This window comes from Citrus sinensis, chromosome 7 (genome assembly GCF_022201045.2).
Source record: "Citrus sinensis cultivar Valencia sweet orange chromosome 7, DVS_A1.0, whole genome shotgun sequence".
Lineage (NCBI taxonomy): Eukaryota > Viridiplantae > Streptophyta > Magnoliopsida > Sapindales > Rutaceae > Citrus > Citrus sinensis.
This window is the reverse complement of record NC_068562.1, coordinates 25072507-25144595: the sequence shown is the minus strand read 5'-3', so window position 1 is coordinate 25144595 and position 72089 is coordinate 25072507. Positions and strand designations below refer to the sequence as shown.

The following is a 72089-nucleotide window of genomic DNA, read 5'->3' as shown; positions in this document are numbered from 1 at the left end:
GAAAGTAGAATCTACGGCAAGAACTTTCAGGATTGCTCTAAAGCACTGGGGACAGAGATTTTATATATACATAGGGGATAGATTAAACACTAGACAGATGAATGGAATCAGTTGTTAGATTTTACTTTGTCATGTCAAAGGTTTAAGTATGATCCTTTTTCCTGCAATTTAATTTTATTGCAGCTAAAAGAAGAGTATGTCCTTTAATCATTTCGGGCAATCAATCTTACATAACAGGATATAACAAGAAAAGGGATATTGTAAACAAAAAAACCATTTTTCATGAATGTAACTCTAGCTATGCAAACATAACTTTGCCTAGATGGCACTAAGAAAAGAAGTAGGATTGGGAGGAATTGGGATTTCCACAGATCCTTCCAGCATAAGTAAAATTTTCTTCATCGATGGGCGGAGCGATGGCTCATCAAGAATGCACCAGAGTGCAACTTTGATAATCCTCTCCAATTGTCTTTGATCAACCTCTTCACCCTCTACTAGTTGGCTAAGGTTACCATCCTCGAAACACTGGTAAACCCATTCTTCGAGAATAACTTGATCCTCAGGAAGGTTCTGATCCAAGCATCTTCGAAGACAGATGATCTCCAGCAACACAACTCCAAAGCTGTAAATATCTGCTTTCACCGTAATGGGCAAATTGCGGTGCCATTCTGGTGCGACATACCCCCTTGTTCCTCTGATTCCTGTAAAAGTTTTAGTCTGATCTGGCTTCATCAACTTTGCCAATCCAAAGTCTGAAATTTTAGCACACCTATTCTCATCCATGAGTATGTTCTGCGGCTTTATGTCACAATGGATGATCTGAGTCAAGCATTCATCATGTAGGTATAGGATTCCTCTAGCAATATCACGAGCAATTCCCATTCTTTCAACCCAATTTGGTTGTTTTTCTGCGTTGAAGAGTATATCAGCAAGAGAACCATTGCTCATGTACTCGTAAACCAATATCTTTTTCGATACATCAAGGGAATAACCAAGTAGACGGACAAGATTCCGGTGATGAGTCCTCCCGATGACTTTTATCTCTGTTTGAAACTCTCTTTCCCCTTCATCTAACACCTTCTCTAATCTCTTTACAGCTACTAATTGGCCGTTGATCATTGCCCCTTTATAAACTGTACCAGATGATCCTCTACCGACTTCTTCCTTGAACCCATCTGTTATCTTCTCAAGTTCTGCATAACTAAATGACAAGGGAGCAATATCCTCACAGTATCTGGCACTGCCATTGCCTGGAATTCTGCTGTATGACCCGACACGGTATCTGTAAATGACAATGCCAAAAGTGATCGCCGAAATAAGTATAACAACAACAACAAATAGACAAATGATGACGATGTCTTTCCAGAGTTCTTTCTTTTTGCCTTCTACAGAGAATGGCGCTTGAGGAGATGATGAAGTGGCATCATCTACTTTTACGAAAGTAATGTCTGAATCACGCAGGTTCCTTTTACCAAATCTCAAAGGAAGCCTTTGCATTTTGCATTCCTCATCTTTATATAGTGCAGCTTCACAATTACAGTCCTCCAAACACGCTTGTTTGCACTTCTCTTTTGTTATTTCCGACAGAACATTGTACGAAACATCGTCCCAGTTAGTGTTCTCCAGTTCTCGAATAGCTTTGTTTCCGCAACTTTCTGCCGTGTAATTCCGTTCGCAGCCAGAAGTCCAATTGCCTTTGCTAATTGGAACAAATCCTGGAAGGCATATGCAATTTTGTGTCTGATCGTTCAGAACACAAAAGCTGTTAAACCCGCAAAGACCAATTGGGTCACATTTTTCATATGTCGATGACCAGACCTCTGACCACGTACTATTTTGCTGCTTCAAATTGTATGAATACAACCTGAATATCCCGTCCGAATCAATTTTCATCAAATACGTCATCCCTTCTGTCGGACTTTCTCCTTCTGTCAAATTTTTAATATTGAAGCCAGTTGAATTCAGCAAAAAAAGATGGCCATTTTTATCAAGATTTAGGCTCACATGATCACCTTTTCCATTTGTACCAGATGCCCAATAAGAATAGGGAGCTGTGTCTGGAGTATTTTTCGGATACTGTACCAGATGTCCATCATGTTGCATGTTAAGCCGGAATATCCCTGTCGAAGGGTCAGTTTCTGAAATCCCAGAAAACAACTCTGTCCCTGCTGAAAGACGTTGAGTTGGCAAAAGGGTATCAGTCGGATGGTCAAAAGTTTGCCAGATTACTTTCCCATCAGAATTGTGAAGCACAAAGTTGCCAGAATCAAGCATGGATGCAGAAGATGGAGACTGAGAATCATCGGCGATTATGGAATCTTGGCCTTGTTCTCCTGAACGCAGGACAATTCTCCCCTCAGAATTGAACACCAAGGTGGCGTCGCTGGAGACTGGCGGATTGTCTCTATTGGCAGTCCACACTACAGTTTTCTCTGGGATCCCGACTAGAAAAACTCCAACGTAATAGCTGCTGCCATTTCTTTGCTGATAAAATCCGAAGGCGTAGAGGCCGGACGGTGACCGCCATGATGAATTCCCGATCGGTGAAAGAGAAGAACCTAGGCTTATATTTGAGTGTTGTTTTTGAGCTGCGGTTGTAAAACATCCCGATGACAAAATAAAGAGTATGATTGAATGCATGAAATGAATATGAACTCTCTGCATCTTCCTTTTTTTTTTTCTTTGGATTTTTGTATGGAGACTGGGGACGAAATGGCATAATGAGGAGCTTGAGATTCATTTTAATAGAAATTTATAAACCGAAGTCAACCAAGTCAAGTCTCGTTCTTAAACTGCAACATTGAACAGTACTGTCCCAACGGCCAACGAGGCATGTGGGCTTCACTTTTAAGACTTTTTCCGTGGCAAGGACGTCAGAAGGAAAAAGCTTGGTGGAGAAAGTTCAACACACACACACACAAGTGTTAGGGTGTGTTAAGGACTATTGTAAAATCATGCGCTTGCCTCTTGCGGCCCCTCATATAATGTCAAGTGGTCGTATTTCGTAATACAAAGTTATTTGGGTTTTTCGGTTTGGGTCCAGTTATGAGATTTCTAATCGAGAACCAAACCGATTTGTTCAGTTCTTTTATCGATTTTCTGGAAATATAAAAATCGAACCGAGTTTGAGGAAAATCGAGACGGAAATTTTTTTTTTTTGATAACAGTTAATTTTTTATACATATAATTATTATTGATGTAATAATTGATAACACTAATAAATAAATAACACATCATCTATCATTATTATTTGATTGTTTGGTCTTCCTTTAACTTACGTACAGAGCATAGTATAGCTTCTGAAAATTCAATCCCAAGCTAATATCATTGAACTAGAAATAATATGGCCTACTTATGTCAATGTCAAAGAAGCTCATATAGGCTACAACTTAATTAGTCTAAGGAATTAAAGCTTTTAGTTGAAAAGTTATTTTAATTTCATGCACTGCCCCTCTCCACACGATTTCAAGATTTTCAACTCCCAATGTTTGTTTATACGAAAATTATATATATCTCGATGGAGATAGGAGTGTTTTTTTTTAATACTTTATCTGACATAGCTGAAACTTTCAAAAGCATGTCCTCTTGTAGTTTATTAAAGTTATTTTTTAAAGTATCCTAATTCACAGTTTTAAGATCTATTTTCAGTATGTTTAGTATTAATGTTGGACAATTATAACATAAAATTTAGAATATAAAATATTTAGTAAATATTAACTGTTATGACTTCGAAATTAAGTTGATTTGATCTATCATTTGTATAATAAAAAATATGTAATATCTTTACTATTTCTTTTAAAATTATTATTTAAAAATTTATTTATTATATATTATTAACTTTTATTATATAATTACATATTTTTTTCCCTAACTCTACGTACATTTATAACAGTGAAAAAATTTACTCCTACTAATAATATAAGAGAGAAATTTACTTCTACTTTACATTTTAAAAATTAAAGATACGGGCTGAATGACATTATGTCTTGTCAAAAAAGTGAGTGGTGGGCAACGCTCATCTACAAGAGTGGTGCCGTACTGCAAAGGAAAGAGAAAAAAGAAGAAGAAAAAAAGAAAGAAAGAGTGACAAACCGCATAAGGAAAAAATAAAATAATAGAGCGTACAGTAGCTAAAATTTGGCTGTAAAAAGGGTGGCTCCCCTCATTTGTAACCCATCCATTTTTCAGTTCTTCTTATTCATTTAGGGAGTTTTTGAGTGATTAATGATTTGAGAGTTTTGGTGTATTGAAATTTTACGTAGTGAGATAAAATACTATAATACTTATAACTCATTTTCACTAATAAAATATTTTCCTTTTGTCTTTGCTCGTGGACATAGGTTAAAAGTCGAACCACTTAAATTCTGGTGTTTCTGTGTGATTCTGTTGTCTTATTATTTCTCAATTTCACTTTAGTTATATGTTTGCTTCACCAATAAATTTCCCAACATGTCTAGGGATTCGTAAAACAGGAAAATGACTTGAATATATATTATCACTTGTAGCTTTGCTCAATAAGCTTGTTTGTCTGTGTCAGTTTGAGATTTTAAAGAAAAAAAAAAAAGGAAACTCAAGGGATCCATTTTATCATTGTGCCAAATATGAGTACTTCGCTTGTGTGCATTGTGAGATCAATGAGGAGGAGTACAATGACAAAGGAAAACTGGAGCATTTTAGTCACAAGCATCTCTTGTTTGTCATGAAATCCATATTGCTGATGATATAGTTTGTTATGGTTGCCAAAATTATATTCAAGGCACAACATATGGTTGTGATCCCTGCCTATTTTATCTCCACGAATCCTGTGCTGAGTTGCCTAGATAGGTTTATCATCCATTGCACGAAAAATATATGACAACATACGGCTTCACTTATGGGTTTGGCAATGCAGAGTTGAGTTCTTTGCTAAATCCATCAATCATTGCCTACCCTGACAGGCGAAATACCAAAAAGATAAAAAAAAGAATCGCACATTTTAGTCATGAGCATCATTTATTTGTCTTGGAGGTAACCAATGTGAGTTGCAAGTTATGCTTCAAAATTATAAACGGTCAAAGAGGTGGTTGTAATACAAGTCATGTAGTGAGCTGCTGCAAGACATCCGATATGGCCATTTCATCCACGCCATTCTTTGAAACTCTTGGTTGCTGATAAGGAACTCAGAGGTTGGTGTGATGCATGTTGCTTCGATACTAAAGGTTTAAAATATCGATGTGACAAGTGTGATTTTACCTTACATCCTGAATGTATTACTTTGAAGTGTGATTTTGACTTACATGCTGAATGTGTTTCTTTGAAGGCAAACATAGAGTACAAAGTTCATAAGTGTCTTCTTTCTCTAGTTGAGAATATGTCCATCAAATTTCATTGCAATGCATGTGGTCATACAATTCAGGGTACTTTCTGATAGAGAAAATCAATTTTTTAAAAATTTTTAAAAGTTTTTAGGATCGCTCTCATACAATATATAAGAGTTTGTAATTTAGAAATTGTACCTTAAAAATCCGATTTGGCTTTTTCCGCTGAAGTGATTTAGGCTCTCAGATCACGATCTGTCATCACCACTCCTGTTAGATCACGATCTGTCACCACTACTTCTGTAGATCACGATCCGCCACCAAATAATCTTCCAGGCTATGACTCAAGTTTGATTTGCACTTGACGTGTGGACGCTTTTATCACCACGAAAGCAACTAACACGAGAAGATTTTTCTCTCACTCTCAACAATAGAGAAAAAAATCTTTTTTTTTTATCTGTATAAAGTGGCTGCTCTCTTTATTTTGGGAGAAAATAAACCATTTTATATTTCTATCTAGTGGAAACCCTAGGCTCCATATTTATTTATTTTTAATTCTATTAAATCCCTTTTGATTTAAATTAAAAAATAATTAAAACAAAAGTCACCTTACTTATTCTTGTGTTTTAGGGGCCCACCTTGTAAAATAACCCAAAGCCCTTTACACTCAAGCATATTAATGGAGCCTCCCACTAAATAATATATTTGGGCTTTTGACTCAAATAGCTAGTTATCTTGCTTATAAATCTAGTAGTGGTGCAGTCAATTAAATGAGCTAACCCGGGGATCATTTGGGAACATACAATAGTGGCTATATTAATTAAGCCTATAATTAAACTAGCCCAATTATTTAATTACAAATCTACTCCACTAAAAGATTGGAACCGACCTCCATAATTGTATGCTCGAATAATAATTCGTCCCAAGCCACTTTGATTTTTTTACTGTATAATCCTTTGTACCACATCGTTAATTAAATCGATATCTCAACTGTCCAATCAATTTAATAACATCTTATTCCTTGATACTTACTGGTTTTCTCTAATGATCATTTTCAACATACTAAATATGTTGACACACTCTTGCCAGAGAATTCTATGATCAAGTGCCGAAAACCCATCGAGAGATGTGTTGTACAAATTCTATATTATTAATCTATAACTCCAATACTCATAAATGCTCCTACTAAGATACCGGGTAATCTTGACTACAAGTGTATGTCGTACCCATTGGTAACTGAAATGGAATAACAATTATAATCATGAAATTATAACTAACTCAATATTAAGATTACAGTAAAATCAATGCCTATGAGATTTAATAAGTCTGACAGTTATTTCAAGGTTAATTAAATCTCATATGTGATCCAGCTTAATGTAGTCAAACTATATCAGTAAATTCATACATGATTAAGACAAATCATTCAATGAATTTACTACAGCCTAAACATAAATAGAGTGGCCAACTCTATTTATCAACTGCGAACTAAATTTATTTAATCATAAGATAACTTGTATTTATGTCTTCTGTGAATCCATATGATGATCAAATAAATACATATAATATGATTAAGCGGACCTTTTTCAATATATACTTATGCAATTGAAAATATCTCAAATATTTTATTAATCAGAAAATAAATTAATATGCTTTAAAAGAGCATATAATCCCAATATTTTCTTTGTTTTAGTGTAAAGAACTCAATTTTTATGTGCAATGTGGCAGTGACCCACTACCAGCGAGTATTCTCTATGAAGAACATAAGCATCATCTCAGTTTGAGGACTAAAACACTTGCTGAAGCTAATTTTGATCGACTGTATTGTATGGCTTGCGGCAAAGAAATAAATCATGAACATCCCGTTTATAGTTGTGCTGACTGTGAGTAGTACACATACATTGTAAATAAAAAAAAATGATTAAATATAGTCTACTATAAATAAGTATATAGGGTTGTAATCTTAAGAATTAACAATAAACTTTCCTATTCATTAAATTAACCATCACTTAGTAAGATTATCTATCTAAATCTCTTAGTCGTAAAGTTACTTGGGCTAGAGCATTTTCTAGTCTGACCGTAAGATGCGTCAATGAATTAAACTTGTTTCACGAGGGCTGCAACAGCATCAGTGAGTGTTGTTTACTAATAAACTTCAATTTTGTTGCTAGCTAGCTAGGTTATAGACCTGGCTATTTTCAAAGCAAATGATCATAAAATATGTAATTTAGAATTAAACAGCCTAGCAAGCTAGGCACTAATATCCCTATCACATAAGAAGAGCTTAATTAACGTTATTTGAATATTCACCACTTTTTAGGGGTGTTCAGAATCTAATCTAATAAGCAAAAATTGGATCCATAAAAATCCGATATGTGGATTGGTGGATTGGATTTGATTGAAAATTTGAAAATTCGTAGTCGGTTCTTATGATATTTGGATAAAATTAATTTGGAAAAGATTAAATCATTTAAAATAAATTTATTTTTCCAAAAACTACTATAGTCACTCACTGAGTTCGCTGAGTTTTATACTCACCCCGTTTTTATTATATTCCTCCCCTCTCCCCCCACAGGAGATTTGCAGGTATATCAGTCGACCCAGCAACGATAGTTAAATTGAAATTATGGCCACGTGATGGTGTTAGGAATCATAGATGTTTTGTTGGGACATTTTAAATTGTATAATTTATTACTTATTTGTGATTAAGGATAAATTATTGTATTCTTGACATTATATGTTTGAAGGATACTGGTATTTAAACTAAAGAAGTTGGTTGTGGAGGTTGATTAAATATTGTATTATTTTTGGGAGTGTTAATTGTATAAATTGCAGGATTGGGGATGTCATAATTATATAGGAGACTGTCGAATTTTTGGTAGAATTTTTAAATATCAGAATTATTATTAATTCGATTAACCGAGATTAGATAGATTCGGGGCGGGTCGTTTCATCGGGACTATCTTTTCATCAACTATTGTCTCTGGAGATAGGCAAGGCTTAGTGCCATCAATGTAGCCGAGCAAGTCATATCCATAGAGAAGCGCATCAAATTGCGTCTTCCACGAATAGTAGTTTGTTGGGGTTAATTTTAGAGAGAGTTGGTTTGGCTGCGTTTATAGCAATGAGATTGTTGGGATTCGTGTTGGTAAAGGTTTGGTTAAGGCTAGAGGTAGCTGAATTTTCATTGGCCATGGTGAAGGCTAATGCTGGAAGGAAAAAAAAATTAAAAAAAGAAACAGGCCAAGGCCAAGGATCAATGACTCATGTGAGCTTAAAAATGGTTTGATACCATATTAAGACAAAAGGTTTGAATGGTTAACGATATCAATTGTATTACTGTACGTTCTAGCTTTATACAAGTGATTAGATATTGTACAAGGAAAAATGAGAAACTAAAGCCTAAGATTTGGGAGAATTACAGTAGAGGAAATCAAGTCCATAACAGTTCCTAAACTTTAGTATTTACATTTAATTTCTCTTGATTGATGGGTGAGATTGATTTTTGCCTATTAATACACAAAGACAGGCTTTTCCAAACTTCACTTTTTTCATTTCAATTTAAAAAAAAAAAAAAAACACTTCTATCTCCATCTAGGCATAAATAACTTTCGTATGAGCTTCCAACGTTGAGAGTTGAAAATCTAGAAAGCGTGTTGAGAGGGACAGTGTGTGAAAACAACAATTCTACCGAAAGCTTTCACAGATCAATTAAGTTGTAGAAGACTATGAGCTTTTATATTTTGAGACTGACATAACTGTCATACTATTTTTTCTTTATTGATATTAGCTATAAAAGAAGATATCGATTTGAAATGTGGTTTTTTAGTGGTGTTTTGAATGCTAAATGTATTTAGATCTGGTGTTGAGTTAATCTATACTAAATTCTTCTGTGATCTTTTACCACATATGCATGTATAGCAATATACAATCAAGATTTAATTAGTTTTATATTTTTATCTAATAACTACTAATTGCATCTTTCTAAAAGGTTAACAAAAAAAAAAAAAAAATTAGTTTAGTATTGAACCTAAATCTAAACACCAACTCCTACTGATCTCTATTATTTACTTGACTTGGGTGATCTAAGGCGTGCATTCATGGACAACCGAGCTCATAGAGAGAGGCATACAATATTATATCTAATATTTTGGGTTTTCCAAAAGATACATACGCATTTTAATTATTTAGAGGTGCCTATTTTCGAAGGCTGCCGAAGAAGTCAGCATCTCCGGGCCTTAGAAGCTAAGAGCAGTTTCAAAGCTAAAAGACTGGAGGGACAAAATTTTCTCTTAGTGGCTAGAGGGTTGAGTTTATTTAAATTATTGTTTCAAAGTATCCTAATTTGCAATTCTAAGATTTATCTTCGGTCAAAATCTCTGACTGAATACCTTCATCAGCGTGCTAAGAAATTATGTCCGGAGATATGGGATCTATTAGGACTCAAGGTATATATAATTATTATGTAGCCTAAAAATCTGTTCAGATTAACTTGAAATCTACTTGTACTAACAAATTTCGCCAAGAATTTACTTCTATTTTATATTTTTATGGAAGAAAAATGATATTTATCGCGAGATTCTGTTATATCGAATATATCATTTTTTTTTTGGTCAATGACTTATCACCTGAGGACGGTTGACGAGCGAGGGGCCATCTTCTAATTTTAGTTTGACTTCAACGAAAAATGTTAATTTCAGTAGATAAAATTTCATGCCAAATATCAGCGCTGTTTATGGAAAGGCGAAAGAGCTCCTATTGGGCCCAGTGACACTATGTCTAGGGATTCACATATAGGGAAAATGACTTAATATGTCTCTTGGAACTTTCTTCAATAAGTCGTGTTTGCTCGTGTCAGTTGGAGATTTACAAAGCAATATTGGCTTAGCTATGCTTTCTCTTGTTTAATGGAAGAATAATTAAGATCAAACGCTCGAGTCTTGGGCATCATATCCTGTACAGAAGGAAAAAAAAATTATCAAACGTACTATGCAAGTCATTTAGCTTTGACTGACAAATGCAATCACGCTTGCATTCAGCATATGGAAGAAAGAAGAGAAAAAAGGGCGTCGACCAAAAATCTTAGCAAAAGTCTTATGCAGACCAAGACTTCACAACGTTAATTTTGCACCACGTCTTTTTTCGACATCTATTTTTGAATAAAGTTAGGTTTGCTTGATAAGGTCATTTTGGCCTTAGGGGGTCAATGAATTTACTGTATCAAAGAATATTATATTTTAAATGAACATTAATTAAATAAAAAGCAGCAAAGTCCAACCATATTAAAATATAAACACTCTAAAGGTTTTCTAAAATTGGGGAAACATTGTATTTGAACTCCGAATTTCAAATGATACAATTTTGTTAAAATTCGACCAATAAGTATTGTAGTATTCATATGATATGAATCATGCAGTAAGTACCAATCTATTACGAAAGACGTTAAAGAATAAATAAAATATTCCAGAATCTGGATTAAAGTGAAAATCGGAAAGTCGTGTAATAATCTTGTGGAACCCGAAATTTTTTTTAACAAAAATCCACTGATTGGTGTGGCAACTACTAGCATGACCCGCCCTAACCCTTTTGCCGGATCCAAGGCGAATCTTGTAATTGTCACTCTATTACTTGTTTCATGCTTATGTCTAAAGTTTATAACAAGATTTAATCCATGAATTTAAATAAAACATATTCAAAAAATGCATGTTTTACATCTCGATAGATCTTAAATACAAATACATATAAACTTAAGCATGCTAAAACAGCTAGTCATGCGACGATATGTGTCATGGCCTAACTTCAACTGATATAAAAATTGAATTGCATGAAATCATGAGGACAAGGGTAGCTTTAAGTAAAGGCGGTCGCTTAAAACTCTAAATTTTAGGAAAATCTCGTTTTTTGAGTATTTCATTAATAATTCTCTAATTAAAACGATTTAAAAAAAATTATGCATGGTAGTAAAGCCTATTAGACATCTCTCTAATTAATAATTATCTTATAATTGATAATTATTTTTATAAAAGAATCTATATTTGGTAATCTTAAAGAAATATAATTAATAATATTGTCTAACCATTGATCCATTCATTGTCTAACCATTGATCCATTCATTGTCTAACCATTGATCCTTTTTCCTGCAATTTAATTTTATTGCAGCTAAAATAAGAGTATGTCCTTCAATCATTTCGGGCAATCAATCTTACTTAACAGGATATAACAAGAAAACTATTTTTCATGAATGTAACTCTAGCTATGCAAATATAACTTTGCCTAGATGGCACTAAGAAAAGAAGTAGGATTTGGAGGAATTGGGATTTCCACAGGTCCTTCCAGCATAAGTAAAACCTTCTTCATCGATGGGCGGAGCGATGGCTCATCAAGAATGCACCAGAGTGCAACTTTGATAATCCTCTCCAATTGTCTTTGATCAACCTCTTCACCCTCTACTAGTTGGCTAAGGTTACCACCCTCGAAACACTGGTAAACCCATTCTTCGAGAATAACTTGATCCTCAGGAAGGTTCTGATCCAAGCATCTTCGAAGACAGATGATCTCCAGCAAAACAACTCCAAAGCTGTAAATATCTGCTTTCACCGTAATGGGCAAATTGCGGTGCCATTCTGGTGCAACATACCCCCTTGTTCCTCTGATTCCTGTGAAAGTTTTAGTCTGATCTGGCTTCATCAACTTTGCCAATCCAAAGTCGGAAATTTTAGCACACCTATTCTCATCCATGAGTATGTTCTGCGGCTTTATGTCACAATGGATGATCTGAGTCTCGCATTCATCATGTAGGTATAGGATTCCTCTAGCAATATCGCGAGCAATTCCCATTCTTTCAATCCAATTTGGTTGTTTTTCTGCGTTGAAGAGTATATCAGCAAGAGAACCATTGCTCATGTACTCGTAAACCAACATCTTTTTCGATACTTCAAGGGAATAACCAAGTAGACGGACAAGATTCCGGTGATGAGTCCTCCCGATGACTTTTATCTCTGTTTGAAACTCTCTTTCCCTTTCAGCTAACACCTTCTCTAATCTCTTTACAGCTACTAATTGGCCGTTGATCATTGCCCCTTTATAAACTGTACCAGATGATCCTCTACCGACTTCTTCCTTGAACCCACCTGTTATCGTCTCAAGTTCTGCATAACTAAATGATAAGGGAGCAATATCCTCACAATATCTAGCACTGCCATTGCCCTGAATTCTTCTGTATGACCCGACGCGGTATCTGTAAATGAAAATTCCAAAAGTGACCACGGAAATAAGAATGACAACAGTAACAAATAAACAAATGATGACGATGTTTTTCCAAAGTCCTTTCTTATTGCCTTCTATAGAGAAGGGTGCTTGAGGAGATGATGAAGTAGCATCATCTACTTTTACGAAAGTAATGTCTGAATCACGTAGGTTCCTTTTACCAAATCTCAAAGGAAGCCTTTGCATTTTGCATTCCTCATTTTTATATAGCGCAGCTTCACAATTACAGTCCTCCAAACACGCTTGTTTGCACTTCTCTTTTGTTATTTCGGACAGAACATTGTACGAAACATCTTCCCAGTTAGTGTTCTCCAGTTCTTGAATAGCTTTGTTTCCGCAACTTTCTGCTGTGTAATTCCGTTCGCAGCCAGCAGTCCAATTGCCTTTGCTAATTGCAACAAATCCTGGAAGGCATGTGCAATTTGGTGTCTGATCGTTTAGAACACAAAAGCTGTTAAACCCGCAAAGACCAATTGGGTCACATTTTTCAGATGTCGATGGCCAGACCTCTGACCACGTACTATTTTGCCACCTCAAATTGTATGAATACAACCTGAATATCCCATCCGAATCAATTTTCATCAAATACATCATCCCTTGTATCGGAGTTTCTTCTTCTGTCAAATTTTTAATATTGAAGCCAGTTGAATTCAGCAAAAAAAGATGGCCATTTTTATCCAGATTTAGGCTCACATTATCACCTTTTCCACCCGTAAAAGATGTCCAATAAGAATACGGAGCTGTGTCTGGAGTATTTTTCGGATACTGTACCAGGTTTCCATCGTACTGCATCTTAAGCCGGAATTTCCCTGTCGAAGGGTCAGTTTCCGAAATACCAGAACACAATTCTGTCCCCGCTGAAAGACGTTGAGTTGGCAAAAGGGTATCAGTCGGATGGTCAAAAGTTTGCCAGATTACTTTCCCATCAGAATTGTGAAGCACAAAGCTGCCAGAATCAAGCATGGATGCAGAAGATGCAGACTGAGAATTGTCGGCGATTATGGAATTTTGGCCTTGTTCTCCTGAACGCAGGACAATTCTCCCCTCAGAATTGAACATCAAGGTAGCGTTGCTGGAGACTGGCGGATTGTCTCTATTGGCAGTCCACACTACAGTTTTCTCCGGGATCCCGGCTAGAAAAACTCCAACGTAATATCTGCTGCCATTTCTTTGCGGATAAAATCCGAAGGCGTAGAGGCCGGACGGTGACCGCCATGATGAGTTCCCGGTGGGTGAAAGAGAAGAGCCTATGCTTATATTTGAGTGTTTTTTCTGAGCTGCAGCTGTAAAACATCCCGATGATAAAATAAAGAGTATGATTGAATGCATGAAATGAATTTGAACTCTCTGCATTTTTTTCTTTTTGGATTTTTGTGTGGAGATTCAGGATGAAATGGCACAATGAGGAGCTTCAGTTTAATTTTAATATAAATTCATAAACCGAAGTCAACCAAGTCAAGTCTCGTTCTTAAACTGGAACATTCAACAGTATATACTGTTCTAACGAGGCATGTGCGCTTCACTTGTAAGACTTTTCCGTGGCGAGGACGTTAGGAGGAAAAAGTATGGTGGAGAAAGTTCAACACACACACACAAGTGTTGGGGTGTGTTAAGGACTATTGTAAAATCATGAGCTTGCCTCTTGCGGCCCCTCAGATCATATCAAGTGGTCATATTTCGTAATTACAAAGTTATTTGGGTTTTTCGGTTTGGATCCGGTTATAAGATTTTCAATCGAGAACCAAACCGATTTGTTCAGTTTTTCTGTTTTTAATCGAATTTGAGGAAAATCGAGACCAAAAATTGTTTTTTGATCCACTTCGGATCTGTCCACCCTTACAATTGATAATAGTTGATTTTTCAAACATATAGTTATTATTGATGAAGTGATTCATAACACTAATAAATAAATAACACATCATCTATCATTATTCTTTGACTGTTTGGTCTTCCTTTAACTTACGTACAGAACGAAGTATAGCTTTTGAAAATTCAATCGAAAGCTAATATCATTGAATTAGAAATAATATGACCTACTTATGTCGATGTCAAAGAAGCTCATATTCTACAACTTAATTAGTCTAAGGAATCAAAGCTTTTAGTTGAATTTTTTTTTTAATTTCTTGCACGGTCCCTCTCCACACGATTTCAAGATTTTCAATTCTCAATGTTATTTCTACGAAAATTATATATACCTCGATGGAGATCGGAGTTTTTTTTTTTTTAATTACTTTATTTGACAAAGCTGAAACTTTCAAAAACAAGTCTTTTTGTTGTTTATTAAAACTATTTTTCAAAGTATCGTAATTCACGGTTTTAAGATATATCCTCGGTCAAAATCTCTAATTAAGGCTGCGTTTAGTATTAAAGTTGGGCAGCTATAACTTAAAACCTAAATCATAAAGTGTTTGATAAATATTAGTTATTGTGACTTAGAAATTAAGTTAATTTGATCCTTCACTTGTATGATAAAAAACATGAAATATATTTACTACTTCTTTAAAATTATTATTTAAAAATCATATTTATTATATGCTATTAACTTTTATTTTATAATTACAATTATTTTTTTCTTAGAGATACGGGAACTCTACATACTTTTATAGCAGCGAAAAAAATCTACTCCTACTGATACTATAAGGGAGAAATTTACTTCTACTTTACATTTTAATGAAAGGAAGAAATTAAAGAGCTCCTGTTGGCCCAATGACATTATGTCTAGGGATACATAAAATAGGAAAATGGCTTGAATATATATTATCTCCTCGAGCTTTGCTCAATCACTATAAGAAAACTGGCAATAGATGATGGGAAAAAACTATCATAAAAGGGGTGGATGACAGTGGAATTATCTGTCATCTATGTACCTATCACTCTTTTATGATAGAAAAAAAATATGTCATTAATTTATAATAATATTTAGATGTCATACATCTATCATGGCAAAAATGAATATTTTAATTAATTATTTGGTGAGAAAATTAAATTTTTAAAATTTGAAATTTTAGCAAGAAAATTAATTACAATAAGAATTTATGATTGAAATTTTCTATCATAAATTATTTTGTTTGTCACATAATTTATGATTATGTTACGAGATCTGAATGTATATTGAAATTATGAATTATTTCATTTAAATTTGTGCATTCTTGTATTTGAAATTCAACCGCAAATTCAATATAAACAAAAAATTAAATTACACATTCTATTAAATCCAAAACACTTTTTATTAATAATTTCATCCAACAATAATTCCAACAATCATATCACCCAACAGTTAATACCCAACCAAGGTAATTCAAAAGACAAATTCAAGCAACTAAAAGCAAATGTTTCAAATTTTACAAGCTAAGAAGCCATCAAATCTTGTAGTGTAGACTCCTCCCATATTCTCAGTAAAATTTCAGTAGATTCCCGTTGCCAACAAATACCCATCAAAACTCCCAAGTGCAACAGTTTCTCTCAACCTGCATATGCAAAACCAATTGAATATGCCCACTATCATTATAAAGCATTAACTACTATAGTAAAACTCTTTAAGTTTTGGATGCAACAGATACAAATTCAAACTCAATCTGCATGTGCAGCACAAATGAATATAGCCAACACTATCATTATAAAGAGTTATCTATTAAAGTAAAACTCCAAGTTTCAGGTGCAACTTAAATTAATTCCTTATTGCAATAAAATATGGAACTTAAAGTGTACCCATAAAAGCCAGTTAACTTTCCTACAAGTATGAAAATAAAGAGGAAGCTTTGCTTTGAATAAAACAGTAAAGAAAAAAGGAGGAATTAATTCTTCTGCTGAGAAAATTGTTACCATGCTGGATTCGATGAGAAATGGGAAATTTGGGCTGCAATTCCTATGTTGCAATGTTTCTTCATCTCATAAATTAGTGCTACAGAGATTAAATATCAATTTTAATTATAAAGTAGCATTATTTCAAGCTTGAAATCCAAAAAGGAGGCAGTATTACAGTTTTTTCTTCTCCGTATTTTCTCTCGCGGAGATTCTTGGAAAACTTGAGATGAGAAAACTCCAAGCTGTTCAAAGAAGAACATGTAACAAATGAGTAATCAGAACCCCAATCAATAAAGATACTTCAAAAGATCTGAGATATTTGTGTTTGTTGATCAATTCATTCATAGCCAAAAATAAGTACTTATCAAAAACCCAATCCCATGAATTCCCAACAAATAGTTTCCCCTAATGAACTCAAAATTGTATAACACTTATTATGCTAAAGAAATAACTAAATAAGACAGCCATAGATGATAAAAGAAAATTCACAACATACTCTCAGTAAAATTTAGTTTGGATTAAGGCGGAATGTTTGCTTTCCTATTATAAGATTGCCGGTGGAAAGTGTATAAAGAATTGTTTGGTTACTCACACTGCACTTCACCTGCCATTAGCCAAAAGATTGTTAACCAGATATAAAATAATGATCCAAGCAACAATACAAATTAAAATTACAAGAATCAAGAGAATCAACACCGTCAAACTCAGAAAAGAAGTTTTATGCTGACTCAAATACACATCAAAAGAAATAGATAAAGAGGTTATACACACACACCTCAAGCACCTCATCCCAACCCAACCCTTCCCGAATTGAATTTACCCCCTTAGATTTCAATGCTTGACCTGTTGCTTCTACGACAAGAGGCCAATCATTTGGATTATCCTTTAGGATAAATGATTTAGATCAAGAGTTGATAACTATGTCTCATCATTAACTATGTTTCAACATTCACAATGGTAGTCCTGCAATATCACAAGGTTTAATGAACCATGTCTCATCATTAGATAATTAGCATGCATTCCTATACTAAAAAAGGTGCATCAAACTCACCATGACAATGTCTCCAATTAAAGTCTTGATAGCATTACGTGAAAAATCAGGCTTTTAGATCACATCTTTTTTAATCTATAAAAAATCCTCAAAGAACCTTGTCCTGTTTGTTATTTATTATAACAAAAAATAATAATAAATAAATAGATAATAAAGATAAAATGCTTATTAAAATTCTACTTTATTCATTTTGCTTGAGCACAAAACTTAAAGAAGGAAAAATATTGAAATCGCATCGACAACTTTCAACATTTCTATTTCTATTAGGGAAAATTGGCCCTTTGCTAATTATAACAAGCCTATTCATTATACCTTATCAAAAGAAAAAAAAAAGTCTGTTCATTATACTACTAAGAGAACAAACTTTTTGCTATGTTAAGCTTGGGCTTTGAAGCAAAAGTCCTTTTAATAAATAACATAATTGCACTTCCTTAAAACTAGCTAGCTTTAAAGGATTAAAACAACAAAACAAAAGTGAGCAGAGCAATAATAATTTTGAAAAGCTAAATTAAATAGCAACAAACTAAAGTGCATTAGTGTACTCACAACACTCCCCAAACATCAATTTTCCCAGATAAAGTTAAAAAACAAAGGCACTTAAACAAGAATAAAAAAGAAAAATAATAATAAGCTGACAAAGAAGAGAGTTTTTAAGGGCTCACCAGGCCAATCCTTGTATTTACTTGGGTCTAGGACCGGAGCAATTTGTCTCAAAACATTCTTAGTATTAGTAGTTCCACTCGTTGTCTTATTTATTGCATGCTTTTCAGATTAATGTGGTCATTATAGCCTCCAAGAGGCTCACTGATTCATAAAAAACGAAGAGAGAGATGGGCTTTGAAGAGACTATGGTTAATTAGAGTTTAATTGGGGCAATTTGAAATAAGTGAAAGAGGCATAGAGTATTTGGAGGCAAAATGAATTTGACGAAACTAGGAGAGAGTGATGGCTTAATAAGAAGAGGCTAAAGGCAAAATTTGCAATTAAATGAATGAAAAGTGAAACCCTAGCCATTGTGATAGCCATCACTGCCTCACCGCTTGACATTCATAGCTAATCCAACATGTTATCTTCGAATCTCACCACCGTTGGAGTCTTTAGACACCGAAGAGCAAATCTTGATCATTCTTGGGCAAAAACTCCGATGTAGTAACAACATACTTGAACGACGGCAAAAGGTTTTTGCTTTGCTTGATCGATTAAGTACAGGGTTGATTTCTAAGGTTTTGCCTTGAGAGAGGGCTGAGTGTTTGAGTTAATGAGTTAGAGTATCATGAGATTGGGACTTAGAAATTTGTTTGATAATATGATCATAAATCCTAAACGCGTCACTTTGATTTTATATTTTAACATTTTTTTCATCTAAAACCCCACGTTTTATTTTTTTTTAATAAATTTATAATTTAAAATATGGTCAAACATTAATTTTTACCACAAAATTTTGACAGAGGAAATATCATTGTGCCATCATCAATTATTGATAGACAATTATTCTATCATCAGTCTATCATCAATCTTTTAATAGATAGAAATTCTATTACGAATGTATCATACTTTTATGATATAATGGAAAATGTCATAAAATGGCTATCATCTATTGTTAGTTTTCTTATAGTGAATAAACTTGTTTGTCTGTGTCTATTTGAGATTTTAAAGAAACAAAAAAAGAAACTCAAAGGATCCATTTTATCATTGTGCCTATTGTGAGTACTTCACTCATGTGCGTTGTGCAATCACTAAGGAGGAGTACAATGACGATGGAAAACTGGAGGATTTTAATCACAAGCATCTCTTGTTTGTCCATCAAATCCATATTGATGATGATATAGTCTGTTATGGTTGCCAAAATTATGTTCAAGGCACAATATATGGTTGTGATCCCTGCCTATTTTATCTCCACGAATCCTGTGTTGAGTTACCTAGATAGGTTTATCATCCGTTGCTCGACAAGTATATAACAACATGCGGTTTCAGTTATAGGTTTGGCAATGCAAAGTTGAGTTCTTTGCTAAATCCATCCATCATTGATTACCCTGACGGGTGAAAATACCAAAAAGATATGAAAAGAATCACACATTTTAGTCATGAACATCATTTTTTTTGTCTTGGAGGTAACCAATGTGAGTTGCAAGTTATGCTATAAAATTATAAATGGTCAAAAAGATGGTTGTAAGACAAGTCATGTAGTGAGCTGCCGCAAGACATTCGATATCAACCAGGCTATCAACCAACATATGGTTGTGATACTTGCAAGTTTTTGCTAGGGATATGCACTTGTAGGGATTGGCAAATGTAAAGAATTACAGTAATAATAATGGAATTTTATTGTATAAAGTAGTGTGTTTACAACTCTGTATGTAGGAAGAAAAGAATAATAATAGATAAAGTGCAGAAAAATAATGTGTACTTCAAGACATGTTATAAATTTCACTCTCCTTAAAACGTTTTGTGCCCCCACCAATTGAGTGATGCATATGGATTAAGCAAATATGTTTCTAAGATACAATGAAGCACTTATTTGTATACTTGCGTTGTGCATCGACGAAAGCAAACCTAAATACTCTTGAATGTTATAAGCATGCAAAGAATCAATATATTGTTCATGTAGAAAATAATATATTGGATATTTAATGCATAAAATATAGAGGTTATACGATGAAATACGTTTTACAAAAGATGATTTAGAAAAGAGTGGTGTAGGATCATTATTTTCATGTCTAAATGGCCAAAACATGACCTTTATTTATAGAGAAACTTGTGCCCCTCCATTTGGGTTGTCACCTTTCATGATACCGCTTCATTCATGGTGATGATTCAATTTGAACCATTAATTAAGATCAAATCTTAATCCAATGGCCATGAATGAAGCGGTATCATGGCCATTGGATTAAGATTTGATCTTAATTAATGGTTCAAATTGAATCATCACCATTTTAAATGAAATTCCACCATGAATGGATGTATGTTTAAGTGAAAATATACCTCTCCTACAAGACACAATTAATTGGACTTGTCTTGTTTGCACATTTAGCTACTCGGATATGAAAGAAAGAACATATTAAATGGTAGCATCAGGCTCCTATTGTTGGTATAAATTCAAATGCTATGGGTGTTAATGTGCAAGTGTACACAACAAGTAATATAATGATAAGTATTCAAGATCGTCTCCACAGGGATTGATGTTACGGAAATTGCTACATCAATCTTAACAGTTTTGCTCGAATTAAAAGTAGATTAAATAATTAAACTAATAAACTACCTAATAAAATGCAATAAGTAAATATGCAGAAAAGTGAACTCTCACGTCAAGCATAAGGATAAAATCAATAAGAATGAAATAGTTGAGTGATTAAACTCTCTTAACAGACTTGACTATTTCTTTCCATTTTCGGTTCAGTTACTGCAGTATCTGCTATAGCACTGGGCAGAATCCTCATGTATCCTTAGCTGTCGCATGTTAGATGTCTTATATCTATATGCAACCTAACAATGACTAATTGTTATGCCAACATAAGATATAGTATCACACGATTAGGATCTATTTACCCTACAAGGTGAATCCTTATATCTAGTTCATCACTAATTTTATATTAAGCATGGCCCTTTTGGACTCAAGTTGAACTCAATCTAAAACCAAGTATTGTTCCAATGTGTTCCACTAAGATAGGCCTTTTTGTGGCTCTTTCTTAGCTTGTATCATTATATGGGAGGTCAGCCGAAATAATGACTTTAAATAAATACTATCACAATAAAATGCTATAATAAGCATGGAGCAACATATAAATTCAGTTAAGGAGCCATTAAGATTATTTATCACTCAACCACAAATAATATTAGTTCATGGTTTGCAAAAGAAAACTAAACAACAAAGTTTTAGCTAGCAAATACATTCTCATATCAAAGAATAAACAAGAAATAAAAAAAAGAATAAGAAATACTGAATTCCAATTGATTCCTGCAAACTTCCCACTGGTGCAGCCTTGGTTCTTGCTCTTTAATTCTGTTTTTTGTTGTTTCCTTTCGGTTCTTGATCTTGGTTTGACGGCCCCCCTTTTCTTTTGCATGTGTGCCTCTTTTATAACTTAAAATTAAGGTAAATGGAGGTATATGGTGCATATCTTCCAGATTAGGAAACTACATATCACAATCTGTTAATTGCTTTGCGCGAGATTTTCTCTGTCGTTGTTCTAGAACTACAACAGTACTGGTTGTTACAGCAATGGCTACAATATCTGCACTGTTCTAGATTTGCTCCAATTCTTTTATACCCATATTCTTTTGCCATTTTTGTAAGCCCATTGCTATAACATCCTTCCCATGAAAGTTTAACTTCCGGTTACCTAAAATTATGCATATGTTTTAACACACAATTATTCGAAATCACACAAACTTTATTAACTTAAACTACAATGGATGGTAATGCAAACTATCATTAAAATGCACTAAAACACCTCAATTACTCTCTAAGTAATCTTAATTTAGGCCTAAAAATATTATGATAACTCTTATTTCATAGAGTTATCACCTATCTACCGTTTGCATCTAATAATATATCATTTATTTCGAAAATTAGTCTAACGATCTCCCATTATTTTTAAAATAAATGAATTTTGAAAATTATCTCGCACAAGCTTGGAAAACTTTGCATATATGAAGATTTATTTTGGACTTGAACCTTCATTAAGTGACAGCATATCAAGATTAATCAAGGTGGCATAGTAGACAAGCTTTGAACTAATGACCTTATTCGACTAACCAGATATATCTCACATATAAGTTTACAAAATTGTCAAGTATTCTTTACCTGACACATAGATTGGCCCTGTGTCTATATCTTATTTTCATGAGTGCTTTAGTAACCAACCAAGTTACATAGGAAACAACACCATCTCCTACACTCACTTAGGCAGATTTATTTAGAATGTTCTTATAACTAAAACATTTATAAATCTATCAAAAGCTAAATAGGTTATCCTTTCCCATATATTATAAGTATCAAGTATTGACCTTTGGAACGCATCTTAAAATATCATAGTGGTTGATACCACAACATATTGTGTACTTTGCTCATTGAACCCAAGATCTTGATGTTTCAAGTGTTGGGTTGAGTTTCCATCATTAGTGATAAGATGATGTTGTATTTAGTTCCATCTCCTTAGAAGCTTTTAATACAATGTCCCTTGCAAGGCCTTTAATTAAGGAGTTCGCCAAATTTTGGCATGATTTCATAAAGTCAATTGTGATTCCTCCATCTGTAAGTAATTATGTCACACATCTATGTCTTAAACCAATATGCCTAGACTTTCCATTATAGATTAGGATGTATGCCATTGATAAAGTTGCCTTACTATCACGGTGATTGGATACAAGTGGCATTAATGTAAACCAAAAAGGAATTTTTATAAGCAAATTCCTTAACTATTAAGCTTTCTTGCTATATGAAGCCAAAATTACAAGTTCTGCAGCCATGATGAAGTCTGCTATATAAGTTTGCTTCTTTGAGGCTCATGAAATCGCTCTTCTACCAAGAATAAATATCCAACCACTTGTGGTTGTATGATAATCTTGATCAATAATTTAACTAACATATGAAAATCCTTCAAAATTAAAGGATATTTAGTGTAATATAAACCATAATCCATTGTCTATTTTAAATATTTTAAAATTTTGTACACTGCTTGCTAGTGTGCTTGGTTTGGATTACTAGTATATCTACTCAACTTTCCAATAACAAAAGCAATAGTAGGCCTAGTACAAGTCATAGCATACATAAGACACCCAATAACACGTGTATATTTTAATTGAGATACTATTTTTCAGTGTTAGGGTATAATCTTACGTTTAAATCAAAAAGGTGTTGACACAAACTCACAATCATAATAATTAAATTTCTTTAAAATTTCTCAATATAAAATGATTGGGTCAACACTAGGCCATTATCATTTGTGATAATTTTAATCCTCAAAATCATATCAACAAGTCCTATATCTCTCACTATCATTACCAAAACTTAACATGTCATCTACATATAAACAAATAATTATACATTTATTTTTATTAAATAGGCTATATAACTATTTATCAAAAACATGAATATTAAACCCATTAGAAATAATCACTCTATCAAACTTTTCATGCCACTGCTTTGGAGCTTGTTTAAGGCCATATAAAGATTTGACTAGATTACAAACTTTATGTTCTTGTCTTTCATAATAAACTCGTCTGGCTGTTTCACGTAAATTTGCTCATCTAACTCTTCATTTAGGGAAGTTGTTTTTACTTCCATTTGATGGATTTCAAAATGATAAATTGAAGCAATCAAGACTCTAATAGTAGCAACTCTGGCAACAAGTGCATATGCATCAAAATAATCAAGGTCTTCTCTTTGTGTAAAGCCTTTTCCTACTAGTCTTTCTTCTAACCTTTCAATTGTTCCATCAACTTTTTTTTTTTTAAGATCCCATTTTGATACAGCAGAAGTTTAATGTTCAAAATATTCTGTCGATTCTAGACAATACTGGAATAAAAGAACAACTAAATTTACGTTGATTCAAAAGAATACCACCAATTTAGGGGCTAAAACTCGTTAATTCTCCAGAATACTGAGAATTAACTGCTCAAGTACTCACAAAGAGATTTAAAAGTTGAAAATATTATTGAAATCGAACATGCTTTCAAAGGTTGCAAAGGGGAGCTATTTATAGTAGTAGTAATTATCATAAATCACGAAGGAAAACAAAATTCTAAATTAAAAAGGAAACAAAATTCTAAATTAGAAAGGAAATTAAAAGTCTTAAACCTTAGTTAATCATGAAACATATCCTAGTATAATATAGATTCCTAATTTGCATCAGTTCCCTCCAAGATAGAGAGAAGTCGCCCTCGAATTCAGATTGTTAGTGGTAGCATCTTCTTCATGATCACCTTTGTAAGGAATAAGATGCTTGACATTGAACACATATGCAGTGCAGATATCACTAGGCAGCTTCAATTTGTATGCATTACAATTTATCTTCTCGATAATCTCTAAAGGTTTGATTTCCTAGCAGAAAGCTTGTTGTACTCTCTAATGAAGAACTATCTTTGGTTAAGACAGCCCAAACAAGATCTCCCATTTAAATTTCTAAAGCTCAACGCCTTTTGTCTGCCATAATTTTATAACCTTCAGCAATCTTCTTCAAAGACTCTTGCGTAGCTATATGAATCTTTTTAAGCTGCTCAATAAAGTCTTCTGCCTTGTTGCTTTTGCGAACTAAATCTAGAACTAGAACCAAGTCGATAGGAGCTCATGGATCATATCCATAATTCACCTGAAAAGGGATTAAACTAGTACTACGCTTAACTCCTCAGTTATAAACAAACTCGACTTGGTATAACTTTTGATACCATGTCTTCAGGTTATTGCCAATTAGACTACATAGATGGTTTCCTAAAGAACGGTTGACAACTTTAGTTTGACCATTTGTTTGTGAGTGATAAGCACTTCCAAGATTCAGACAAGTGTTAGTCAACTTCCATAATGTCTTCCAAAAATGGCTAAGAAATCATGTATCTCAGTCAGATACTATAGAACTCGGTAAGCCATGCAATCTATAGACTTCCTTGAAGAATAGACAAGCAACAGTCAATGCATCTGTAGTCTTCTTGCAGGCAATAAAGTGAGCCATTTTCGAGAATCGATCCACAATAACAAATATTGAATCCATACTCCTCTGATTATGGGGTAATCTCAAAACAAAATCCATGCTAATGTAGCGGAAGCACTTGTCTCAAATAGCTGATGCAGCGGAAGTTTAATGTCCAAATATTCTGTTGATTCTAGATAATATCGAAATAAAAGAACAACTAAATTCACGTTGATTCAAAAGAATACCGCAAATTTAGGGGTTAAAACTCGTTGATTATGTAGAACACTTGAATTAACTGCTCAAATACTCACAAAGAGATTTGAAAATTGAAATATTATTGAAATCGAACATGCCTTCAAAGGCTACAAAAGGGAGCTATTTATAGTAGTAGTAGTAGTAATTATCCTAAATCACGAAGGAAAACAAAATTCTAAATTGAAAAGGAAACAAAATTCAAAATTGAAAAGGAAATTAAAAGTCCTAAACCTTAGTTAATTAGGAAACATTTCTTAGTATAATCTAGATTTATAATCTGCATCAACCATTGATTAAGATCAAATCTTGATCCAATGACCGTGAATGAAGGGCTATCATGAAAAATGACAACATAAATGGAGGGGCATAAGCTTATCTATAAATAGAGGCCATGCTTAGGCCATTTGGATATAAAACAAAAAAAAAATGATCCTACACCACTTTTTTCTCAGGCCTCTTTTCTAAAACAAATTTCATTACATAACCTCTGTATTTTATGAATCAAACATCCAATATATTGTTCTTTGTAAGAACAATATATTGATTCTCGATAGGCTTGTGACGTTCAAGAGTATTAAGATTTGCTTTCATTGATGCACAACGCAAGTAAACAAGTAAGTGCTTTATTGTATCCTAGAGGCGCTTTTGGTTAACCCTTGTACATCACTCAATTGATGGGTGCAAATAACATCTTAAGGAAAATAACGTTTGTAACGTGCCCTGAAGTACACATTATTTTTCTGTAGTTTACCTATTACTATTATTTTCTTCCTACATACAAAGTTATAAATACACTACTCTATACAATAAAATTCCATTATTATTACTACAATTCTTTACATTCGCCAGTCTCCACAAGTACACATCCCCAACAATCTTAAGACGTTATTTTTGTAACAATGGCACTAAGTTCATCTCTTCAACAATTTGCAATTGATTTTGTCAAACTAGAGTAGTTTGATGGTGGCAACGTTATATGTTGGCAGAAAAAAATTATTTCTTTTTGACAAGCCTTAATGTGGTATATGTTCTCACAACACCAAAGTCTCAAGATTGTGAGGATGAGACATTAGTAGAAACTACAACGTGATGGAAGTGGAGCAGGATGGCTACGTCTGCAAGGGACACATTTGCAATGCCATATTTAATACTTTGTTTGATCAGTATCACAATAAACCCACAACAAAAGAAATATGGGACTCATTGGAGGCTAAGCATATGATGGAAGACGGCACGAGTAAGAAATTCTTGGCTTTTAAGTTTTTTAATCATAAAAATAGTTAATAATAGACTTGCGATTGAACAATATAATGAGATTTTGCATATTCTTGATCAATTCAACTAACACAACATAAAAATAAATGAGTTTATTATTGTTTCTTCAATTATCTATTGTTGTACAAAATATAAAAAATCAACAAAATCGAGCAGAAAAGTTGAAAAAAAAAACATTCTCCCCAATAGTGGGGAGCAACCATGCTCCATAAGGAGCAGAAACCATGCTCCCCAAGAATGGGGAGCAGGAGATATAATCCCCAGGGAGTAGAAACCATGCTCTCCAAGAATGGGGAGTAGCAGGGAGCAGAACCCATGCTCCCTGGAGAGTAAAAACCATACTCCCCAAGACTGGAAAGCAGTAGTGGGAGCAGAAGCCATGCTCCCGAGGGAGCAGGACTAGTAACCATGCCCCTAGGGGTATCAAAATAAGTGATGGCCGATAGGACCATTGACCTGATTTTGGATTATAGACCACGTAGAAAAGCCAAGTCTAATTAGGGGCTATTGTTGAATTAAGCCCAATAAAACAAAAGTCACCAATGAAAGGATATTACTTAGTCCAAAAGTAAATTAAATAAAGTTTGACACAAATATAACTAGTGAAAAGATAAATAATATTTTCGAATTCAAATCCTAGAGGATAGAGAAGAATTAGAAAGAGTTTAAGTAAGAAAGGGACTTTATCTGTAGAAGGCTATAAAAGCAAAGGTCTCTCTTAGTAAGAGCACGAGCACTAAAAATGAAGCAAAGAGAGGGAGAGTTGAATTATAATTGTGATCTTAATAAAATATTTATTTTCTTTGCCCTTGAACTTAGGCCAAAATTCTTTGTCTTTTTGTTATAATGCCCCCACCTAGGTTAATTCTCACTAGAGTTTACTTCTAAAAAAACCTTAACTCTTACTGATGTTTATGATGTACCTGAAATTAGGAAAAATCTTGTATCTAGTAGCCTTCTTAATAAATTTGGCTTCAAACTTGTATTTGAGTCAAATAAATTTATTTGTCCAAGGGTGATACCTTTGTTGGAAAAGAATACATGTATGAGGGAATGCTTAAACTCAATATTAATAAAATGAACATTTCTTCTGCTTACATGATTGGCATATTCGTTTAGGACATGTGAATAGTAGAAGATTGGATAAGATGGTAAATTTAGAATTAATTCCTTAATATGAAAATGATATGTATGAAAAATGTAAAGTGTGTGCACAGACTAAAATCACAAGAGCTCCTTTTCAAGAAATTTAAAAAAAAAAAACTTCTTTGTTGCATTTAATTCATAGTGATGTATGTGTTATATATAGTAATCCTACTAAAGGTGGTAAAAAGTACTTTGTAACATTTATTGATGATTTTTCAAAATATTGCTATGTGTATTTATTACATTCTAAAGATCAAATGCTAGATAAAATTTATAAAAACAAAGTTGAGAATTTTTATGACATTAAAATTAAATACCTTAGAAGTGATAAAGGAGGTGAATATGCATTTCCTAAATTTTGTGAATCTATTTGCATTGTGCATGAAACTAGCACTGCATATATGCCGCAATAAAATGGCGTAGCCAAAAGGAAAAATAGGACACTAATAGAAATGGTTAACATTATGCTTTTTAATGCTGGACTTGGTAAAGATTTTTGGTGAAGTTCTTTTAACTACATGTCATTTCTTGAATAAGGTGCCTACTAAAGAAAAAAAGTAACCCCTTATGAATTATGGAAAAAGAGAAAACCTAATCTTTCTTATATAAAGTTTGGGGTTGTCGAGCTATTATAAGACTACTCGAACCTAAGATTAAAAAAAAAATCAAAAGAAAGGGAAATTGAATGCATATTTTTGGGATATGTTGAATATAGTAAAGTTTGGAAGTTTCTTGTAACAGAACCTGATAGCTTTGTTGAGATCAATACTATAGTGGAGTCAAAAGATGCCATATTCTATGAAAATAGATTTTTCATTCAAAAAGTTTTGATTCTCAAAAGGATGATAAACCAATAGAAATTAGTCAAAAGTGTAATGCTAATAATGAGCAAAATCAATTGAGAAGAAACAAAAGAATAAGGACAAAAAAATCCTTTGAACAAGATTTTATAGTCTATTTAGTAGAAGAAACAAGAGACTAACAATTTAAACAGATTATTATCATTCTTGCTATAGTGTTTGATCCCCTCACCTATGAAGAGGTAATAAATTCCTAAGGTGCTACCTTTTGGAAAGAGGCTATTAATGATGAAATTGACCCATTATGGGTTAACAAGACTTGAAAATTAGTTGATTTACCACCTGGCTTTAATCCTATAGGTTGTAAATGTGATGTAGATTAGGAATCTATATTATATTAGGATATGTTTCCTAATTAACTAAGGTTTATGACTTTTAATTTCCTTTCTAATTTAGAATTTTGTTTCTTTTTCAATTTAGAATTTTATTTTCCTTCGTGATTTAGGATAATTATTACTATTATAAATAGCTCCCTTTTGTAGCCTTTAAAGGCATGTTCGATTTCAATAATATTTTCAATTTTCAAATCTCTTTGTGAGTATTTGAGTAGTTAATTCTCGATATTCTGTAGAATCAATGAGTTTTAATCCCTAAGTTTGTAGTATTCTTTTGAATCAATGTGAATTTAGTTGTTCTTTTATTCCAGTATTCTCTAGAATCAATGAAATATTTTGAATATTAAACTTCCACTGCATCAATGGTTCAAATTGAACCATCACCATTTCAAATGAAATGCCACCATGAATGGATGTATCATTAAGTGAAAAGGTACCTCTTTTACAAGGCATAATTAATTGGACATGTCTTTACAATAAGACCATTTATTTTTAAAATGGGAAAATATCTACCGTCCACCTGTTTTTTTTAACTTTTTCAAAAATACAAAATTCTTTTTTTTTTTTTGCTAGAATCCACCTAAAGTTACATTTTGTTTCACTTTTACACTTCCGTTTGGAATCCGTTAAAAAAACCAATGGAAGCTTAAAAAAACGACCATTTTACCCCCCAAAATGAAAATAACAATTTCACCCTAAAAATTACCAAAAATAATCAAATTAAATCTAAATATTTTCCCCATTGGTTAATAAAGAAATTAATTCCACAACCATAAAATGCATGTTTTTTTTAAATATGTCTATAATTAGAATGCTAAATTATAATGGTAGTATTAAAAATAGTTCAATCTTACAAACCATCAATTGAATTTAAAATAAGTATAGTTTTATTATTTACTGAGTTATAATTTCTAGTAGTTAAGATTTTTTTATACTTCATTAATGTACCAATAATGATATTTATCATTAAATCTGATTATTTTTGGCATTTTTAAGGTGAAATTGTAATTTTCGTTTTGGGGGTAAAATGGTCATTTTTTTAGGTTTCCGTTAGTTTTCTTAACGGATTCCAAACGAAAGTGGAAAAGTGAAACAAAATGTAACTTTAGATGGATTCCAACAAAAAAAAAAGAATTGTATATTTTTGAAAAAATAAAAAAAAACGGATGGATGGTGGATATTTTCCCTTTAAAAATTAGTCCACCTGTTTTATCTTCACAAATTGTGTATAGAGCTTCGGAGAGAAAGACAAAATCCCTTTCGCCGACATGCTCTACTTCTCCTAAAGCCTTATTCTGGGGAATATCATCAATGCAATGCTTTTGGAATTTTAGATATTGTTAGGTGAAAAATGCATCATTTTTATTGAGCTCGATTTTCTTTTCTTACATATTAGTTGTTTCTACAGCCGTAGCCAGCATTTCTATTCTGATGACCTGATTAATTTTTCATTGCTTGAGAGATAATAATTCCGTTTCTTAAACGAAATTGCAAAGACGATTATGTCAGGACGGAAGTTATCAGTAGAGAAATTGTTAGAAAGCTGATGAGAAAAGGCTTAGCCTACAAAGATACTACGGAATCCTTTACTGAAGATAAAATGAAGATGAGGGAAAAGAAAACAAACGAGGGCACTCTACGGGACACGTTCAATGGCTTGAAAGAGATTAATCATCTGGCTAATGTAAGAATTACAGAGGCGTTGTCAATGTAGGGAGGTTGTCAAATCAATCTGGAGTTAGCCCCAGTTCCCAAGAGCATGCTTGAAAAATATGAGGACACTATCAGTAGCCCGTTTACTCATAGCCTAAAGAGGATTCTCCTTACCATGCTCTGTTTCATTATGCGGGACATGAGGGACACTGGGGTGATGAATATCGAAGTGGACTTAATTGTCAGGTGGTGGCTTCAGTTGAAACTTGTTCAGATAGCTGGGCTTAGAGTTGATTTCGCCTTGAAACATGTGAAAACAACAGCGGATGCTTGTTATTTTCTAATAGATAATGAAACTGTTAACAGGGCAACCCTTTTACGAGCTACAAGAGGAAATAGCTCAGCTTTCTGAAGAGATCGATGAACGAAAGGCGAGAATCGAGAATCTGAAGAAGGGAGCATGAGACAAGATATATGGCCATGGTTCTGAACGATCGAGATTTGAAGCAATGGGCTTCAATGGAGCTCTGAGATAAAGGGGCAAGACAGCAGCCGACGGATTACTTGACAACATCCCAAAATCGTAGTCGTTAGTTAATTATCCATCATTTGTTTTCTGCAATTTTCCATCAATTGAAGATTTGCAAATTGTACTTAATATCCCTGCTCAATTTCTCAATCACATTGTGGAAACAGTTTCGCGATTTACAGACCATTTCAATCCTTGGAAAATATACTTTCAAAATCGACCCTGTTATAATGAATTGAAGTAAAGAGTTAGTCATTGCAGTAAATATTTGCTGAAGAGAGTGCTTTTCCAATAAGGATTCCATAATTTATTGAAGTGTAGAATGAACTTTTATAATGTTGTAAACAGGTTTTATGTTGTGGTAAAACCCAGTTAAAAGCCCTTCTTCACTTTAACCTCACCTGATAATTTCTTATTTGCTGAATTCAGCATATAAGGCCGTTTGATTTATAAACACCTCTCATACATTATAAGCCACTTTTCGCAAATGAACACCAGTGCCATAGTTCCAGTACAGTTGCTGTCATTTACTTCAAGAAAATACAAGTTCTCTGCAACCTACAGCAATTGCTTTCAAACCGCTATTACTGAAGAAAAAGCAGTTTCTTACAGAGATTTGGATCTACAAGTTGTTTACAAAATTGTCTAATGCACCATCTCAGCAAATCCAAATAATTCACGTATAAACACTTGGCAAGGGACATGAATCCCACTGTTGAAATGTTGGAGCACTGTCTCAAGCTTAACTTCTCAAGCTTTTAACAAAGGATCATCAGATTTCATCTCATTCCCTCTGATAAGGCTCGAAATCAAGTCCCTGACCTTGGGGAGAGTACTTAATACCAATAACTAATATTAACTGATGTGGAACATTTTCTCATTCAATGATCATGAATATACGTCTCAAGAGCCTAACGGAATGGTTTTTGAAATAATTTTATTTAGTTGGCCAAATGAATTAGAATTTCAAGGGCATAGGAATTGAAATTTGATTTGGACTTTATTCACCTCTCTATTTTTAAAAGGAAAATAACATAAGTATCTGATTGAAAATTCATTCAGTATGAATCCTCTCACAAAAAGAAATTAAGGCTTAATTGATGTCTTTCGAATGTGCACCACCTTTTGAAATTCCAATCATTTGGCGAAATTACCGAACTACGTCCAGCTTCTGAAAAATCAATTTCAAAGCTAATATCATTTTTGGCAAAAAGTTAACTTTGTATTAAACCTCATTATAATACACCAAACACCGCAAAAAAAAACCCGTGGGGGAGTCGTAATTAGGCAGCATTGCATTCGAAAAGAGAGGCAAAATATTTTCTTCTTCCAAACACGATCCTCAACCTCAGCCACGACTATGAAACAAAATTTCTCTTCTCAAAACCCAAAACAAAACTTTTCTCTCAAACTCACTCGCCTATTCACTGATTTTCCTCCCTTCTCCTTCAATTTCTCAAGAGCCAAACATAATGAACACCTTGTCAGTGCGGCCAAGCCCAGCCGTCGTGCAACGTCAATCATTAAGTGAGTGGTACAGTCGCAGCATCTGAATCTTTGATTGGAGCGACAGTGTCATTTGAATTCGAACAACAGCGTGGTGCGGCGGTGGTGCTACGGCGAGATTCGAACGAATTCACGTGCAGATTTCATTTTTCCATTTAGGTATTCAAGTGTTTGAGTTGATGGCTCTATAAAGCCAAATAAATAATAATAATAATAATAATAATCTATTGAAATCATTTCCATGAAATCTGGAAGTGTAAAGGCGTTGATGTGAGAGAGTGTGATTAAGAGGGTAGTGGAGATTGTGGTGTTGAATTGGTGAATTTAGGAGATGGGCTTTTTTTTTTTTTAATTTGTTGGCTTGTTTGTTGGTTTTTATGTTTGTGTTCTGTTTTCTAGCAATTGTTTTGGGAATGAGGTGAATGTTAAGAATTTGGAGAAGAATGTAAAAATATTGGCGATTTGAATTTTTTTTTTAAGAAAAAGAAAATCATGGCTGATTCTTGCAGGAAGAAGATGATTGCTGCTAGAACAGTTAGTTACTTTTTATTTTTCCCCAATGTTTCACTTTTCCAACTCTTGGTGATTCAGGGAAAGCCTGAGTTGGTGGCTGATGATGAAACCAAGATGGCACAGATGGTTTGCTCTCCAACAAACCATGAAGAGTGCACGGCTTGTGGAAGTTAAAGGAGCGAATTCTGGTTATATTCCTTAAATATATATATATATATAGGTTACAGACCCTTAATTGAAGGGGGCATGTTTTGATAATATGGGTATCTGAAGTATGATTAAATAACTTTAACATGAAGTAACTTAAAATGCTCTGTATAGCTTATGTGTTAATATATCTTGTTAACTGTATAGCTCCTATTTCATACTGGGTTGCTGTATTAAAGAGTTTGAATACTGTGGAACCGGAAGTAACGGTGAAAATTTATTGAATTAGGTTATGACAATTTATTGAATTAGGTTAATTACAATTAACGCTAGTGTTACTCATGATTGCAAAGTTGTATTTTTTGGTTCGATTTTGTCCTAGGAATGATATGAGAAGTTTGAAATATGGTGCGTTACTTAAGATTTTATATGCCTTCTTGTGAATTCATGCATACTTACTCATGTCTCACATCTTTTCATTGGGTGCTTAGAACGCATTTTGGTACTTGCATGCAATAACATTGAGGGGTGAATGGTGATGGCCTCCTTAATTGGAAGAAATGAATGAATGGATTAGGAGAAGCCATAGTGAGAGTGGAGTGCATTTGAAATTCCTATCACACCCATTTGGATGCACTGTTTTCCACTCTTTAAATTTCCTTTATCCTTCAAATTAAGTTGAAAGTAGTTTTGAATTTTGATGATGGAGCCTTAGACTCTTGAAAATCTTGAAGATTGCGATGTTACTGAAGAACATGAAGATGGCGTGATTGCTGAAGATGCTGAAGCTGGTGTTGCTATTGTTGCTGCAATAGTGAAGTTGAGGTTAGTAGCAGCACTGTAAATGGCGGTGCTGTTGCTGCTGAAGAGAGCCCGCATGGTAAGGGATGATATTTGACATTATTTATGGGTATAGCATAATTGTTCTTATTCTAATATTCAACATTAATTTTACAAATGAAGAGAAGCCTTAAGATTGCTGCTTGCTAGGGAAAGAATAAGTGAAGAGAAGCTTAACCAAATCTTAGAAGACATGCTTAAAGTTTTTTTCCCAATAAAAAGAGAAGCAACATCGCAAAGACTACTTATTGGGGCAAAATTAATATTGGGAAGAAGAATAATCCATGGGAAAATGCTATGTAGATGCTCCTAAGATAGAGATATATGAGCCTTGTAACTAAGTTAATATCTTGGTTACTAATTATAGTGAAGCACGTTTATTTAGATTCTCATTAGGTTTATTATTTTCTTGGAACTTATTGTGGACTAAGAATTTAATATGCCAAGTGAATTGTGTCTATTGTACATCAACTTTAACATATAATAAATCAATAAAAGATTCAATTTTAACAGTACCTGTATTTACATCAATAAGAATTTCAGAGATACTATAAATATCAGTTTGTATATTTGAAACCCTAGTGTTCAATAAATTTGAAATTTATTAATAAATTAATATTTTTACATTATAATTTATTAATAAATTTTATATTTGTCAGAATCCTATTTCCTTCTGATACCAGAAGGAAATAGGATCGAAGGATGGATGTGTTTTCGTAAAAACTCTTTATTGTTTACTTTTGATAAAATAATTGGATCGTGGTTGGTTTATTTTAAATAAGCTTTACCGAGTTTGGTTATGGAGTTCTTTGGATCATACAGTGATCAAACAAATTTGAACGCAGTTGGTCAAATTTTTAATAACTAATTGGTACGTGGCGTTCTTAAACCAGATCGATGCTACACAAAGTGAAGCCTTTGGACCCAGATCTGATTTAGAACAGATCAATAGTCCGCACGTTCGGGTTTCCAGCCGATATACCAAATCAGTTTTATTTTACCAAATAAAGTTAAGTTGCTTTAAACGTGGTTGATTCTTTTTATTGGGCTATTATCAGATTTAGATTAGGTTCTTTTAGAGGTTTGGGTACATACACAGTACCAGATCCGGATCTCGGAAATGGTGCTCTGAAGGAATGGAGGGAGAAGAGAAGATTTACAACTGAGGATCGAGATCCGGTCTCTTTGCCTCAGAGGAACGTAGAAATTTTATGGCAGATCTGATAAAGACCAGTCTGCAAGCATGCTTTGAAAAGAAAAGTACTTTAAAAATAAATTGCTGGAATTTAAATGTGCATAAAATTAAATTGCAGAAAAGTAAATTGCAGAAATTTAAAGTACATGGAATTGAAATGGCTTTAAATTAAATTGCAAGTGCTTTAATGAAAAAAAAAATGGAATGCTTACATTGATTGCTTTTCTTTGTAGAGAAGAAAGGGAAATTATGGGAAATTAATCTGAAGACAGGAGAAATTCCTTTTTGTCTTCGGATTCCAGATTCCTATTCCCAGAGAGAGAGAGAGAGAGTTTTAGAGAGAAGGAAGAGAAGTAGAGAGAGAGGCTCTGAAAATGAGAAATGAAAAACCTGAGGAGTCTAAGTCTTCCTCTCGGTTTATATACAAAAATCTTTAAACTGTTCACTGTAGCGGGACTTTAAGTGCACAGTAACATCTGGAACGTTGCACTGTTCACTGTAGCGGGACTTTAAGTGCACAGTAACATCTGGATCGTATCTTTGAATAGTAGAGGCTTTGTACAAAAATTGAAATACGATACGGGTGAAGAGACATGTGCGCTCTCACTTGTGTCCAGAGGACCACCCGAAGAAATACTAGAAATTTTTTTTTTTAAGTAAATAATCAAATAATTATTTACAATGCTTTACAGGAGAGAAAATGCCGAAACAATCATTTTTGTTTTCATCTCCAAGGGAAATGAATGGCTCTTCGTCTTCATCATCATCTTCATCTTCAGAGGAGTCTGCAACTGAGGATTTTGATCTTGAGGCGAGGAGTTGTTCCATAGCTTTGAAATATTCATCTTCAGTTTTGGCGCTTGCCAATAGAGACTGGGCTTTGGATTTTTGGGTTAGGAAGGTCTGTTGGGCTTTAGAGGCTTCCAGGGTTGGTTGTAGGAGGTTTTTAGAGGAGAGCCAATCTTTGATCATGTTAACAGTTAATTTGGACTGTTCATCAAATTTTGACCACCATTTGACTTTGAAGGTTCTTTGAAGGATGACTTGGGACTCATGAGTATGAAATCGGAGGTTCCACATCCAGACCCATGGTAGGAAGAAGTTTGTACAAAAACAGAGAAAGGGGGGAAATCTTTTCTCTGAGTCAGAAGGATTATAATGGTTTTAAAGAGGTTTAAACAATTTGTGGCATTTGGAGTTAGGATTTGAGGTATTGGTCTGAAGAAGTTCCACCAATGATGAAACCAATTTGGTAGGCTTTGGACGGTTATTTTTGAATTAAAGAAAAATAACCAAGAATGAGATTTTTTAGGGTTTTGGATAAAAAAGGTGTTATACCAGGCTTGTTGGTAATCCCAGTAGGAAAAAGTCCGACAATGTGGTAAACGGGTCTCAAAATTTAAAGGAAAGGTTTTGAAATTGTGGAGTAGATCACCCCACTGGTTTGGGCTCAAAACTTTTAAGATTGTGGCCGTGGAATAAGCCGGCTCAGAATGGGTTTTATCAAGAAAGAAATGCTTGAATTTAACGGATTCAGTTATTTCTAAAATGCTTTGATAGTAAGACTGGGGTTTTGTCAAATCCCATGGTTTGAAAAACCAGCCTTTGGGAAAAAACTTTGAAATGCTTTGAAAATGATCAGTATGGTAAAATCCATCTTCCATAGAAAGAATGTTTTGAAAATGGGTTTTATCAAACCAATCAGAGGTTTTCTTTGAAGGTGTTGGCTGAGAAAGCACAATTTGAGAAGATGAGCTTTCAGCAGAGACAACAACATTTTGGGAAGAGGGTTTTGTAATTTCAATTTCTTTTTTAGGAGAAATTTGGCTTTGAGAAAGGTTTTGAAGGGCGAGCATGAGCTCAGGGGATTTTGTAATAGAACTCATCCATTGCTTTACTTGGTCATCAGAAGAAATAGATTTGTATTGGGCTCCATGTTCTTCAACCATTTCTATCCAAGATTTAATGGGCATGGCAGAAGAAAGTAGTTTTTCTTTAGAAGGGGTTGACTGGGGTTCTTTAGAAGGTTCTTGAGAACCAGTAACTTTTAGAACTGCTTTACCTTTATCTTTCTTCTTTGGCGGCATTATCTATTTTGAAGAAATTCTCTGGTTAGAAAATCAGGAACAGAATTTTTGTCACCTTTAATAAATTCAATATCAAAATCAAAAACACTTAAAATAGCTTGCCATCGTGCAAAAATCTGTTTTGATGCAATGTTTTGAACATCTTTTTCTAAAACATGTTTTGCAACTTTGCAGTCAATTCTAAGTAAAAATTTTTGATTTAGTAAATCACTTTGGAATTTAGATATGCATAAAACAATAGAAAGAATTTCTTTTTTGATAGTAGAATAATTTTTCTGGCAATCATTCCAATGTGCAGAAACATATTGTACTATCTGTTCTTTGTCATTTTCCTTTTGTTTTAATATACCTCCATAACCTATATCAGATGCATCAGTTTCAACAATTTTAGGTAAAGCATGATTTGCAAGAAATAAGCATGGAATATTTTTCACAGATTGCTTTATTAATCTAACAACTTTGGTATGTTCTTCTGACCATGCAACAGGATTCTTTTTTAACCTATCATGCAAAGGTTTAGACATCCTATTGATATTAGGGCAAAAATCGAGAACATAATTTAGACTACCAAGAAATCTTTGTAATTGGGTTTTGTCCAGAATTTTGTCTGGGAATTTATCTGCAAACAAAAGTGATCTCTCTATTGGAGTGATAGTTCCTTTGGAAATATGATGACCAAGGAACCGGACATTTGTTTGGAATAAAGAAATTTTTGAACTAGAAAGGGCTAATCCAGCCTTTTTTGTAACAAGATAAAAAGTCTTTAAATGTTTGAAATGTTGATCAATACTTCGAGAAAAAATCAACACATCATCAATATAAACGATGCAAAACTCAGAATAGGGATTATAAATATCGTTCATGATTCTTTGAAATTCTGAGGGTGCATTTTTCAAACCAAAAGGCATTACTGTCCATTCGTATTGTCCAAAGGGAACAGTAAAAGCTGTTTTATATCGATCTTTGGGGTGAATTTGTATCAGCCAAAAACCAGACTTCATATCAAATTTGGAAAAAATGAAAGCTGAACAAAGTTTTTGGAGAAAATCTTTTTTATTAGGTATTGGGTACCTAATCCATTTTAAAGCTTTATTCAAAGGTTTGTAGTTTATCACAAGTCTAGGTACGCCTCTTTCAATTTCAGAATTTTTATTAACATAAAAAGCGGCACAAGACCATGGGGACCTTGACTTAACAATGAGTCCTTTTGACTCTAAATCTTTAATTTCATTTTTGCAATGTTGTTCCAATTCCATGTTCATCTGGATTGGACGTGCTTTAGTGGGTATTTGTTTTTCATCAAACGAATTTTCATAAGGCAAATCTACCAAATGTTGTTTTCTATTCCAAAAAGCAGATGGTAAATCGGCACATATTTCTTTTTCAATAAGGCTTTTGAAATCGGAGATTTTTCTTTGTATAAAATCATTTTGTAATTGACTTCCAATTCTTTGGAAATTCAAATCTTTTTGTAAACAAAATAAATCATCTTGTTTGGACTTAAGAATGGCATTAATTTTATTTTGGTAAACAGAACAAGCTTTGACAATGTTTAGATTTCTAGTCTTTGGTATTTCAATAAACGGGAAAACAAGTTTTTCATTTTTTGCTTTGAAGGATATACTATCATAATTGACAGTATATGGAGTTATAAGATTTATAAAAGGAGTTCCCAAAATGATGGCATGATGAATATCATTTGTGAGGACAAAAGAAGTTTTAAAATCAAAACCATTATTATGGATTGAGGCTTCAACCTTGGAACTGACATTCAGTTTTGAATTATTAGCGGCAGAAAGTCTTTCTTTTGTTTTTTCATGAAATCTTTTGGGGACGATGTCTTCTCTAATGCAATTTAAATCGGCTCCAGTATCAAAAAGGGCAATGGCGTCCATTGCAAAATCATCAGAAAAGATTAAAGTGACTTTAATCAAATACTTTCTTGTGGTGATTTGCTTTAAAACAAATAGAAAATCATTGGGTACTGACTCAATGTTTTCTACTTTAATATCATCACCATCATCAGGATTAGATTCATTGTCTGAATTATCCTGCAATTGTTTTTGTAAAAGAAGTTGGATAGTATCAGAATCACTTTTTTGTTTTTCTTTTAAATCTCTGATTTCACTTTTGATTTCTTTTATCTCTTTCTGAAGATCTTGGATATTAGGAACCGTCTTCTTTGTTTTCTTTTTATCCAAAATTTGAGTAAGATCATAAGAATTCTTTTTAACAATTGGGACTTTAGAAGTCTCGGCTTTATTAAAATCCAAAGTTTTCAAAAGTTTATCAAGATATTCTTTTTGAAGATTTGGATCAGAAATATGCTTTACAAGTTCAAGAAAAGTTTCTTGGTCTTTAGTCAAAACATTGATTTTCTTTAAATATGAATCAGATTCAGATTCACTACTGCTAGATACAGAGTCATCTGAGTCAAAAAGCTCATCAACTTGATATGGATCACTGTCTCCCGACATGGAAGATTCGGAATCAGAAGATTCGACCAGAAGGGGGGCTAATTTGGAAAGGATCTCTTCATCGAGGTCAAGTTCAGGAAGCTTTTTGTTCATCCTGCAATAATTTGCAGTATGACCTTTCATGCCACATTTATGACATATAGCTTCTTTGTAATTAAAAGGGGTTTTTGGTTCCGCTCTAAACTCTTTTCTTTTAGGGAATTTGGATTTCTTATAAGGCCTCGAAGGTTTCTTATAAGGAAGTTCCCTAAAATTACGGAAGGGTTTCCTAGAGTTTTTTGATTTGTAATGTTTCCTGCGAGGTTTAGTAGAACACTCGTCATTACAATCTTTGGAATAAGAAGTTTTAAAGGGGTCATAATTGAATTGTTTGCAGAAACCGCCTAATTCTTGTTTAGACTTCTTAAGCTCCCACTTAAGTCGTTTCTGTAATTTCAAATCTTGACAAATCTTTAAACTTTCTTTATTGACAAAACTGACAAGTTCACCATAGGTAAGCTCGTCATAAGGAATACGATTATCATAAAGGGCTTTGATGGAATTTCTTACTTTTTCACCTAGAAGGGTAGGTAATCCAATAAGAAATTTTTCTTTCCAGGTTATATGATTTGCATCATCCCTTAGAAATAGTCTGGTGAAAAAAGAGGTTTTGTAACTTTGAAATTCACTAAGTTTCCTACATCTTAAATTATGTAGTAACTCAGCGTTTTTATCACGAAGGTGTGAAGGGTCACCAATGAAATGGAGGGAAATGGTTAAAATTAGAGTAGCAACAGCATCCTGAATTGGATTGTTGAACTCATCAAGAATAGGGAGATTAGTGAGAAGATGATCCCACCAACCTTTTAGTTGACCAGTAAAACCGGCAATTAGGAATTCTGATATAGCACGATCAGAGGTTCCTGCTTGGGTTTTATAGGCATTGGCTGCCATTGTCATTTGTTGCAACAATCCTAGGATATTGTACTCAGACATGCCGTCAATATTCCACTCATAGACTGAAGATGCATTATATCTGGATTGATTTAATGCACTTGGTCTATTATCTATTGCTAGATCCGGTGGAGTCTTGACAGTAGGAAGGGCTAATTCCCAATGGATTTTGTTGGCTTTAGGAGTAGGTTCCTCTTGGAAGGCTTCTACGTCCGAAGAGGCTATAGAAGTTTGATCATCTTTCTCTAATACTCCAATCTTGCTAGATTGAGGAGTATCAGGGGCTATCTGAACTTTGCTAGATGAGGAAGAAGCAGCTTCTATCCTATCTAATTGTTCTCTAATGGCTTTAGCAAAATCTGATTTTGACTCTTGAACAAGCTTTTGGCTAGTTTTCGAAACCTGAAAGGGTTTGAAAATAGGTTCCTTAAGCTTTTTGTCAGAATCCGATTTTGTTGGAATAGGTGAAATTGAAGGAATAGTAATGGTTGACTTCTGGATTTGGTTTTCTATCCTAGTCAATTGCTTTCCAATAGTATTTAAGTTAGTATTACAGAAATTATTCTGTTGAATAATACTACTTAAATTACTATCAGTATCGTTAGGCTTAGGGATTTTGTAAGGTGAAGCTCTGATTTCTATAGGAGGTTCGCCGTGGTCAACAGTTATACTCCGGAGGGGTGGATGCTCAGAATCGACTGTTCTATTACTTTCGGAGAGTTTCCATTCAGTGGTCTTCTTCCTAATAGTAATAGGGTTTGACTCTTTGAAGGGGTAAGAGATGTTGTTATTAAAAGAATATATCTCGAACCAATCAAAAAACAATATATGAACTTGATGAAGATTCACAAATTCATAATAAGTTTGTTGGATTTCTTTTCTTTGATTTAAAAAGTGTTTGAAAAACCAAAGTCTTTTTTCTTTGTTTAAATCAGAATAAAAGTCTTTATGCAGAAAAGCTTTATCCAATTCAAATTCCTTTTCAATGACATTAATAACATTTTCTGTAACAGCAGAAAATGTAGGGGAAGTTGGAGGAGAAGGTTCTTTCTCTTCCTGCCTTTGTTCATGTTGACTACTAGTGTAAATAGGGTGAGGAACACTAGTGGCATAGTCAACAGATCGTATAGAAGTGCTAGGTATATCTGAAGTTGAAAACCTAGGTTGACTTTGAAAAGGAAGATTTATAACAGAAGGGATTTTTGTAAATTTCCTTTCTAGTGAAGGAATACTTGAGCACGACTCTTTATCAGAAAATCTAGTTGAAGCAGATCTTCTAAATGACAATTTGACTTTTCCATCAGAATATTGAGTCACATTTTGCAACTCTGTATTAGGCTCAAGTTGTTTTGGAATCGCTGGTGGAGCGGCTCCTTCAAGAATCCATTCTTCTGGAAGATGGACATCTTTCCATTGAATAGGTTTTGGAATGACAGTGTTGGCTCTAGATAAATCAGTCTGCAAGAGAAGAGTCTCATCTCTTTTTTACTGGAATTTATGTTGTGTACTGAATGCAGTGATCATTGCCTTATATGAGATTTTAAAAATTAAGGCAACTGGGATGGATCCCTCAATCATATTATAATTATGAGTTTTGATTTGTAAAATCATGCTTTTCAAAATATTTTTATCTTTAAGTGAAATTGTTATGTTTGGATAACAATCAAATGAAATTGGACCTTTACAAAGACTGGATTCGATGCTACTTAGCAAAGAATCATCAAAAGAGATGAATCGCCCATCTCTTAGGACAGCAAGGATAGAAGTATCCAAGCCTTCTTTGGTTAAGGGTTTTATACCGACTTGAATTAGTCCGATATGAATATAATTGAAATTCTTTTCTTTTAATTTCTTTAAAGAATGCTCAGAAAACAAGTGAATTGTTTCAAATGGATTTGAAAGAGTTATGTCACGTTCTTCAGTCTTTATAATGTAATCACTCTTTAAAAAATCAAGCTTTTTTGTTTTGTAAATCTTTTCTTTAGAAATTTTTGGAAGTTCCCAACAATCAATTGCTTTATCAAAGTTCTCAATAAAGAATTCTTCTGAACTCACAACATACTTTGAAGCACTAGTCTTCCCGGAAGAAGAGCTAGAAAAGGATGATGTTCTACAGTGTATAGGGTCCATGAGTAAAAACCTATGGTCTATCTATGGTTTTGTCAGAATGGCTACAGGTATGGTTTTACAGCCATAAACAGATGACCTTATCCTATGGCGGGACTTACTACCAGTAAGGATTCACCACACAACAAAACTTCAAAATAAAACACAAGTCTTTAAATACAGAACTATAAACTGCTTTACACTATCCTCCCCTTGGCTCTGATACCAGAAGGAAATATACAAAAATCTTTAAACTGTTCACAATACCAGATCCGGATCTGGTACTGTGTATGTACCCAAACCTCTAAAAATATTAATAAATTAATATTTTTACATTATAATTTATTAATAAATTTATAATTTTTATAACTAATAATAAATATTTAAATATGAATAAATTCGAATAATATTAATATAAAATTAATAATAATATAAATAATATGAAATATTAATACAATTTAAATATATTAATATAATATAATAATTTATTTAAATTAATCAGAAAAAATAATACAGTACAGTGTAGCACCAAACATTGTACTACATTGTTATAATACAATGCTAATGCAATACAACATAATATAATACACCAGCATTAAAATAATGCAATATAACATAATATATAGTATACCAAATGCATCCTGAAAGAAAGTAATGCGACCTAACTAATTACGCGGATCGGTCAAAATTTGATTATTCACATATTCTACAACTTAATTGGTCTAAGAAGATTTTGGTTGCAAATTCCAGAAAGTTATTTTCATTGTCCCTCTCAACACGGTTTAATTTCTTGAATGATGGAAGAATGATATTAAGGTCAAATGCTCAAGTCTTTTGCACAATATTCAGTGCCCAAAAAAAAAAGGGGGGGGGGTCAAATGTACTATGCAAGTCATTGTGCTTTGACTGAAAAATATCAAATGCAATCGTGGATTTAGCATATGGAGGAAAATATGGCCAGCGACCAAAAATCATATATAGACCACATCTTTTTTCCAAATCCATTATTGACTAGAGTTACGTTTGCTTGCTTGGGTCATTTTGGCCTCGGGGGCTAGGATCTTAGAATCAATGATTTTATTGCATCAATGAATATTAGACTTTAAATGAACAATAAATAAATAAAAAGCAAGCAAGTGCAACCATATTATTGCCAAAAACAAAATAAAATCCGACCATATGACGTTAGTCCGATTGAGAAAGTGTCAACCTAAATCAACCATTTACTTGACTTTAATACAAAATCAAGCAGAGAGTTTACTTTGTGTCGACCACCAAATTCGCTAAGAAGTCCCCTAGCAATTACTACAAATGGAAGCAAGTAGCAAGAAGCAAAAACCCTTTTGACATTCATTATAAAAGCTAACTCCAATAGGCAAATGGACTAAAACCTTCCTTATCATCTTATTTATCTATATGTTCTCAACGTCCAGAGCTCAAACACCACAATCCAACATAACCACAGGTTCCACTCTTTACACAAATTCCTCTCCAAATTTCTGGCCTTCTCCTTCTGGTCATTTTGCTTTCGGATTTTACCCTACGGGCAATGGCTTCAGGGCTGGAATATGGCTTATTGGCAGCGGCCCAGCAAATGACATAATTGTTGTATGGACTGCTCGACGCATAGACCCCGTGGTCTCATCTGGTGCTGCTCTCCAGTTCTCTGTCGATGGCAGCAGAGTCCTGCTTCGCAACTCCAATGGCGAAGTCCAGTTGATAGCTGAGCCTACTCGAACAACTGTGGCTGCTGCAATACTTGATTCTGGTAACTTTGTGTTGTATGACTTAAGCTCTCAAACTGTTTGGGCTAGTTTTGATAATCCAACACATACCCTTTTGGTAGGCCAAAAGCTAGCTACAAATTCAGCGTTATATTCAAGCATATCTTTAACCAATCAATCTACTGGAAACTTCAAACTCTGGATGCAATCAGATGGGAATTTGAATGCATTTCCACTGAGAAGTATCCAAGAAGATAAATATGGTTATTGGTCATCTTATACCTCAGGTGCCGGACATAACGTAACTTTGAATTTAGACCAAGATGGCACTTTATATCTTGGAAATTCAACTGGATCTGTTGTAAAGAATTTAATTGAAGGTAGACTTTCAGTTAATAGGACAACCTTGTATCGAGCTACTCTTGATGTTGATGGCGTTTTCAGGCTTTATCAGCATCAAATTGGGACTAGCAGTAGCTTTAGCTCCAAGATATTGTGGGTGGCAATCGTTGATGAAGATCGTTGTGCAGTGAAAGGAACTTGCGGATTGAACAGCTATTGCAGCCTTAACGGTACAGGCATTGATTGTTTTTGTCCTCCGAGATTCATTTACATTGATTCGGAAAAGCCTCAAGAGGGCTGCAAGTTAAATTCCACAATAGAAGATTGCCTTGAAGACAAGAGTGGCAACAGTTACAACATTTCTCTTCTAGAAAACACTTCCTGGGAGCGCGATGAGTATGATATTGTCACTCGGACTATTAGTGAAGCTGATGATTTGTAGAGAACAGAAAAGAAACTTCAGTTTAAGAGGGGATGTTAGTGAAGCTGCTTAATATGAAGAACAGAGGAATCGAGTGCAGTTTATTCAGCTGTGCTTGACTACAGCAGATTCACTTCCTCAGCTGATGTGGCTTGGTGACGTGGCTTAGTTAGTTACTCGGAACAAGCATTCTTCGTATGTGTGTAACATATTACTAACAAACGCAACAAGCTGCTCTCATGACATATAAATATCTGTGTAATCTGTTTAGATCAATAATAAGAAGTTTCTCAAGTTTTCATTATGATATTTTCTTTCATTTTCTTTTAGCTTTCTCGCTTGCCAAACATAAATACTTAAAGTTCTATCATGGTATCAGAGCCATCAATGGCAAGCATGATTCAATCTAATACTTTTTATAACTTTGTTACACCTGTAAAATTGGATCAGAACAATTTTATTCTGTGGAGAACACAAGTCTTAGCATCAGTCAAAGGAAATGGGTTAGAAAGTTTCATCAATGGTGGTTTGAAATGTCCAGGGCAATTTCTTCCATTTACTAGCGCTAGTGAAGCTTCGTCATCAAATGTAAGTGAGCTACGATCTGCAAATCCTGATTTCATTGCTTGGGTGAAAACGGATCAACTCCTCTTGAGCTGGATGCTATCATCTATTCAGCAAAACTTGCTGTCAACTGTGATCGACTGCACTACTTCAAAACAGCTTTGGGATTCACTTAACAATATGTTCATTTCTCAGTCTCAAGCTCGAATTCAAACTCTTTGAATGCAAATCCAAACTATTAAGAAAGGATTTTACTAAAATCAAACGAATAGCTAATACATTAGCCTTAGCAAGAAAACCAGTAGAGCTTAATGACTTCGTTATGCATGTGTTGACTGGTCTTGACTCTTCTGATTATGAGTCCTTGACAATTGCTGTTCTAGCTAGAGAAGGAACCATTACCTTAGATGATCTGTATTCGTTGTTTCTAAATCATGAAAATAGGATTGAACAAAAGAAAGGCAAACTTGCTAGTGATGTTATGCATCATATGTCAGCAAATATAGCTTAAAAAGGTTAATATTCTGGTAAAAATAACAATGGTTTTCAGAAAAACTTTGGAGGTAATTTTGGTGGTGATAATAGTCCAAATGGTGGTTGTAATAATAATGGATCTCAAATTGCTGGTGGAAGAAATTTCTCAGATGTTGTCTGGCAAATTTGCTTCATTCCTAGACATGGAGCAAATAGGTGCAAGAACTGGTTTAATCCTTCTTTTGTGCCTCAAAAGATTTTTGGTAGAGGGAATTTCAGAGGTCAATATGGTAAAGGCAGGTCTTTTAATAGTTTTGGAAGGGGCTCAATGGTTCCTGGTCCTCATTTTGGATCAAATTTTGGAAACTCTTGTATGCCGAGGGGTGCTGCTTTTCAAGCTACTATGGCATACTCAGATCCTGCTATCATCTCTGGTTATCCTCCTTTTAACTACACCATTGGATTTAATAACTTTACTCCTGGTTACACTAATAGATTCTCACCATATGCTCCTGGTTTCACTAATGGAATGCCTAGTACTTCAGCTCCACCAACTCAGCCACACTGTGCTGCAAATCCTGAGATTGTTGAAGATCGCTCATGGTATATTGACAGTGGAGCCACAAATCATAACACAAATGATTTAAGTAAGCTTGTCAATTCTAAAGCTTATATTGGTAATGAACAATTATTGGTTGGTGATGGAAATGCATTGCTTATTGAACATGTTGGATCAGTTCAGCTTGTCACAAACACTTTTGAATCACTGCTTCTTAATCATGTTTTACATGTACCAAAAATTTGCTTAGTGTTTCTAAATTGCTTGCTGACAACAATGTTACACTTGAATTTGTTGGCACATCTTGTTTCATTAAGGCCAGGAGCACCGGGATCATCTTGCTTGAAGGAGTTGCTAAAGGAGGCCTCTATAAAATCAAAAGTCCAATCTCATCCTCCCATCCTCAGTCTGTTACTCAGTCAGCTGCTGTCAATACAGTCATTCTTAGTCAAAATAAGTTTCAGTCTCTTTTTGTTTATCTTCCTCATTCAACTTGTGAAAAAATTAGTTCAAATTCTTGTCAGGGCAGTGACAAAGTTTATTTGTCTGTTGTGACTGAAAAATCTCTTGATGTAAATCTTCTTCATAGAAGATTGGGGCACCTGCCATTCACACATTAAAAACAGTTCTAAATTCATGTAAAAAGTTTATTGATATCAATAAAATTCAAGAGTTAGAATTCTGTAATGCATGTCAGTTTGGGAAGAATCATATGCTTCATTTTAATTCTGTTAAAACCATTTTTACAGCACCATTACAACTTCTTTATGCAGATCTTTGGGGACCTTCTCATGTTGTTTCCAGCCTAGGTTACATCTATTACATGTCCATACTTGATGATTTTAGCAGGTTTACTTGGATTTTCCCATTAAGTGCAAAATCTGATGTTCTACCTGTATTTGTTAGTTTTAAAAATTTCATTGAAAAACATCTACAAAGAAACATCAAGGTTGTTTAAACAGATGAGGGTGGGCAATTCAGGTCTTTTTCATCTCTACTCAATAACTCAGGGATACACTTTAGGCATTATTGTCCTCACATCCATTATCAAAATGGAAGAATTGAGAGAAAACACAGGCATATTGTTGATATTGGTCTCACCTTAATTGCCCAAGCTCATCTACCCTTACATTTTTTGTGGGATGCCTTTCATACATCAATCTTCTTGATCAACAGACTTCCTACACCAACTTTACATAATATCTCTCCATATCAGAAACTTTTTCATCAAACACCAGATTATTCTACTCTTAGGATCCTTGGTTGTGCATGTTTTCCTTATCTTAGACCTTATAATAGACACAAACTTGAGTTCAGAACTGGGAGATGTATTTTTATTGGATACAGCTCTCATCATAAGGGATATAAATGTCTTCATTCATCTGGGAGGGTCTATATTTCTAATCATATGATCTTTGATGAAAAATCTTTTCCTTATGTTCCTGGTATAGATTTTTCATCAGTTACAGAAGTTGTTCGAATCAATTCTTTAGTTGAGTCAGCTTCTGAGTCTTCTTCTGTTACATAATTCCAGGTTCCTTTAACAGCAACTTCAGCAGCTGATCATGTATCTCCAGTTTTCAACTCTCAGGTATTGTCTCAAAATTTTAATGCACATAATACCTCACTATCACACTCAACTATTGCCATACTTAAGATCTCACCATTTACTTCTCATTCCCATAATTCCCCCCTTCAAATTCTTTCTGCACCTCCTTCCATTGGTAATTCTATGATAACCAGATCAAAGAATGACATTTTCAAGCCAAAGTCTTATCTTTATGTTCTTTTAGCACAAACCTTTATCTGATCCATTATGGTTGAAAGCTATGCAAGAAGAGTTTAAAGCCTTAAAGGTTAACCACACATGGGATTTAGTTCTGCCTACTGCTCTTGTTAAAGTAGTTGGTAACAAATGAGTTTTCAGAATCAAATACAATCCTGATGGAACCATTCTGAAGTACAAAGCAAGGTTGGTTGCTAAAGGCTTCCATCAGACCCATAGTGTTGATTATACTGAAACTTTTAGTCCAGTAGTAAAAGCATTTACTGTCAGGGTAGTTCTAAGCATTGCAGTCATGAACAATTGGGTTCTTAGGCAAATAGATGTCAACAATGCCTTCCTAAATGGCATTCTTGATGAGGAAGTGTATATGTCACAACTTGAAGGTTTTATTGATTCTCATAAACCTCAGCACATTTGTAAACTAAGGAAAGCTCTCTATGGTTTGAAACAAGATCAAAGAGCTTGGTTTGCTAGACTTAAAACAACTATGCTGTCTCAGTGGCATTTTCAGAATTCCAAGTCAGATAATTCACTCTTTTATAAGAGAGAAAATGGTCACTTAATTCTAGTTTTGGTGTATGTGGATGATATTATTGTTACTGGTTCCTGCTCAGTAAAAGTTCAACAAGTTATCCAAGATATGCAACAGACTTTTGCCTTGAAAGATATAGGAGAACTCAGTTACTTCTTAGGAATTGAAGTTTCTAAAATTTGAAATGGAATTCATTTGTCTCAGGCTAAGTACATTGCTGATGTTTTGGCAAAGCATGATTTAGTCAACTACAGTCCAGTGCCAACACCTATGTCTACAGGCCAGCAGCTAACAAAAGCTTCAGGTTTTGAGATTTCCAATATCTCTCAATATAGAAGTATTATTGGAGCCCTGCAATATGTTACTCTCACTAGACCATAAATAGCTTTCACTGTCAATAAGCTTAGTCAATTTCTTTCCAATCCAAGAACTGCACATTGGGAAGCATGCAAAAGGTTGTTAAGATATCTAAAAGGCACAATACATTTTGGTCTGCAGTTCTATAATTGTGGAGCTATGCAAATAAATTATTTTACTGATTCAGACTGGGCTTGTGATCGAGATGATAGGAAGTCAGTTGCTGGTTTTGGAGTTTATCTAGGTGCTAATCTAGTTTCATGGTCATCTAAGAAACAAGCAGTTGTCTCAAGATCTAGTACAGAAGCTGAGTATAAAGCTTTGGCTCATGCTGCATCAGAGGTTATTTGGATATAGTCCTTGCTTGCTGAGCTGAGAATTCAGTTAAGTGCTACACCAATTATATGGTGTGATAATCAGGGTGCAATAGCATTGGCTTACAATCCAGTTTATCATGCTAAAACAAAGCATGTTGAGCTGGACATTCATTTCATCGGAGATAAAGTGGCATCTAAAGAGTTAGTTGTTTGTTTTGTGCCTAGTGAAGATCAAACAACTAATGTCTTAACTAAAGCTCTCACTTTCACTCAGATTCATTATTTGCATAGCAAGTTAAATGTTCATCCTAGAAGCCTCAGCTCAAGAGGGGATATTAGTGAAGCTGATGATTTGTAGAGAATAGAAAAGAAGCTTCAGTTTAAGAGGGGATGTTAGTGAAGCTGCTTAATATGAAGAACAAAGGAATCGGGTGCAGTTTATTCAGCTGTGCTTGACTGCAGTAGATTCACTTCCTCAGCTGATGTGGCTTGGTGACGTGGCTTAGTTAGTTACTCAGAACAAGCATTCTTCATATGTGTGTAACAGATTACTAACAAACGCAACAAGCTGCTCTCATGACATATAAATATCTGTGTAATCTGTTTAGATCAATAATAAGAAGTTTCTCAAGTTTTCATCATGATATTTTCTTTCATTTTCTTTTAGCTTTCTCGCTTGCCAAACATAAATACTTAAAGTTCTATCACGGACAAGTGAAGAAGCTTGTTCAAGGGCATGTTTGGAGGATTGTAATTGCGTCGTGGCAATGTTTCTGAACCAACTGTGCTTTAAACACAAGCTTCCTTTGAGATATGGGAAAAAAAAATAGTACAAGCCAGAACAAAGCTCTGATCAAAGTTAGAGTTAGTGGCTTTTCTAAAGGTGGAGATGAGGTTATCAATAAGACAATCAAGAAAATTGGCAAGGAATTTGTAATTGTTGTTATTGTTCTAATTGCCTTTTCCCTGATAATTTTCTTCTCAACTCTGTATTTTGTGTTGGCTCATCAGATGTGGAGCTACAAGATCATCTCAAGGCAAGTGAGTTCACCTGATGTATTTGAAGAAATCAAGTTGAGGTCATTCAGCTATGAGCAGATCGTGTTGGCTTCCGAAAATTTCAAGGAAGAGATTGGCAGGGGAGGTTCGGGGAGGGTTTACAAGGGCTGTATTAATGGTGGGAAGGAAATTGCAGTGAAGAAGCTAATAAAGATAGTAGAAGAAGGTGAAAGTGAGTTTCGAAACGAAATGAAGATAATCGGTAGAATCCATCACAAGAACTTGGTGGACTTGGTGGGGTTTTGCAGTGAAGGATCAAACAGGCTTCTGGTGTACGAGTTCATGAGAAATGGTTCGTTGGGAAATCTTCTTTTCAGAGCCGAGCAACGCCTAAGTTGGAGTGAAAGGAGAAGGATTGCGTTAGAGATTATGGAAGGGCTACATTATTTACATGATGAATGCGAAACCAGAATCATCCACTGTGACATCAAGCCGCATAACATTCTCATGGATGAATCTTGGAAGGCCAAGATATCAGATTTTGGACTTTCCAAGCTGTTGAAGACCGATCAAACGAGAACATACACAGTTTTAAGAGGGACAAGAGGGTATACAGCTCCAGAATTGCACAGCCGCAACAATCGTATTACTGTGAAAGCGGATGTGTATAGCTTCGGAGTCATGTTGCTTGAAATTGTTTGCTGTAGAAAGAACGTGGATGAGAGTTTGAGAGATGATGAAATTGTTCTCATTGACTGGGCTCATCAATGCTATGAAGCTGGGGAGCTCCAAAATTTGGTAAGTGATCAAGAAGATGTTAACATGGAGGAATTTGAAAATTTGGTGAAGATTGGACTTTGGTGTGTGGAGTGCGAGCTAAATTTAAGACCAACAATGAAACAAGTGATCTGGATGATGGAAGGAATTGTTGTTATACCACACTACACAAGACAATTGTTGATGTTGAATCATCCACTGGATTTTTCCGCACAGTATATTTCTGACAGCTCCATGTACCCTCGGTAATAATAATAAAAGAAAAATAAGATTAATTTTTTTTCAAGGGTGGTGATTTAGGACGAGTTTTCGGAGTCTAGAAGTACTTAATCTTATTTTAATTGGATTTTGATTTATTTAGATTTTGTCTTGTATCTGTTATTTTAATTTAATAAGAGTTTGAATTTCTTTATTTTTATTCAAGGAAGTTTAGAAATAATTGTATAACGTCATTATTTTAATGGTGGCTTTATTGTGGTTGTTGTAGTTTTTACGGCATTAATTTGATCGTCTTTTGTTCATTTTGAATTCAAATTCTCTACTCATCTAAACTATACAAAACTAAATAAAAATAGACCCCTTGACTATATTGTTTACATAGAGGTTAATCATTTGCATATTAATTGAGTATCTAGTATGCAACGAAGATATTGGGACAATAATATTATAGAAAACATTTTCTAAATTTATTTTGTGAAATACATCTCATTAATAAGTGATAACCCCAAATATGAAAAAAGGGAAAAAATAACATATTTGCCAAATTAGAATTAATTTTCTAGTAGTGAACAATTGAAATATTCAGTAGGATTAATTATATGATTTATTATTTATACAGCATTATGAAATTCAAACTCAAACAATATCCAAATTAACGGTAAAAAAAAAAAATCCATCCAAGTTTTTACAAATACCATTTTCAGAGGAAAAAAAAAAGAAAAACTTTTTCAAATACCATCAGTCCATCGCCTGTCGCTAATGTTCCTCAATGTCCAATAGCCACCTCATCAAAACATGCTGACACATCCAACTTCCACCAACCAAGAAAAATCCACGTAATCATAAACAAATCACCCGATGTCGGCAACCGCCACAATTGGCAAACGTCAGAATTTTATTTTGTTGAAAATAAGATAATGAGTAAAAACGTCTAGGGTCCCTAGATTTCAATTTAATCGCAGTTTAAGGCCATGGTTTCTAATTACCATTAATGCTATCCAATTTTCAGAAACAAAATTATTAATTTGAATAATATTAAGAAATGGTAGAACCAACAGAAAGGCCGGTTCAGTTTGATTTTTTCAATTTTAATTCAATTTTTTAGAATGAAAAATACATTCCCTTTTTTCTTCTTTTCTTTGTTACATCTGAAAAATAGGTTCGATAACAGTTCAAATTTTGGAATTAAAAAACTTAATATTTTGTTACATAAGTGAATATGTATCATGTTATTATTGGTGGGCTATAAAATAAACATAAAATACAAATAAAAGTAAATATAAATTATAAATTATAAAATCGAACTAAATTAAAATTGGTCGACTAAGTCTAATTCCGATTCTATTCTATAATATTTTGATTTTTTTTTTTAAGTTTCTGTGAAGTCAAAATCTTATCGAAACTAAGTTGATCAACATGGTCTGAATTGAAAAATGAATTGAAATAATCTGGTGCCAACCCCTACCTATTATACTCATAAGGCCAAATTATCCACGTACTTATGTGTCGTTGATTTTAATAAAAGAAATTAGAGTACAAGGTTCGGCATAAACTGCCATAAACTATCATCGTTAGTGATTTTATAATAAGTTAGGGAGCTGAATGTTATATATTTCCAATAAGATAAATTTAAAACGAAACAGATAAGTATAAATATACGCTGTGTAGATCATGTCGAGGTTTCTCTGGTTTTAGAGAGAAATTGATTTGCTTTGAACACGGAATGTGTTGGTCTCTGATTCATCAAAACGACACTTGTTTCATTTTTGTCTCTATCTCATTCTCTCTCTTTTAGGAATCAAATTCATTAGGGTTAGGGTTTTCATTGTTCTCTTGCTAAGGATAATAACATTTTGGTTCGTTTAATTAGCAGTGAAGCCAAACCAAGCAACCAGGTATGAACAGAAGAAACCGAATTCTACATATTAATTTTATTTAATTACTAACAATTACTTTTTAAAATTTTTTTATCGATATATGCAATGCATTATCCTTTGTGGCCATATGTATGTTCTTTTATTATTTTTATTTGATTGTTATATTGAATTCTTTTAGAAGTAAATTTAGGTTCAGTTGCTGTTTTAATGAATTGGGTTCTTTTTAGTTTCTTAATTAATTTGCCTGTATAATTAGTTTTGGTTTTCTTGGGATAAAGTATCAACACCTTCTCTGGCTCTGTGCTGTTGTTCCTTTGGAGTTGCTGAACTTGGGAATTAGGGCCTTGGTATTATGATTTGGACTTTTCGGGTGTTTGGATTTCTTTTTTTTAAAAAAAAAATAATGGATTTGTGTTTGATTGGGGTTTATTGGGTGTTTGGATTTGAATCTTTTTTTGTATAATGGGTTTGTAATCTCTTTCTCTTGAATGCCTTACTGTCTGTTTTTATATGATAGTTCTCAAATGATCTTTCATTAAAAGATTTTTATTTAGTGTCCTATACTTAATGGAACCTTGAAGTAGCAACGATGGTTTCAGTTTTAATTTGGTTTTTGAAGTCTTGCAGTAAACAAGTTAGATATTTCAATTTCGATTCAGATTTAAAAATTTGGATAAGTTGTTGCAGAGAGTGGAGCTTTGTTAATATGGAAAGTTCAGAAGATGGTGCGGCAAAAATGGAGCCTCCTGATCCTGATGTACTTGAGACTGATCCAACTTGTCGATACATCCGGGTAATGTTATGCTCTTTTTTATATTGTTAATCAATTTCTTCTATTTTCCCTGCTTGTTTGCTGGGAAAATTGGGAGGTGAAAGAAAATTAGTGTGTTGTTATCTTTTTTTGTATGCCTTGTTTTGCTTTTGAGGCAAGAGACTGAAGTTCTATGATGTGTCTTTTCTTATGTTTTTCTGTCAATCCCCATCAACAAAACTGAAATATAACCCGATGTGGGTTCTTACAGTACAAAGAAGTGATTGGAAAAGGGGCTTTTAAGACAGTGTATCCTTCATTATTCTGTTTTTTTCTTCCTTTTTTGTTTCATTCAGAGATACTAGTGTTTGTACTTTGTCCTGTGGATACATATGTTTGCAGAAGCTGTTACAGCCGACATTTTTTTTTCTTTTTTTTTTCTCTGATAAGAAAAAGGTAATGTTGGACAAGCTAGTCTGTGACTGGATGTAACAAAGTTGCAAATGGAAATAAATTCCTTTTTGGTAGTTTGAGCTTATTTTGTTCATGGATCTGTATGCTTTCCTTAATTTTATGAAATCCTAGCTACAAGGCATTTGACGAAGTCAACGGACTTGAAGTAGCATGGTGCCAAGTTCGGATTGACGATGTGTTGCAGTCACCAGAAGACTTAGAGAGGCTTTACTCTGAGGTGCATCTCTTGAAGTCACTGAAGCATAACAATATTATAAGGTTTTACAATTCATGGATTGATGACCAGAACAAGACGGTGAATATTATAACTGAGCTCTTCACCTCGGGTAGCCTCAGACAGTACGTTTCCTCTCCTTCTCATGACTCCCTTAAAATTCCCCTTTTTTGGTTTTATAGTGACATTAGCCCTGTGATTAGTGGCCCTGAACTGTGATTTAGGTACCGGAAGAAACACAAGAAGGTTGACATGAAGGCTGTGAAAGGTTGGGCAAGACAGATTTTGTCAGGCTTAATTTACCTTCACAGTCATGATCCACCAATAATACATAGGGATCTGAAGTGTGACAACATATTTATCAATGGTAACCAAGGAGAAGTGAAAATTGGAGATCTAGGGTTGGCCACTATCATGGAGCAGGCTAATGCCAAAAGTGTAATTGGTATATTTATATTTTTCTTCTTTAATATCTTTGACACTTATCAGATGCAACTTCTCCTCTTACATGCAATTATGCCCTGATTGATTTGGGGAAAAATATTCCAACAGCCCCAGGCATTATGGGCTTGATTCACATTCTAATGGTTTTATTGGAGATTTTTGTTTTATATGCCTTCTATATTTACCCAAATGTCATTGCTTCTGAGTTGGCTCCTCATTCTTTCCAATTGATCCATGGAGATGGTCTTCACAGGAACCCCAGAGTTCATGGCTCCTGAGTTGTATGACGAGAATTACAACGAGTTGGCTGATATATATTCCTTTGGAATGTGCATGCTAGAGATGGTGACATTTGAATACCCCTATAGTGAATGCAGAAACTCTGCTCAGATTTACAAGAAGGTTTCATCTGTAAGTTATCTATGAATGATATTTTGCATTTTCTTTAGCTTGTAATGGCTATTGCCTATATGTTGGTCAATGACCTTTGTTTTATGACTTTGAAGGGCATCAAACCTGCTGCCCTTTCTAAAGTGAAGGATCCAGAAGTAAAGAGCTTTATTGAGAAGTGTCTAGTCCCTGCATCTCAAAGGCTCTCAGCAAAGGAGCTTCTGACGGACCCTTTTCTCCAAGTGAATGGAACAACAAAAAATCGTCCACTGCCGCTGCCTGACATTGTTTTGCCCAGAGTGGGAGCCTTTGGAGATAGGTGTCTAATGTCAGAAGGACCAGCTGGTGTGCGAAATAAGCATCCCTCCATGGATTTTGATAGTGACACAGAACTGCCTGTTATCACTTTTCTTGATAACTCTGGTGGTGGGGATTCCTATTCTCCGAGCATTGAGGTTCGAAGATCTAAGAGAGGGAACTTTTTCTTGTTAAAAGGCGAGAGCAATGATGAATACTCTGTATCATTGATCCTTCGAATATCAGATCAGTCTGGTCAGTACTTTGCCTTTTAAATGCATGTCTGCTCTCAGATTCTTATCACTTTTTCTCTAAACTTTGTTTCATTGCACTCTCTACGATTTGATATATTTTCACATAACGTTTGTTTGATGTCCTTAAATGCAGGCCGCCTGAGGAATATTCATTTTCTTTTCTACCTTGATAGTGATACAGCCTTCTCAGTTTCAAGTGAAATGGTTGAGCAGCTGGAGCTGGCTGACCAGAATGTTACATTCATTGCAGAGTTGATTGATTTATTGTTACTGAACCTGATACCTGGTTGGAAACCATGTGTTCGCATTGACCATCTAATTCCCCAAAAAAGCAGACGACAATCTCCTGGGGACCACGAGAAGGATGCTTTGTCGCTAGAACGTGTAGACAATTCTTCAGGGTTGTCCCAGAGGTCTTATGAAGCTGACAATCATTCAAGGTCTTCAGATGGCCAAGATTCTACTTCTCTCAAAGAAGGCATTCAAACAACAGTGCTAGGGCCTGATTTTATTAAGCCCGATGAGAAAAGATCTCATAATGATTTCAGCTGTCAGGGTAAGGCCACAGCAGATGATCAAACTTCTGAGAAATCAAATGTTTCTGGATCCTCCAGTGAGCAGAATGAAAAGAAATACTGCTTTAGTTCAGATATATTCCCAGAGCCGGGGACTATGGACTTCGATGGACATGCATTTGTTGTTAGAACGAGTGAATCTCCTGCCAGAATGGGATTAGGCGAAACCCCAGATGAAAAGAGCAATATCATGGACATATGCTCCAATGGTGTGGTGGACACTTCGAGTGGTCTCACTATCTCTTCTCTGTCTGACCTAGAAATAGACGAAGAAATCAGAATGAAGCTGGAAATGATTGACCTGCAGTACCAGGAGGAATTTAAAGCAATCTCCAAGAGAAGACATGATGCCATCCTGGATACGAAAAAATCGATGAAGAAAAAAACAGAGCCGGTTTATTAGTTCTTTTCTTTCCTTCTTTTTTTTTTTTTTTGTTTTTTCTTTTCTTTCCTAGCCTTTTCTGTCTTCTATTTTTCGATTGTTGCCCTAAATCCTCCTTTTTCTAGTTCTTTACAGTCTAAAGTCCTCCCTGCAAGTGTAAAAATTGTGTTATAGGGGAGAGACAATCGTAATAATCAAATCACTTTGTTTCCAGAAATTCTTCTTGAAGTCCAGTCTTCAAATTTACTTCTCTTTTTTCCCTTATTTATTCTTAATTTTATAGAAATGATAAAGGTAGAAATTAGAATGAAAATAGCCAAAAGAGTAGTGATATGGAGCCATATTTATTTAATTATTGTTTGACACGTACCCCATGTTTTAACATACAAATTGATGTGGGGCACAGTGATTGATTAGGGATGGTAAAAATCTCCACAGGGACGGGGATCTTTGGGAATTTTTCCTATTCAAGGAGGGTATGGAGACAATTTTATACCCAATTACTTATTCGGGAAAGGAACGGAAATAATTTTTTACCTAATTTTTTATTCGGAGAAGGGACGGGGATGAGGTGGAATCTCCATTCCCTACCCATTTCCCCATTTTCTCGTATTAATTTTTAATTTTATTTTTATTTTTTAAAATTATTAATAAATTAATAATGAAATTTAAATTATATTAAATATTAGTATAAATAACAAATATCAAAATATTTATACAAATCTACTATAAAAATTTTGAGCCTACTTAATTAGTTGTAGTCCTGAATTACTATTTGACCAAACCTTATTCTAAAGGTCTTGTCCCAAAATTGTTTTAAATTATGAGTCATATTGCTTATATTATTTTTATTGTTTTAGATTTGAAACCTGATGTTATCTCTCAATTTGTCAAATTTCTCGAGAAAGAACATGAGGAACATGAGGTGCAAGAGTAAATGCTTTTATTAAAAATATTAATTTCAGTATCTATATCAATTTCATTAATTCTATTATTAATATAAAAATAATTTTTTTATTATAAGATCAAGATTGACGAAGATAATTATTCTGATGATTTGTATTTGGTAGTGTGATTTTTGTAATGAATTAATATTAGTGTAAGATATATTGTCAAACTTTACTTTGGCTTAAATTTTTATTTTAATATGGTTAAATCAAGTTTAGAATTTAAATTTAAAAATGTATCAGTTATTCGGGGATTGAAGACTTTTCGGGAATTCTCTCTTATTATTCAGGGAGAGGACGGGGATCCCATCAAGCAATTCTAATGGGGACAAGGAGGGGACGAGAATATATGTAGAATATCGGGGATGGGTGTGGGGACGTCGGTCCCTTCCCCTCCCCTTCGCATTGCCATCCCTATGATTGATTGATGCAACATGTAATGCAACAAAAATTCAGTGGTTAAATCGCTATGAAGCATGCAAAAACGCAATCATAATAAAAGGTTAAGATCTATTAACGATGGTGAACAATGAGCACATGGCCTCCCATTGCTAATGCTTCAACCCCTAATACTGAGAAAGATTTTCCGAACAGCACGTAATTTCGCCACAACATCTATTATTTGCATTCGCCCGGATGGGGATTCCGATGAGCAGAGAACTCCAATTTTCACTATAATAACCAAGCACTCCTCGATTTTGGCTCCATAATTTTCAGGATTCCTAGAGTTTCTCGCCCTTGCTTTCAGGTCCAACAACAAAGAAGGATAAACAATTTCATTACTTTTCTGGTAGAACCTGTTGTGCGCGGAATGCGGAATCAAGCGCACCAAATAATTATAGAAAAATAAAGGACACAAAATTTACGTGGTTTGGTAATTAAACCTACATCCACGGAGGCAAGAAAGAATAATTATTTATTTAACAATTAATAGAGTACAAATATTTGAATAACGAATCTCACTTCCCAGAAACCCAAATATACCCAGTACTCTCACACTCTGCAGGAAAGATAAATTCCCCAGACACACTTCTCTCACTTCTCTTAAAAGCTTAGAAACTTATAAGCTTAACAATTTAGGGATGCTTAGAATGGAAGAAGTGTCATCTATTTATAGGGAAAACAATGGCACTATTGCAACAACCCCTTTACTATTCCACCTAACCTAAGCAAATTGTCAATGGTGTCCATTTGGTAAATTTGACAAATTTGCCAACTTTTCATTTTTTTTCTTTAATTGTTTGGTAGCCCTTTGAAAGTTTGCATGCCTTCTTGAATCTGGATGCCATATGCATGACTTTTCAACAATTCTCTACCTCGACGAAAATTTGTCTAAATCTGAGCCAACTACCAACGAACCATCATCCCCAAAATGGCTGCATCTCTGTGACTGCCTACGTACCCAAAATTTGGGATCAAGCAATGTTGAAACTTAATTCCAGAAATCACCTTTGTCAACATATCTGGTGGGTTATCCTTGGTATTAATCTTTGTCAACAACACATCACCACCCTCGATAATCTCCCTCACATAATGATATTTCACATCTATGTGCTTCGTCCGAGCGTGATATGTTTGATTCTTCGCGAGGAATATCGCACTTTGGTTATCATAAAAGATCGCAATGGTCTCCTGGATTACTCCCAAATCACCTAACAAGCCTTTCAACCAGATAGCTTCCTTTACAGCTTCAGTTACTGCCATGTACTCTGCTTCTGTAGTGGACAGAGCAATTGTCTATTGTAGAATCGACCTCCAGCTAATCAGACATCCACCTAATATGAATACGTAGCCCATTGTTGATCTTCGCTTATCTAGGTCTCCGGCGAAATCAGAATCACAATACCCCACACATTGTTGACCACAATCCTTCTTGAACAATAACCCAACATCAATTGTCCCATACAGATATCAGAGAATCCACTTTACCGCAAGCCAGTGATTTTTACCCGGATTGTCCATGTATCTACTTACCATGCTCACTGCTTGAGATATATCGAGCCTTGTGCATACCATAGCATACATAAGACTACCCACAGCACTAGCATATGGAACACGAGCTATATAATCACACTTTTCTTGAGATGTAGAACATGAAGAAGAACTTAATTTGAAATGAGGAGTTAGATGTGTACATACCGATTTAGTTTTGTCATTCGTACCGAATCTTTCTAGCACTTTCTTCAAATAAGACTTTTGAGTCGACCATACGCTCATTTTCTTCTTGTCTCTACAAATCTCCATCCCAAGTATTCTCTGTGCATCACTCAAGTCTTTCATCTCGAACTCAGAAGCCAGCTACTTCTTTAATCTTTCGATCTCATCTCTATTCTTCCAAGCTATAAGCATATCGTCGACATAGAGTAACAAATAGATGAAAGCTCCATCTAGTAGTCTTCTAAAGTAAACACAATGATCGTGTTCACTTCTAGTGAATTTCTGCCCTTGTATAAATTGATCAAATCTTTTGTACCATTGCCTTGGCGATTGCTTCAGTCCGTACAAAGATTTAATCAACTTACACACATGATTCTCCTTTCCAGCAACTTTGAAACCACAAGCTGAGTCATGTAGATTTCCTCTTCCAAATCTCCATGTAAGAACATCGTCTTAACATCCAATTGAGCCAACTCTAACTCATATTTTGCAACTAAGGCAAGTAAGATATGAATGGAAGTATGTTTTACAATTGGAGAGAAAACTTCATTGTAGTCAATACCTTCCTTCTGAGCAAAGCCTTTTGCAACGAGCCTTACCTTGTATCGAGGAGTTGATTGATTTAGAGATCCTTGCTTCTTGGCGTAGACCCATTTATTGCCAATAGCCTTTTTCTCCTTTGGTAACTTCACAAGTTCCCAAGTCTGGTTTTGATGGAGAGATTTTATCTCTTCTTCCATGGTTAACTTCCATTGATCACTTTCACTGCTGTGTAATGCTTCACTGAAAGTGTTGGGGATGTAATCATCAATAACTGGAAGTGTATAGGCTACTACCATATCTTTAGTAAGCCATCCGGGTTTCTTTATCTCTCTTCTTGACCTCCTTATTGCTATAAAATCATAATTATCTACATCATCAATTGTTTCTTCATTTTGTGGGACATCAGAAGAAATAACCTCTTCTTCAACTCTATGTGTCACCTCCATAGTTGAATCATTCTCTGATGTACAACTAACTAGTACATATGGAGTTGTATCAAACTCCACCTGCTGCAATACCTCTGTGGTCTTGTTCTCCACCTGTTAAGAACTTGAAGCTTTCATCATTGAAGCTTTATTAAATGTGACATCTCTACTACACACAAACATTTTATCTTCGAGATCCCAAAACTTGAAGCCCTTTACTCCACCTTTGAATCCCACAAAGATAACTTTTCTAGCACGAGGATCCAGTTTACCATCTTTGACATGATAATAAGCTGAACATCCGAATATACGAAGGGAATCATAGTTTTGTGCATGCTTTCCAAGCCACATTTCCATAAGAGTTTTACCCCCAATTGCAACAGAAGGCATCTGGTTTATTAAGTAACTTGCGTAACTCACTGCCTCAGCCCAAAACTTTTTGTCTAAACCAGCATTAGATAACATACATCGTACCTTCTCCAGTAAAGTACGATTTATACGCTCAGCCACACCGTTCTGTTGCGAAGTATGTCTTACTGTGAAATGTCTTTTAATACCCTCATTCTGGCATACTTGCAAGAATGGATCAAAAGTATATTCACCCCATTATCATATCGTAATACTTTGATCTTTCTGCCAGTTTGAGTCTCCACCAGTTTCTTCCATTTCACGAAAATCTCTAAAACCTCATCCTTTACTCGCATGGTGTACACCCATACACATCTAGAGAAATCATCAACAAATATAACAAAATAATGGCTTCCACCAATTGATGCAGTCTTGGTTGGTCCCCATACATCACTGTGAACATATTCAAGGATCTCACGAGTATCGTGATTAGCCGTACCAAACTTGACCCTTATTTTCTTGCCTACTACACAATACTCACAGAAATTTAATTTATAGGTTTTGGTACCTTTTAAGAGTTTGTGCCTCATCAGAGTTTGCAAAGACTTTTCTCCAGCATATCCCAATCGTACATGCCATAGCTTAGTGGTGTCACTGTGCGCCTCAGCAACATTTGCTTCATCAGTTGTACCTCCCTTCAAATAGTACAGATTGTAACGCCGAACTCCTTGCAGAATCACCATAGTCCCATGTGTAAACTTCATTGTGCCACCTTCAATGTTAACCTTGTAGCCTTTAGCTTCCAAAGCATCCACATAAATTAATTTTTTCTTTAAAGCTGGAACAAATCTAACCTCTTTTAGTTCTCTGATCATTCCATCAAACATTTTGAGCTGAATTGTTCATATCCCCATTGTGCGACAAGGTTGATCATTCCCCATCATAACTGCACCAGATTCCAATTTGCTGAAATCCGTAAACCATTCCTTAATGGGACACAAATGATAGGTTGCTCTAGTATCAAGTATCCACTCACTCGAACTAGCCACGTATACTGCAGGAGTAATACTTAGTAAATAATCAGAGTCTTCATCTTTCCGTGCCAAGTTTGCTGCTGCTGGTTTGTTTCCATCTCTCTTTTAAGCCTTTGGTCTACAATGGCCCTTTTCATGACAAAAGGCACACTCGTCTCAAGCTATATTTCTGATTCTCGATTTGGATCGAGAATTCTTTCCACCACGCTTCTTCTTTTTCTCCATCGGCCAATCTCTACTCACCAAAGCTTCAGACGATGCTCCTTCAGAATTTTTATCATTATTCTGAATCTCCAAATTAGTCAATGCTGTGCAAACATCTTTGAAGATGATCATGCTTTTCCCATATATCAAGGTAGTCACAAAATGTCTATATTCCTCTGGTAGTGAGTATAACAGAATCACAGCCTTGACTTCATCCTTAATATCCTCATCAAGATTCTTCAAATCAGCAAGTAACTTTTCAAATCTTGAGACATGATCATGCATTGACACCCTAGGTTTCATTCGAAAGCCATATACTTGGCTCATTACATGAAGACGATTTTCAAGACTTTTCAACAGGTACTTCTCCTCCAATGTACGCCACAAAGACATCACACACTCTTCATCTTTCACCAAGTATTTCACAGCCTTGGTCAAACAAGATCTGATCTGACCACAGGCTTTCTCGTTCATACGATCCCAAATTTCTTCATCATACAAGTATCTTTTATTTTTCAAAACAACATCGAGATCGATTTGAATAAGGGCATCCATAACTTCGCGCCTCCACATTCCGAAGTTGATTTTCCTGTTCAGCATGTTCTTCTTCATTGTTGCTAAAAATTAGAACATCATTAATGTATACTAGGCAAAATTCTGTTATGGGCTTGTTTGCTTTATCCATCCTATGGAGAAATTCTAATAGAGCATTATTTAGTCCAAATGGCATAACATTCCATTTATAATGTCCATGTGGCACTATAAATGTTGTCTTATGCATGTCTTCATATTTTATACCGATCTGCCAAGATTCTGACTTCATGTCGAGCTTGGAATATACTTTTAAAGATGTTATTCATTTCAAGAGATCGATCTTTCTAAGTATAGGATATCTAATGTCTTAGAGAGATTTATTCAGCTTTATGTAGTTAATGACTAAATATTTATTCACATAAAATATTGGGTTAGCCCAATGAGACTTAGATGGTCTAATGAGCTTGAGGTCCAAAGTCTGTAAGATTTGTTTTGTGAAATGCCTATTTGATAGCTCCATAATCGTCAGATACTTTTTTAAAAAATTCTTCACTAATTGTTGGAGTATTGATAATTCTGATTAGCCTTATAAGCCTTATTGAACAAGATCTACGCGACATGCGAGGACAAGAATTTAGATGCTTTCCTTCAATTTGACAGCTTTCACATGGATACAAAGGCTTTGTTTCTCTGAAAAAGAATACTGACACTCTTTCTACCGTTAATCTATCCATTCGTGGAGTCTTATGAATCTGTAACTGTTTATTATGGGGAAAGTCCAAAATCACACATGTTTGACAAGCTAAGATTAACATTAATAATGGGGAACTGAAACTAAACCACAAATAAAGAAGAATCTATTATCAGTAGGGTAACTCACTTCAAATTATCCATGTTTCCATTAAATTCTTATCTAATGATATTGTGATAAAAAGACAGTCAAGGCAGGATCATAATCCAAAGGTATAAAAAGGGGGGACTTTATACACTTAGAGAAGCATGCAAGGAAGCATTGGCAATATATAAACCAAATAAAGCTTTTTTTTTTTCTATATGGCATCAGCGAATGAGACATCCACATATGAAGTTTTTTAAACACTTGCAAGTTAAGTAATTCATTAATGTATCTAGTTGGGTGAAATCAAATTCTATTTGTATAAGTTGCCAAATGGAAAAGAATTGTAAGTTATCTTTTGACTCTTCAAAGAAAATCTCCAAGTTTTTTTTAGAGATTGTGCACTATGACCTATAGGGATCATCACGCTTGACATATAATTAAGGTTTTACCCTTTAAGAAAGAAATTTGAATTTTATGAGTGTTTCTTAAGGTTTCAAGAATTTGTAGAAAATCACTTTGAAAGAAAAATCAAAACATTCTAAAGTGATGGTTGGTGTGACTTTAAATCATGAGATTTTGAAAATCATTTAAGTCATTATGGAATTTTATTACATCTATTTTCCTGTCCATGCACTCTAGAACAAAATGGAATTGTCAATAGAAAGCACAAGACATTTGGCTGAAACAGGACTAACTTTTTTATTTCAAGGAAATTTGGCGCTAAAATTATGAGTTGAGACGTTTATGACAAATTAATTGTAACACCCTAGGTAAATCCTACATCGGCAAAGCACATGAGAGATGCTGGGATTATAAGGGTGATCCACACCTTAATTGGCAAGACGCGTTTTGGGGTGTATGGGCACCCTAGAAACAAACCCGTGCGGGCCTTGTTAAGACTTAAAGTGGACAATATCTTGCAAGGTTTAGGTTGGGTCATGACATTAGTTACATAAACCCTCCTTAGGGACTCAATGCCCTCATTGAGGTTTGCCCCACCATCGCTCAAGAGGACACGCGGAGCCGTTATGATACCATAATATCATGATCCAACTCAGACCTGACAAGATATTGTCCGCTTTGGTCCTTAACAAGGCCCGCACAGGTTTGTTTCTAGGGCGCATACACCCCAAAACACGTCCTGCCAATTAAGGTGTGGATCACCCCTTATAATCCCAGTATCTCTCCCGTATTTTATCGATATGGGATTTGCCTAGGGTGTTATATTAACTTAATGTCTTATCCTCTCTTAAGATTGAAACTCCATTGCACAGCGTATATAAAAAGATCATGATTATAGTAGCTTAAGGGTATTTGGGTGTAGATACTTTACTTATTTAAGGAAATAGAAAAAAATTAAATTTGAAAGTAAGACATATCCCTACGTTTTCATTGGGTATAGTACACATCACAAAAAATACAAATGTCTGGATCCTAAGATGAGCCGAGTATATATATCTCGTCATGTAATATTTGATGAGTCTAACCTTCAATATGTGGTTGATTTTCAATAGGAAACTAAAATTAAAGGCACTCTAAAATTAATCAATTTTCATGAATTTGAGGCGTGGACCAATAAGCTAGTAGTAATTGGAGATTTTTGTTGACTGTTTATTAAATTCAACTGGATGTTGTAATCATGCTAATGTTAATGAGACAAAAGAAGCACAGACTCGGTACAACACAAATCCTTCAATTACGAGAAACCAATATTAATGACTTAAAGGAAACAGAGAATTATCGCAACACCTCTTCACTAAGTTTTGTTCCTGTTTAGCACGAATTTATTGAGCCAACATAACCTGAAACTAGTAATGATACACTCACTCCCTCACATGAATTAGAAAAAGAAGATTGCCTGCTAATTCTACAAGCATTGAATGCACTGAGAAAAATAATCAAAATTTTCATGTTCATGATCCAAATGGCATTGATAATAAATTGTTCATTGATTTAATTTATTTAATCATCCCAAAAAAAGTAAGAAATTATCTTATCGACATTAGAAAATCACCATTAGATTATTACAAGATGAAAATTGTGCAACAATCCTACTTTGGCTTATCAAATGGCAGTCACAACAAAATATGCTCTATATATTTCGGAACCAAAATCGTACAAGACGGCTTTGAAAATACCATACTGGCTAGAAGCTATAAATGATGAAATTGAAGCATTGAAGAGCAACAATACACGAACCATAGCTCATCGGCCAACAGGTGTGAATACACACTACAAAAGAAAGTGTCTTTCGCAATAGCTCTTGCGACTGCAAAATAAGCCGTCGCAATTGTCACTTACACAGCCCACTTATGACTTTATTGGGTTAAACAAAACGGGGCCCAAATTCAAAAAGCTTATTAATTTTTGTGCAACCTTTATTCTTCGTTATATCAAAAGCTCAGTCCACTTATAATACTCTTTGTTTGAAAAACACATTTTACCTCATTTCTCAAAACAAATAAAATCAAATTCCAGAAGACAGAGCGGGCTGAGCTATTACGAAGATGAATTGGTGTTTATCTCCAAAGTGAGCTCCAAATTAGATGAATTGATGCTTTCTCTACAGAGCGGGCTCTCTGTGGCTTGTGCTTTCTCTGGTTCTTGCCTTTTTTTTTTGTAAGTTTTTTCAATTCAAATTTATTTCTCCTTCTTTCTAGATTTAGTTTTTATTTTTGAAATGTGAAAAAGCTTATTGTTGGAATTGTAAAGACCCAAGCCGAATTGATTCTTACAATTTAATAGAGAAAAAAAATTGGTGCCTAATTCACCTCCTGTCTTTGTTCTCATTTGCTACAGGATCCATTGCTTCTTCATTTACACCACACAGGTGAGAGAACTTAACTAATATTTTTTTAATTTATCCTCGTTATTTTCCTTTGCTTTCTAATTACTGTTGTATTTTAAGTTCATGCATTGATGATATTTCGGCTAGATCTAGCTCTATTTTCATCGATGATTGTTAGCTTATCTAGAGTAAATTTTATGTTTAAGTAATTTCTATGAATGATTTTATTTGTCTACAATTGGATTGTTGAGCTGTAGTATATTTAGAGTGAATTTTGGTTGTTGAATTCTATTTGAGTAGCTTTTGTGATTGTATATTTAAGTAGCTTCTGTGACTAATTCTACTTGCCCACCAAATTTTGAATTAGATGAGTTGTTTTATTGAGCTGTTGTTTATCTAGTGTGATGTTGGTAGTTGAATTTTGTTTGATCAGCTTTTGTGAGTGATTCTATTTACTTACTGAATTCTGAATTGGATATATTGGATTGACTAAATTGAAGATTATATAAAGAAAAAATGTTGTGCATTAAAGAAAAAAAAGAAGAAAAAATATCTTGACTTAATATATGTGAAGAATTAATGTAAATTGACTTAATGGAAATTTTATCAGTGTGAAATAGGATTTCAAGTAATATTGTTGGGTTGGTAAAAGGACCAAAGTGTGAAAAAGAAGTAGAGAGAATGAAGTGGTGGATTAAGTACTTTTTGAGAAGTAATAATTTAAGGAGAAGTGGACTAATTTGCTTCCTGGAAAATTTGCATTTGTTGGCAGTGATTGATTTTGGTGACTTAAATTCTTTAACTGTCAATAAGTTCTTAAGAATGACCTGTTAAATGAGTAAATATTTTTCATTTAATATCTAGCACTTATCTTTGGAATTAAGCAGCTTATAGTGTAGAGACAATTAATCAAATTCATTGTTGATTTTATTTGCTTCTCATTTGCAGATTCCAGATGCATCAAGTTCTCACCATAACAATCAAAATGCAAACCCTAATTTTGAGAGTAACAACTAGCATGCTTGCTTACACAGTGGATTTTATAATTGATTTGCAGATTTTAATGGATAATGTTGTTGGATAATTGGTTCATTGTATTGATTTTAAAACTTGTTATTTTAGGTTTGTAATTGTTACTTTTCATTCACATTGTATATTGAATTGAAAATTATCAATGATATATTTTATATTTTGAAATTATATGAATGTTATTCAGAATGTGAATGATGTTGTTAATATATATTTTGGGTAGAAAATGAAAAAATAGAACAGGATTTGGGAAGAAAATAGATAAATAATAACAATTGATTACTTATTTGCGTCGCCTAAATTCTAACGACGTCATGTTAATTTACGACGGCTAGTTTGCCGTCGCAAAAAATGTCATACGACAGTCATTTCCCAATCACAAATAGAAAACGACGCGATTACTTGCGTCAACCATTTGCCGTCGTATTGCCGACGTAAAAGGCCTTTCACGATGGTAAGTAGCCGTCGCAAAAAGTCCTTTTTCTTGTAGTGACAGTCGAGTCAAAGTGGGTTTTTAGAATGAAATTTAATGAAGATGGCACAGTAGACAGATTTAAAGCTCGTCTTCTTTCTCATGGGTATAGTCAGATTCATGGTTAGGACTATGATGAGACCTTTAGTCCAGTTGTGAAGGCTACAATGATAAGATTAATTCTTGCCATAGCAGTTCATTTAAAATGGTCCATGAGACAAGTTGACATCAAAAACATTTTTCTCCATGGATTTCTTAAGGAAACAGTACATATGGAATGACCTTCAGGATTCCAAGATTCAAAATTTTTTAATGGTGTTTGCAAACTCAATCGGTCGTTGTATGGACTTAAACAAGCATCACATGCATGGTTTGATCATATGTCATAGTTTCTTCTTCATAGTGGTTTCCTTCTTCATAATAGTTTTTATGCTAGTTTACGTGGATGATGGGGTTCTTACAAGAAACAATGAAGATTATCTTGGCAAGTTTATTTAAAGGTTAAGCATAGAGTTTGCATTTAAAGGTTAAGATTATCTTGAATGCTCACACACCGCCAACCAAATCACAGCAGTCAAAAAACACCAATCCGCCATGGTAGCCACAAAAAACAAACCAAAATAGTCACAAACTGCTGCACTAGCCCTCAATTAGCTACCTGCACCATGATTTTCCAGCCACCATCACTACCAATCCGTTTACTATCGTCAACCCTTTCTTTCTAACTAGTTCCCGCATTATTATCTGCCATCTTATTTACTGGAATTGAAACAAACCTCTAACTACCAATTCCATCCAATTTTTTAATGAAACCATCACAATCTAAGTAAACAACCACCAGCTCACACTCATTGACCTCAACTCTTCCAAATCCACCCATCTTTTTTTAATTTTTCGATCACATTCATCAGTATCCCATCTTTTGCTTATTTATAATTTTGACCTAATAATTTCTTTTAATTAATTGTTGCCCTTTAGTTTTCTGTTCTTACAAAAAACATAAAAAACTAAAACAAAAAAAAGAAAAAAAATTAAAAAAGAAGTGTATAATGAGATATACCGAAAATGATGATGATCTTTTCTATTATGATGAATTTACTAATCCTAAAGATATTTTTTATTAGATTTTCAAAATTGAAGATACTCTTGAAGATATTCCAGAGAAAAAACATGTCAAGTATGTGTCGTCTAAATTAATGGAACATGTATCACAATGGTGGACAAACTTACAAGCAACATGAATTCGATATGGAAGAGATAATATTTGAACTTGACATAGTATGAAAAGAAACATAAAATCTTATTTTATTCCTCTTGAATATTTTTGAATGATCTGAATAAAATTTGATAAGTGTCAACAAGGTATGAATTTTGTTCGATTCTATGAATCTCAACTCTGATATTATCATTCTCATGTGAATCTTCCTAAAAATGATAAAGATACAATTTTAAGATTTATAAAAAGATTAAATGCTAATATTAAGGAATAAGTTTTGTTACAAATTGTTACTACTCATAAATATTAAATTTAATATGTTAAAACTACATTAGAAGTTGAATTACAAATCTAGAGAGAGAGAGAAGCATTAAAGAGATCTAAATGAGTGCAGGAGCATCACCAGAGCCAAAGAAGAAAAGATCAAGAGTTCAATAGATTTATTCTTCTAAAACTACAGCATGAGAGTTTGTCATTGAAATAGGATCCTATCATGGACTTCTTCTAGCTGAATGATAACTCTATAAAATGAGAGTTATCATAACACTTTTAAACTTAAATCAATATTACTTAGAGAGTAAATGATGTGTTTTCATTGCATTTCAGTTATATTTTGAATGGGCATCCATTTTCGTTTTGTTTTTAATAAATGAAGTTTGCTTTAGATCATTTTTGTGCTTGGATCATGTGCATGATTGTAGGTGACCGAAAAACTCGAGTTTCAGAGATGAAATGTTGTTGTAACAAACTTGCAAAAATAATAAAAAAAACTTGGCATAGGAGTTTAAATAAGTCTAGAACAGTGAAGATACTATAGTTGTTGCTGTAGCAATCATGAAGCACTGACAGAAAAAAATTTTGCGCTCAATAACTAAAAGATGGCAATATGATGTTTTCAAAAATGGAGGATACGCGCCACACACTTTTGGTTGCCCTAATCCCAAATTATAAAAGGAGCACGCATAAAAAGAAAAAAAAAAGAGTTGTCATCCAAGGAGAATTCTGAAAAGAAACAACAAGAAAATAGATATTAAAAGAAAGATTTAAGGGTTGTAACAGAGGATTCAAGGAGAAAACAGAGGAGAAATCATAAAGACCAAGCATAACTCAATTCTTCTTCTTATTTTCTAGTTTCTATTTATTTATAGGGATGTATTTGATGGTTGAAACAATTTTATTTACGGTTCTATCGTAAATCATGAACTGAATTTGATTGTGGTTCAGTGATAAACGATCTTAATGGATGTTTAACTAACATATCTGTGTTGCTCTATATTTGCTACAACATTTTGTCTTAATTGTATTTATTTCAATTCTCTATTTCGGCTGACCACCCATTTAGTAGATACTAGCTAAGAAAGAGTCTAAAAAATGTCTAACTTAGTGGAATAAATTAAGAAAATACTTGGTTTTAGATTAGGTTTCTCAAGTTGAGTAAATCTCAATTTGAGCAGGGTTGTGCTTGATCTAAACTTAGTAAAGAACTAGACATAAGGATTCACCTTGTAGGGTAAATGGAACTTAAAATGTTTAATGTTATATTTAATATTAGCATAACAATTGGTCACTGTTGGGTTACATTTAGATATAAGATATCCAATATGTAACAGCTGATGATGCATAAAGGATTCTGCCCAGTGATGTAGTAGATGATGTTGTAGCAACATGTTCTTAATTAAAGAAACAATCAATACCATTAAGTGAGTTTAATCACTCAACTACTCTATTCCCATTGGTTACATCCTTATTTTTGATGTGAGAGTTTTCTTTAGTGCATTTATTTATTGTAATTTTAGTTTAATTAGTTCATTAGTTTTACAATTTATTTTATTTTAATTAGAACAAAACTACATTGTAAGATTGTTGTAGCAAGTCTGATAACATCAATCCATGTGGAGACGATTTAAATATTCATTAGTATATTA

General features: G+C 34.2%; 2 protein-coding genes and 1 pseudogene across 6 annotated transcripts; 2 read left to right on the top strand and 1 right to left on the bottom strand.

Annotated features, from left to right (window-relative positions):
- Positions 1-157: 157 nt before the first annotated feature.
- LOC102628068 (G-type lectin S-receptor-like serine/threonine-protein kinase LECRK3) lies at positions 158-13952 on the bottom strand. 3 transcript variants are annotated; one of them, XM_006464531.4, is made up of 2 exons: positions 12019-13952; positions 158-769 (listed from the first exon to the last, which is right to left on the bottom strand). In XM_006464531.4, exons 1-2 carry the CDS (start codon positions 13911-13913, stop codon positions 319-321), a joined length of 2346 nt encoding a protein of 781 aa, XP_006464594.2. In that variant the 5' UTR covers positions 13914-13952; the 3' UTR covers positions 158-318. The 3 variants fall into 3 exon arrangements, with proteins under 3 accessions (XP_006464594.2, XP_052301068.1, XP_006464593.2); XM_052445108.1 differs by having other exon boundaries at positions 158-1175; positions 12425-13952; XM_006464530.4 differs by having other exon boundaries at positions 158-2012; positions 13262-13952.
- Positions 13953-36036: 22084 nt separating this feature from the next.
- LOC102615834 (G-type lectin S-receptor-like serine/threonine-protein kinase LECRK4) lies at positions 36037-52906 on the top strand (annotated as a pseudogene).
- A 723-nt stretch (positions 52907-53629) lies between these two features.
- Positions 53630-57846, top strand: LOC102629321 (probable serine/threonine-protein kinase WNK7). Of its 3 annotated transcripts, XM_006464535.4 has the most exons (8): positions 53630-53866; positions 54536-54641; positions 54871-54908; positions 55185-55412; positions 55512-55732; positions 55985-56142; positions 56238-56673; positions 56806-57846. In XM_006464535.4, exons 2-8 carry the CDS (start codon positions 54555-54557, stop codon positions 57648-57650), a joined length of 2013 nt encoding a protein of 670 aa, XP_006464598.1. In that variant the 5' UTR covers positions 53630-53866; positions 54536-54554; the 3' UTR covers positions 57651-57846. The 3 variants fall into 3 exon arrangements, with proteins under 3 accessions (XP_006464598.1, XP_052301041.1, XP_006464597.1); XM_052445081.1 differs by lacking the exon at positions 54871-54908 and having other exon boundaries at positions 53631-53866; XM_006464534.4 differs by lacking the exons at positions 53630-53866; positions 54536-54641 and having other exon boundaries at positions 54648-54908; positions 55491-55732.
- Positions 57847-72089: the final 14243 nt, after the last annotated feature.

Bases quoted from the DNA above. Each gene is read 5' to 3' on its own strand.
- LOC102628068 (XM_006464531.4), bottom strand. From the start codon at position 13,913: ATGCAGAGAGTTCAAATTCATTTCATGCATTCAATCATACTCTTTATT. The intron at 770-12,018 runs GTGTGCTAAAAT...GGATGAGAATAG, and splicing joins ATACTCATGGATGAGAATAG to GTGTGCTAAAATTTCAGACT.
- LOC102629321 (XM_006464535.4), top strand. From the start codon at position 54,555: ATGGAAAGTTCAGAAGATGGTGCGGCAAAAATGGAGCCTCCTGATCCT. The intron at 54,642-54,870 runs GTAATGTTATGC...GGGTTCTTACAG, and splicing joins CAACTTGTCGATACATCCGG to TACAAAGAAGTGATTGGAAA. The intron at 55,733-55,984 runs GTATATTTATAT...TGGTCTTCACAG, and splicing joins TAATGCCAAAAGTGTAATTG to GAACCCCAGAGTTCATGGCT.